This window comes from Chlorocebus sabaeus, chromosome 14, assembly GCF_047675955.1.
Source record: "Chlorocebus sabaeus isolate Y175 chromosome 14, mChlSab1.0.hap1, whole genome shotgun sequence".
Classification (NCBI taxonomy): Eukaryota; Metazoa; Chordata; class Mammalia; order Primates; family Cercopithecidae; genus Chlorocebus; species Chlorocebus sabaeus.
The window spans coordinates 70,192,532-70,249,634 of NC_132917.1; the positions used below are offsets into that span (position 1 = coordinate 70,192,532).

Consider the following 57,103-nt stretch of genomic DNA (forward strand, 5'->3'; position numbering starts at 1 on the left):
ATTTAATCTGTTTCTTGTTCTTTCTCAAAAAAAAAAAAAAAAAAAATTAGCTGGATGTGATGCATGCCTGTAATCTCAGCTACTTGGGAGGCTGAGCCAGGAGAATCACTTGAACCTGGGAGGCAGAGGTTGCAGTGAGCCAAGATCGTGCCATTGCACTCCAGTCTGAGCGACAGAGGCTCCGTCTAAAAAAAAAGTGTCGTCTTTAGTTATATAAAAATTCTCTCATTAGAACATCCATCCTAAGTAAAGAGGAAAAGGATGAGGACTGATAGTTCATGTAATACTACAGTTCACTCAACAACACTTTTAAATTATTATTTTTATTAACTATCAGGTGTTTTATCCACAGATACTTAAGGCCTTATCACTGCCCAGAGACATTAGCTGGTCGAAAGAGCAGCATGGGCAAGCTTGGCTGCTCAGTGCGGAGCAGGCGCTGTGGATTTCTGTTTTCATCCCGTCAGCTTGCTCCCTCTGTAATCATAGCTCTGCCCAGATTGTCTAATGACAGCCCTGCCTCACCTGGTTTCCGGAATGGATGCATTCCTTCCCACTTTGATCACAGAATGCTATTCTCATTCTCCAGGGTGTGGGCCCAGCCTAGCTCAGTGCTTGCTTGCCAAGGACCTGCCCTGAGTGACTCTATCTTTGGTACCGACAATCTGATTGCTGCAGCTGTATATTTTTTCTTTCCTCTCCTTCAACTTGAAGAAAACAACCTCCTACTCACTTCTGCTGCCCTGCCCATGGGAATCACTCTAGAGTTTAACAATGTTGTCTGTCCTCTGTTTGTAACTTTGGGAAAACAGGTGAGCTGGGAAGCGGCAGGTGAGCTGGAGTACACAGTACAGAAGGGCACACTGGGGCTTTGGTTTCTGTTCTGATGGATTGCCAGGGTGTACAAAGCAGTTCTCATGGAAAAGGCATCATGGCAATTTGTTTACGGTGTTAGTCTTGAGGATCTGCTGTCAATTTAGCCACATATATGTATACACACACACACACACATGCATGCAAATGTGTTAAGAACTATAAAGTGCTCTATAATTGTTATTTAAATACCACAGATGCTCTTGGTTAAGCTTTTGTTTTTTTTAGAGACAGTCTTGTTCTGTTGCTCAGGCTGGAGTGCAGTGGTGTGATCATAGCTCACTGTAACCTTGAACTCCTGGGCCCAAGAGGTCTTCCTGCTTCAGCTTCCTGAGCAGCTATGACTACTGGTATGGGCCATTATGCCTGCTCAATTAAAACAAATTTTCTTTTGTGCAGATGGGGTCTCAATATGTTGCCCAGGCTGCTTTCAAATTCTCGGCCTCAAGCGATCCTTCCACTTCAGCCTCCCAAAATACTGGGATTATAGGTGTGAACCACAGCCCCTGGCTTCCAGCCAACTATATAGAACATAACTACTGTGAATAATGAAGGTAAACTGTACTTTGCCTCACCCAAGATGGTGGGAATTGTGCCTGTAAAGATTCAAAAGTGCCTAAGAAGGTTTGAGTGGGCATCTATGTTCCTGGGGAACATCTGTGTTCCAGTGCTCTGCAGCCTGGCCTCCAGCACTCTGTGAGCTCAGAGTGGGGCGCTCTCTCCTGTGCACCCCAGACAGCAGCATGAAGTTACTGCTGCTCCTCCCAGCAACCCAGAGGTGCCTCTGGGACTTTGTGGCTCAGGCTTGATGTTAGTGGATGTGTTTGATTCTAGGGGCGGGGAGAAGTCTGCAGGAACTTCTTCGGCGGCAGTGTAGAGACTGCTGCTTAGGGTCAGGCTGGGTGGAAGCAGAGTGGGCTGCCCACCTCCCAGCTGAAGCAAAAAAAAGTAGGGAGGAGACTGCCCCCTACTAGGGGAGAGAAACAGAGGTCACAGCTGGAGATACTATTTGGGGGTTGCAAAGAGACTATACATTGGATTTGAACCATGAGGTTGGAAGCTGATGGGACTGGGAGCAAGTTGGGCTGGAGCAGATGAAATAGGGAGATGTGCAACAAAAGAACACCAAGGAGGGGAGTACCAGAGAGGAGCAAAACATATGTTACCCTGCCCATATCCCTCCAGCGGGGGACACAGATGCCAAACAGATAAGCAAAGTGTATCATTATAAATGGGGGGAAGTATTATTCAGAAAAGGTAGAGGGCTGTGAAAGAGAACAACAGAGGGGCTTTAACTGAGATGGGGATGGGGGAGGCCAGGAGAGGCCCCAGAACCAAGCTTTGAATTGTGAGAGGATGTGAACCAGGCTGCAGGGGTGCCCACAGCACATTAGGAGCAGTATGGCCCACCTGGGATCACCAAGGCACCAAGGGCTGAGTGCCTTCCAGGACTGAAAAAACAGTCTGTGAGGGGCAGAGAGGCCAGTGGGGTTGGGAGATGAGACCGGGAAGGGAGGCAGGGCCAGACCATACCGGCCTGCAGGCTGTGTGAAGGAGCTTGGCATTTATTCTAAATGCAACTGTGCTCTGGGTGCCTGTCCTCACGGTATGACTTTTAGGGCCACCAAATATATTTGATGGCATTGTTCTATGTTAGAGCAAACCTGCAAATTTTATAAACATTTGAGGAGAGATACACTGCCATGTTTGCAAAGTTGATTGGAAGGTGGAAGTAGGTGAAACTGTGTTCCTGTTTCTACTTTTAAAATATTTTGCCGTATTTTCTTTAATGACTGCATTACTTTGATAAATGTGAACATTATAGGAAAAAGAGTCCCCTGTACTGAGGGCTGAAGTCCCTGGGTCCCATGGGGTAGATTTCGGCTAATGCTTTATGTTCATGAAGTTTTATAAAAATTGTGATTTTGATTGGGATTGCACTGAATTTATGGCTAACATAATTTAAGAAACAGTGGCTGGGGGCAGTGGCACACACCTGTAATCCCAGCACTTTGGGAGGCTGAGGTGGGGAGATCACTTGAGGTCAGATGTTTGAGCCCAGCCTGGCCAACATGGTGAAACCCCATCCCTACTAAAAATGCAAAAATTGGCCAGGCGAAGTGGTATGCACCTGTAAGCTCAGCTACTCGGGAGGCTGAGGCATGAGAATCGCTTGAACCCAGGAGGCGGAGGTTGCAGTGAGCTGAGATTGTGCCACTGCACTCTAGCCTGGGCAACAGGCTCAAAAAAAAAAAAAAAAAATTTAAGAAAAAGCGTTATCTTTATAATATTGAATCATTCATTTTTTTTGGAGGCTCTAAGGGAGAATCTGTTATTGGAGTATAGGTAATGTATAGATTTATGAAACCCCAATTCCACAGAAAAAATAATTAGCTGAACATGGTGGCATGTACATGTAGTCCCAGCTACCCAACGGCAGGGGTTGGTGCTGAGGTGAGAGGATTGTTTGAGCCTGGGAGTTCAAGGCTGAAGTGAGCTATCATAATACATTTTATCAAGGTCACTCAGCCCTGACCCAGGTGATTTAGCCTGTGAGGTCACCCATCACTGACCCCCTAGTCTTGCCAGCTGAGGGTCCCACACCCAGACCCGGGGACAGTTTCTTTTTGCCTTCTGCCTAGTTTGACAGGATCAGCTTCATGGGTACTTCTATTTTATTTTATTTTTTTGAGGCTGAGTTTTGCTCTCTGTTGCCCGGGCTGGAGTGCAGTGGCATGATCTTGGCTCACTGCAACCTCTGCCTCCTGGGTTCAGATGATTCTCCTGCCTCAGCCTTCCTAGTAACTGGGATTACAGGCGCCCACCAGCATGCCTGGTTAATTTTTTGTATTTTAAGTAGAGATGGGGTTTTGCCATATTGGTCAGGCTGGTCTCGAACTCCTGACCTCAGGTAATCCACCCGCCTCGGCCTCCCAAAGTGCTGGGATTACAGGCATGAGCACCGCCCCTGGTCCATGGGTACTTCTTTCTGCAGGAAAGCTGCCTGTTAACAGAGGGCAGAGCCTGAGTTCAGAGGAATGTGCTTTAATGGGGTATTCATGGCAGCACCAAGTGTGGGATGGGTGGGGTGGGGGTGTGAAGGGAAGGAAGTGTAATCATTTGGGGTTGATAGTCTTCCTGGAGGAAGGAAAACACCATGAAGTGTGGGAGTGGGGGAATAATTTTAATAAGGTAAAGGTAGATTATGGGCTAATGGTTTGTGCTCATGATTCTCGTGGCGCCCACTGTCCCTTGCACGAGGCCACTGGTCATTTGCCCTGTACCTAGGGAGACAGGTGTGGTACAGAGGCCTCAGCATCTCACTCTCCATAATTCTGTCTCTCTCCTTTACCTCAGGAGGTGTGCAGCTGGGACACATTGTGCCTCCTCTTCTCATCTGAATTTTCATTGGGGCAAAGGGTAGTTAGAGAAGATTCCCTCCAGGGATGCTCCCACCTTTCTGGTGGGCATGGAAGGGCTTTCTCTGCTTCAATACCAGCCTTTCCCTGTTCCAGCAATGCTTCCTCGACTACAGGCTGGCCTAGGGGTTTATCTGTTATTCCTTTATCCCAGCTTCTTGCATTTTTGCATGTCATATGCACATTTCCTAGCCATCCTCCATGTGAAGAGTTTGGTCTCCCTCACAGGTCATTGAGGGTTTGCAGCTGTCATCTGGTCCAGCTGTAGCCTCTGGGGTGTGTGGGCAGGCTCTTGTAGCACTGTTTACGGGAGTACCTCCTTTCTGCTAAAGGAGTCCCCATGTAGTCCTAGCTGGCAGCCACCAGGATGTGGGGAAATGTCCCAGACAGCCCAACTACGGGAGTCCAGAGAGCCTGCTCAGGTTGGGGTGGCCATATTCGAATTTGTCTTGCAATCTGGCAAAGAGCTCTTTCTCCTGGTGTTTCTCAATCCTGCCACACTTGGTGCCCTTTTTCCAAACAAATGTCTTATAGTTCCACCTTTACTTCATTGAAATGAAGTTATGAATAATACAACTAATGAAGAAATCAGTATCATGTCCTATCATATAAAATATAAATGAAATATATAAGATAAACATATAAAACATATAAACAAATAAACAAAAAAAAATAAAAACAATTAATAATAAAATAGTATTGTCAGTATTGTCAATATTCACTGACCAAAGACTACCAGGAACATACCAGCAGTAAAAAAAAGGCAGGTTATTTAGTTTGCTGCAGGGAGGGAGAACACACTCCAGATGATCCACAATAAGAATGAGTTGGGAAGGGCTCGCTCTCTCATTTTTTTCTGAGACAGGGTCTCACTTTGTCACCCAGGCTGGAGTGCAGTAGCGTGATCTCTGCTCACTGCAGCCTCAACCTCCTGGGTTCAAGTGATCCTCCTGCTTCAGCCTCCCAAGTAGCTGGGACTATAGGCGAGCGCTAACATGCCTGACTAATTTTTGCATATTTTGTAGAGACGGGTTTCACCATGTTGGTCAGGCTGGTCTTGAACTCCTGAGGTCAAGCAATCTGCCTGCCTTGGCCTCCTGAAGTGCTGGTATTACAGGTGTGAGCCACTGTGCCCAGCCTTATTTTCTTTTTTAACTGGTTACATTTATTATTTTTTTCCTGCTCTAGACTGAATGTTTGTATCCCCGGAAATTCATATGTTGAAATGTAATCTACCAATGTGATGTTAGGTGAGACCTTGGGAGGTAATTAGATCATGAGGGTGGAGCCCTTGTTAATGGGATTAGTGCCCTTGTGAAAGAGACCCTTGTCCCTTCCACCATGTGAGGATACAGAGAAGATAGTCATTTATGAAGCAGGAAGCAGGCCCTCACCAGACCCGAATCTACTGGCACCTGGATCTTGGACTGTCTTGGACTTCCCAGACTCCAGAACTGTGAGAAATATTGTCTATAAGTCACCCAGATTATGGTATTTTGTTATAACAGTCAGAACAGACTAAAACACTCCCTTTATGACTTATATATTTTGTGTTTTGCTCAATAAGGCCTTTCTTTTCCTCAATGGATGGTTTAAACCATCTGCACTCCAGCCTAGGCAACAAAGCAAGACCCTGTCTCTCAAAAAAACAAAAACAAAAAACAAAAAAAAATACATTCTACACATTCCTCAAGTTTGAATATACCTACTCTAGGTTGCACTGTCTGAGACTATGCCCTCTGCTAGTGGCGAGGGAGGGTCCCTTTGAGTTTCTGTGCCCACCACCATGCCTTTCCAACCATCGCTTGCTTCCTAGACTTCTCTACCCTGTCACCTCCTAATCCACAGTTGGAATCTGATAAACAACCAATGCCAACCTGTGGACTTTGCTGGTGGGTAAGGGCCTTAGGCAAGTCCCTTGGGCCCAGGGAGAATGAATGAACCTGAAGTTGGCACCATGTGGTTTCACATGTGTCTCCAGGCCTCAGCAGCAGGGGTCACTATATGTAAGCTTATAACCAGGGTGCCAGCTTTTCACCAGCTTCCTGGTGTTAGTGCAGGGAAATCGGGGTGGCTTGGCACCCATGAGGGACCAGTGGGCTGATGGGAGTCACAGGTAGAATCAGAAGAACTAAAGCTATTCCTGGATTTTTTTTTTTTTTTTTGAGACCAAGTCTCTCTCTGTTGCCCAGGCTGGAGTGCAGTGGCACGATCTCGGCTCACTGCAACCTCCACCTGTCAGGTTCAAGTGATCCTCCTACCTCAGCCTCCCTAGTAGCCAGGATTATAGGCATGCGCGACCATGTCCGGCTAATTTTTGTATTTTTAGTAGAGACAGGTTTCGCCATGTTGGCCAGGCTGGTCTTGAACTCCTGACCTCAGGTAATTCACCCGCTTTGGCCTCCCAAAGTGCTGGGATTACAGGTGTGAGCCACCATGCCCCGCTTGGAATTTTTTTAATTTAAAAAATATTTTGGGCGAGTCACAGTGGCTCACACCTGTAATCCCTGCACTTTGGGAGACTGAGGCGGGTGGATCGCTTGAGCCCAGGAGTTTGAGACCAGCCTGGGCAACATGGCGAAATTCCATCTCTAAAAAACAAACAAACAAGCAACCACACCAACCCCCCTGCCCCAAATTAGTCAGGCATATTGGCACATGCCTGTAGTCTCAGCTGCTTGGAAGGCTGAGGCGGGAGGATCCGCTGAGCCCAGGGAGGTCAAGCCTGCCATGAGCTGTGATTGTGCCTCTGCACTCCAGGCTGGGTGACAGAGCAAGACCCTGTCTCAAAAAACAAAAACAATAACAACAAAAACCCCAAAACCAACACGGAAAATATTTTAAATATTTGCTCAGTGGGGTTATGCCCAGTAGAGCTGAATGGATCTGACTTTGTTGTGGCTTCTGCCAGCTTCATCACAGCAAGTGGGAGCCTGCCCACACTTGGAGTCTATTGCTTGCTGGGACTAAGGACATGCTGAGGCAGTTTAGACCCACCCAATTAGACTGAAGGTTATTTATAAACTCCCTAGATGGTTATGCATATTAAGAAAATAATCAAATCTCTAAATAATGGCCAAGAACCTGATCTCTGTTTTTTAAAATTTAATTATTATTATATTTTTGAGACAGGGTCTCACTCTGTCACCGAGGCTGGAGTGCAGTGGTGCGATCTTGGCTCACTGCAACCTCTGCCTCCTGGGTTCAAGCCATTCTCGTGGCTTGGCCTCCCAAGTAGCTGGAACTACAGGCACGTGCCACCACACCTGGCTAGCTTTTTTATTTTTAGTGGAGATGGGGTTTTGCCATGTTGGCCAGGCTGGTCTTGAACTCCTGACCTCAGGTGATTTGCCCACCTTGGCCTCCCAAAGTGTTGGGATTACAGGCGTGAGCCACTGTGCCCGGCTGTGATCTCTGTTTTAAATATCTGATATCTTAAAAATTCCAGCATGGTGGCTTATGTCTGTATTTCCAGCACTTTGGGAGGCCGAGGCTTGAGGATTGCTTGAGGCCAGGAGTTTGAGACCAGTCTGGCCAACACAGTGAGACACCATCTCTACAAAAAAGGAAAAAAACTATATATATATATTCCAGGAATAGCTTCAATTCTTCTGATTCTGCCTGTGGCTCCCAGCAGCCACTGGCCCCTTGTGGGCCCCAGACTACCCTTGGGATCGGAGACCAGCAGGTACTTAGCATGCCCGTGAATCTTCTCTAAGTCTTTTCTTCCTGAAAGCCTAAAGCAAAGAATGACTTACCATCTTGGGCAGGTTATTTCCCCTCCTTGGTTTCAGTTTTCCCCACTGAAAATGAGGTTAAATCAGTGTTTCTAAATCTCTCATCTGTGAAGTGATCCTAAACATCCTAAAACCAACCCAAACATTCTAAAACCAAAACCAAACTCTCAAAGCAACCCAGACAGTATTTTTTCTTACATGTATTGAAGAACATGTAATAAAATAGAAAGACACATATATTGTGTGTATTTTCTTTACATAATAAACTATCCTTAAAGGAGAGTGACCCAGGCCTGGAAACATGAGGTTGAGCTTGCTAGGCAGGGATAGGCAGTGATTACCAACTGATGGTGGGGTTGATGGTACTGCTCGATGTTAGGTCTCTTGTAATTATTATACTTTTTTTTTTTTTTGTCATAAATTGTGCTTTTCATTCTTAAGAATTTTCATTCTTAATGCAATAAAATGATTTAATCTATCTAATATTTTCACTTTATTATGAGATAAAACAACATGCAAATAAACTCTGCATCTTGTTGAGCATTTAACTCTCCTATGAGACCATTTTGTCTGTTCAGTTGAATCCAAGTGGCCTACCAGCATTCTGTCAAGGCATGATGGTTTTAACAAAATGTTCTTGTCAAATTTCTTAAGAAAGCACTGAATTGTAGGATCTCTAACGTTCCTTTTAGGCCAGTGAATTTATAGTAATATGGATGTAATTCTGGGAAAGAAAGAAGAAGAAAAAGGCAGAGACTTTATCTAGTGGGAATTTAGCTACCTACCAATCAAAGTAAAGTCTGAGCATGTATGTGTGTATACCTGTGTGTGCACTGAGTGAGTGAGAGAAACATACAGGTATGACAAGGCTTAAAGTAGTCTGGAACTTATCAGGAAACGCCTTGTCTAACGAGCCTTTTCAGGACTCCTGCCACAGCCACACACATACCCAGATACACAAACACATACAGCCAGATACAGACACAGACAAACACACATGTGCATGCACACACACACGCACACACACTCCTCAGAAATACAACCTTTTTTTAAAAGAAATGAAGGCATTTCCAGCCTTGCTTTTTACTTTACAGGAGCCCTGGATGAGCTTTCTTGACAATCAGGGCTATTTCCAGTTACAACCATGTAACTGGTGCAGTGAAGATGTCTCAGGATTCTGACCAATTAGGTCTTTGGACGATAGTTAACTTTTTTTTTTTTTTTTTAAAGACAGGGTTTCCTTCTGTCACCCAGGCTGGAGTGCAGGCCTTTGCATGATAGTTAATGGCCTTTGCATGAGAGTTAACCTAAAATATTTTTTAAAGAGATGGGGTCTCGCTATGTTGCCCAGGCTGGTCTTGACTTCCTGGCTCAAGTGATCCTCCTTTCATGTTCTCCCAAAGCACTGGGATTATGGGCATGAGCCACCATGCCCAGCCCTAAGTTTCAATATTCATACAGTCCTCCCTGTGACTCAGTAGATCTCAAACTTCAGTGCATTTATAATTCCTTTGGGGGGCTGGGTTAAGATACAGAGTCTTGGGACCCCTACCTCACGTTTGAACTGTGGCCAAGGGATCTGTGTTTTTACAAGCCCCCATGTGATGCTGATGCGGGAGTTTTATGGAGAAAAATACCATCAAACTTCTCAGAAATTCCATTAATTTCTGAGGATCAAGGCACCAAGTATTATAGTAAAAATATCCAAGAACCATCTAGAACACTGCTTTTCTAGGAGCTGCCTCGTTTCTTGCTGTCACAAGCAGAAGGCATTTCTGTTCCTCTGCTTTAGATGACAAAGCTAAATGGGTGAACCTGTAACTTGCTTATAAGGTACTAGAATTTCCAGCCTCCTTGACTCATTGAGATGATATTGGCCTTAGTGGAGTTTGGTTTTTGTAGTTTCTGGCATTGCAACAATAATCTAGCTTCTTAAAACTTTAAAAACTTTACATGATGCACAGAGACAAATACATTTTACTACTTGATCCAGTATACACATATGCAAACACACACATTTACTGAAGAAAGTTTCTCAACAGAACTTTTGTTATTACATTTTTCATTGTATTCTGTCCTCTACCAGTTAATTCTTAAAAAACAATGCTGATCATGACACACTCGAATGATTTCGTGACCCACTGTTCTAGTTATCTATTGCTGCATAACAAATCATTCCAACATGATGACCTAAAGCAACAGTAATTATTTCAGTATCTTTCATGGTTTCTTTGGGGCAGCAATTTAGGAAGGGCTCAATAGGGCTGTTCTGATTTAGGTGTCTCATGTGACTGTGGTCAGTATCTGGGGCTGGAACACTGACAGGTTGAATTAGCTGTCTCTCTCCAGGTCGTGTCCCCGTGTGGTCTCAGTGTGGGCTTCCTTGTGCATGGCAGCCTCAGGGCAGTTGAACTGATTAAGGTGCCTTAGAGCTTCAAGTGGAAGTCATATAGCATCATTTTCTTCCGAATCGCAAGCCCACTCCAATGCAGTGAAGGGAACATAGACTCTACTTCATAATGGGTGGAGTGTCAAAGTCCCATTGTAAGAACAGCAAGTAGGATGGGAGATACGAGTCATCTTTGGAAAATACATTAGCCACACGGAGGGCACCATTGCAATTTGAAAAGCATTCCTCTAGAGGGCACTGTCGTCATGTGACACTGGATCCATTGGACTGGGGAATGGGGTGGAGTGATGGGAAGTGTGCTGGGGAGAGAGAATAAGGAATTTGGGTGTTGGCAAAGGGACGGTTTATCCTTTTTGAATTGATCATTCCTTCAGTTGCATAGAACTTGTGATGGCAGTGATGGGGGGTGGGGCCATGTGGATGTCCTAAGGGAGGGGAACTCAGCAAAGGAGAAGGGGGGCTAGTGACCAGGTTGCAGGGCTTTAAGCCTCTGCATTCTTCCCAGTGCCTAGCAGAAGTCCTTGCCCATGGATCAATTTGACAGCTAAGCATAAAGTATCCATGGGTCACCAGGCAGAAATCTGAGCTTTGGGAAAGATAGCACCAAGCCTAGCACCCTCACAGTACCCACAATTTCCGCCAAAGCATGGCTGGCTCCACACTTCTGTTTTGGTGCTTGGGTGCTGGCAATGATGACTTGGAAGACTGATGCAGATGTGTGAGTGGATGGGATTGTCCAGGAAGAGCGATAAATAAGAAGAGAAAGGGGCCAAGGAAAGAAAACTGGGGCTTTCCACGTTTAAAGAGAAGAAGAGGTGTCAGAGGAGGCTGGGAAGGTGTGGTCAGAGATGCAGGAGCAAACCCAGTGAGATGGTGGCATGGGGCTGGGACGGTTTCTAGGAGGGAGTGGTCCTCAGGGTCAAGTGTGGTTGCAAAATCAAGAAAAAAGGGAACCATCAGATGTGGCAATGAGGCGGTCCCTGGTGACTTTTATGATGCCATTTGCAGGAAACCAGGTAGGCAGGGCATTATGGGAGTCAGTAGTGATGGAAGGGAGGAGTGAAGGGCTATAACTTGAGAAGAGGGCAGGGTCATGAGGTTTTTGTTTTTTAAATCTTGGGTAAGACGAAGCCGGCACATAGGCAAGGGAAAGGAGATGGAATGAGAAACCAAAGACTAAAAAGGAATAACTGGGCTGGGCATGGTGGCTCACGCCTATAATCCCAGTACTTCGGGAGGCCAAAGCCGGCGGATCACTTGAGACTAGGAGTTTGAGACCAACCTGGCCAACATGGCGAAAGTCCATCTCTACTAAACATACAAAAATTAGCTGGGTGTGGTGGCGCATGCCTGTAATCCCAGCTACTCGGAAGCTGAGGCATGAGAATTGCTTGAATTTGTGAAGCAAAGGCTGAATTGCTTGAACACAGGAGATCGCACCACTGCACTCCAGCCTGGGTGACAGAGCGAGACTCCATCTCAAAAAACAAACAAACAAAAACAAACAAACAAAAAGGAATAACTGATATGGCTTGGTGTGAGGCATGGGGTCCAGCATCCAGATGGAGGGGTCAGCCTTGGAGGGGTAAGGTTCCTTCTGAGAGAGATGGGAACTAATAAAACAGGGAAGAGATTAAGATTTAGGGAGAGGGGGTGGTTTGCTGAGCTAGTTCAAGTGAGCAGTGAGGATTGGGTAGATGGCTTGAGAAGAGTTTACTCATTAGAGATGAGTGAAAAGCCTGTTTAGCATCAACTCACACATATCTAGTACCTACTCTGTCACATGTTTTCACAAAAATGATTTTATCCTCACAACGGTATATGAAACAGAAAACATCCCTATTGGCAGGCTCCGACCTCTTCCTTGGTGAGTGAGTTCCTTGCTTCACCTGAGCATAGGAATGTGCTTGTGAGAAAAAGGAAGGTATGGAATCCAGGTCAGTCCTGAAGCTCAGAGCAGCCTGGCATTGCCTCGCCCAGGGACCCTTGATGAGGCTGGTTGCTTACTTGAAACAAGGGAAAGCAACCATGATTCTGTTTTGAGTCTAGGAAGAGGGGCTAGTATGGAGGAATGGGTCCCGTTGACCTTTGCCCAAGGTCTAGTTAAAGGGAGGAGGGGGAGGTGGTGAACTCTGCCTTCAGGAATACACGTGGAGTGGGGTGCAGTGCAAATAGTGGAGCCCGCGCATCCATGTCTTTCTAGTTTTGCACCCCTGGACAAGCTACTTTGTATAAGCCTTTGTTTCTTCATCTGCAAAAAGGGAATACTTCTATTAAATTTGTATATCTGTGGAATGCAAAGTACCTAGAAATCCTAGATACCCAATACCTGCTGTTATTATTATTATTATTATTTTGAGGTGGAGTCTTACTCTTTTGCCCAGGCTGGAGTGCAGTGGCACGATCTCGGCTCACTGCAACCTCTGCCTTCTGGGTTCAAGTGATTCTTCTGCCTCAACCTCCCAAGTAGCTGGGATTACAGGTATGCGCCACCACACTGGTCTAATTTTTTATATTTTTGGTAGAGATGGGGTTTCACCATGTTGTCCAGGCTGGTTTTGCACTCAAGTGATCCACTCGGCTCAGCCTCCCAAAGTGCTGGGATTACAGGCGTGGGGCACCATGCCCAGTCCCTGTTATTATTATTATCATAATCATAATTTCATTTACTATCTCAGAGAAAGTCAGGAACTCCTGACTCAAGATCAGGACTCTAAGAATGTAGTAAGATTTTGGAATCTTTGTAACTAACATAGACCCATTTTATCACTTTTTATGTCCCCTATGACCTTATAGTAATTAGCAGTCAAATCCTTAAAACCGAGATTCCTGGGTACTTCATTTTTTGGGGAGTAACAAAAAAAAGGGAGCTGGGAAGACTGTCTTACTTCACTGCTGGAACTGGAGTGAGGAGAATCTAGAAGTCAGAGTGGCTGCAGCTGAGATGGAGAAGAAATTGCTTCTTAGAGGAAGGGGACCGTAAGTAGCCAAGATGGGTCTTGGAGTCCAGCTGAAAGGAAGGCATTTGGAGGGACCTGGGTGATGCCAGCCACAGCCAAATCATTTCCAGAGGGAGGGCTTTCTTGCCACTTCCCTCCAATGTGCCACTTCTACTGCCTAGAGCCTGGATGACCACGGGGTCCTGTGCCTCCTTGTCTCTCTGCGCTCATCTTGCCTGTGTCACTCATCAGTCAGAAGTACCTTCAGGGTGGGGACGGGAACTTGTTCACTGTTGAATCTTCAGTGCTTACTGCTCAGTGCCTTCCCTGTGGCCAGTCCTTTCTAGATGTGATTCATTGACTGTCTGCATATCTGAATGAGTAAATAAATGAATGAATGACTAATCATTGAATAACAGAATAAAGCAAATGCAAGAACCTTGTCTCAGCCTGTTTTGAGTCTATTGAAGTGTTGCCCAAGTGTCAGTTAGGGTCACCTAATTCCTTAAGAATTAGATAAACTTCCTTCGAGCCATCTATTTCATAAATGGGAAATCCAGAGGTCTCCCTAACATTTCTGTTGGTTGTTGGGGCTGTGGGCTAGGGTGTGGATGGGGAAATAGTGGGAGAGAGGCTTATGGTTTCCACTGGTTCTAAACTTCTGCTTCCTCAGTTTAAGGACTGTCTCCATCCAACTCTGCCTTCTCCTATGTGTGCAGTACAATCTCTTCCTTTTTCCACACAATCCACACTCCTGCCAAACAAGGCAAGTTGTGTGTGGAGCAGACTTCACTGTGGTACTAGGGGTTGGGGCAGAGGAGGAGTTTACATCATGACAACACAGCAGTTCCAAATCAAATGTATTATTACAATCCTTTGACATCCCACCAGTAGAGATGTCTTGTTGGTCATTTTATTACAGTGGACTCCAGTCTTAAGCCATATTATGATCTTCTCTTTCCTTGTTTTCCCTCCTCTTTTTCTTCTTCTAATCCCTTCCACTCCAGGTTGCTTTCAGGACCTTCAAAATCTCTTTGTATTTTAAAGACCTATTTACCCCACCAAGAGCATCCTGATAATAAAATAACTAACAACTGCGGAGTACTTGATAGCTTTTTTTTTTTTTTTTTTTTTTTTTTTTTTTTTTTTTTGAGATGGAGTTTTGCTCTTGTTGCCCAGGCTGGAGTGCAATGGCATGATCTTGGCTCACCGCAGCCTCCACCTCCCAGGTTCAAGCGATTCTCCTGCCTCAGCCTCCCGAGTAGCTGGGATTACAGGCATGTGCCACCACGCCCGGCTAATGTTTTGTATTTTTAGTAGAGACAGGGTTTCTGCATGTTGGACAGGCTGGTGCCGAACTCCTGACCTCAGGTGATCAGCCCACCTCAGCCTCCCCAAGTGCTGGGATTAGAGGTGTGAGCCACTGCACCTGGCCCCTTGATAGCTCTTAATACATACGCAGAGCGATGTACAAGTGTATGTGTGCAGTGGTGTGAGAGAGGTTTAGGTGGCATCCTTCATCTGGCCCAGGACCACTAAGGTCAGATCCAACCCAGCTCTCCCTTGTCTTCCCGCTATGGGGGCAATGAAGAGAAGCCTTCTTGGCTGTAAGAAGTACCCAACTCTAGGGCCAAGGAATGAGAGTAAGAAGCAGAGGGCCACTTGGTGATTTCTTCTTTGCTTCACCAATGGGCCTCTGCTTTAAGTGCAAAAGTGGTTAAAGGTGCTTGAGGCTTAACGTGTCACATTAAGGGCTTGGGCTGGTGATGGCTGCCTCTCTCTGCTGAAGGCTGTAGCTGCCTTTAAACAGCTTGCTCCCATGGCTATGGGTCTCTCTGTGTGTCCACTCCCTCCCTTGCCCCTCAGGGTCTAGAGATAGCAACAGCTCCCCACTGTTGCTAGTTTCAGGATAAATCACAGGATTGTTGCCCTTAATCTGGTTCTCACCATGTCACTGATCTCTTTATTAAACTCTCCTCAATCATGCTAAGTGTGTCCTCGTCTCAGTTCAGACTCTTCCTTTGAGTCCTTTGTGACCTAGTCCTAGTTTTCTAAGAGTCTTGCCTACCCGTAGGAGTCCTTAAAGGCCCCTGGGGTGTTGGTGGGTTCTCTAAGAACTCCTTTCCTGCGGCCTTCCCTGGGGGTCCTGGGGACATGAGGGCTGAAGAATAAGGTTTTGTAAATAATAATAATAATAATAATAATAATAATAATAATAATTATTTTGAGACAAGGTCTTGCTCTGTTGCTCAGAGTGAAGTGCAGTGGCACAATCACAGCTCACTGCAGCCTCGGTCTCCTGGGCTCAAGCAATCCTTCCACCTCAGCCTCCTGAGTAGCTGGGACCACGCCTGGCTAATTTTAAATATTTGTAGAGATGTCACCCAGGCTGGTCTCCAACTCCTGAGCTCAAGCGATTCTCCCACCTCGGCCTTCCAAAGTGCTGAGATTACAGGTGTGGGCCACCGTGCCCAGCCTAGGTTTTGTAAGCAATTATGCAACCTTCTCCCTTTCTCCCTAGATGCACTAAAACTCTGCTATTAGAGTCTTCCTCAAGGAGACCAGAGATATGCTCTGGTATGAAAAGGTGATGGGTTTTCCAGTTTGTTCTAAGGACCTAAGCCCCTTTAGAGCAAGAATCAAAACAATGCCTGGGATCTGCCCTGTTATCCAACCCTATGCTCTCTCTTCCTGATGGGGGCTCCAGAATTTCTGGATCACAGGATCTAGGGGATGCAATCCAGTTGGAAGAGAGTCGAACAGAATTAGGGAACTTGTCTTGAAGTTGCACTTGCAGGGTTTTGCACTGAGTCTTTTAGGAGGCGGATTGTGTGGCGTGGTGGTGAGGGAGTGCTGATGAGATTTTAGAGCGAGGTTTTGAGCCTGGGCACTGCTACTGGCTTCCCCTTTTGTTAGAACCTGGCCATGCCTCTGAACAGACACCTCCTAGGCTTCTCTTCTCCCTGTGGACTGACAGCACCTGAGGGAGGGCAGGGAACAACCAGAGAGGCCCCAGGATGGGAACAGAGAAAAGAGACAGGCAGCCCTGCCTGCACCAGGGACCTCTTGAAGACTATGTGGATGGAACCTGACTTAGGATGGTTTGATTTAGGATTTTTTGACTTTAGATGGTACGAAAGTGATACACATTCAGCAGAAACTGTACTTTGAGTTTTTGGAATTGGGCTACATTTTTTGGTATTGTTTTTTTCTATTCCAATTAAGTCTAATAGAAGAGATGTTATATTTTGGCTTGCAGTGAGGTTTGAGTATGATGTCATGTGGTGTATTGTAATAGAAAGAACCCTAATATGTTGAAGAATTTATATGTGTGTGAAGGGGATTCAAGTTTGAGATTATTAGTCATGAGATTAAGTTCCACTGCCACTGTAAATCATAGAATAGTTATGCCAAGGGCTGTAAGTTTTAGTTTAGTTTAACACAACCATTCTGTTTTTCAACTTCAGTATAGTATTCAATAAATTACATGAGATATTTAACACTACTATAAAATAAGCTTTGTGTTCAATGATTTGCCAAACTCTAGAGTAATGTAAGTGTTCTGAGCACTTTTAAGGTAGACTAGGCTAAGCTATGATGTTCAGTAAGTTAGGCATATTCAATGCATTTTTGATTTTTAGTATTTTCAACTTACAATGGGTTTATCAGGATGTAACCCCATTGTAAATCAAGGTGCATCTGTATGTGAAAAAAAGTTGGTAGAGAGCCCTTTTCATCTATAAAGTCCTGCAGTGAGGACCAGGGGTGGGACTGGGAGTGGTGCTCTGCAGGGAGCAGGAAGTCACCCTCTCCAGTTACCTGGGGGCAGGGGAGCTGGGGATGAAGTCTGTATTGCTGCTATAATAAATTACAGTAAATTTAGTAGTTTAAAACCACACAAATTTATTATCCTACACTTTGAAGATCAGAAGTAAAATCAGTCTCACTGGGCTAATGTCAAGGGACAAAAGGGCTGATTCCTTCTGGAGGCTCTAGGGGATCTTTTTCCTTGGTTTTACAGCTGCTGGAGGCCACCTGCATTCCTTGGCTCATGTGCCCTTCCTCCATCGTCAAAGCCAGCAAGGGTAGCATTTGTCAATCTGACTTCTGCTTCCACGATCACATGTCCTTCTATGACTCTGACCTTCCTGCCTTTGTCTTATAAAGAACCTTATGATTATTTTGGGCCCACCCAGATAATCCAGGATAACCTCCCCATCTCAGAATCCTTAATTTAATCACATCCACAAAGTCCCTTTTACCAGGTAAGATAATGTATTCACAGGTTTTGAGGAGTAGGACATGGACATTTTTGGAAAGTCTTATTCAGCCTACCACAAAGGCCAAATACAGAAGGTGAAGAGTGTGTGGTTGGGACACAGGTATAGGAATTGTTACGTCTGTTTGACTAGAACTCCCTCCCCATAAGATTGCCTTGAGTCAAAGGGAGCTGCCAGCCAGAGGACAAAGGAGTTTACAGGGTTTTTCCTCTACCAGAAGGAGTTCTTTCTGGGCGGTGGTGCTTTTGCCTCTTTGGTGACCTGGGACAAGTGTCAAATGCCACAGCAGAGGTTGGAAATATTGCCCAGGTGTTATGACTCTCTACATATATGTTCCAAAAGAGTCTTCAGACAACAAACTAAGATTGACTTAGAAAACTCGGTAGTGGTCCTAAACATCTTAAATAACAGAATTATAATTAAAAATACACCATTTCCTATATTCTACTTTCACCAAATGACATGTACAATCATTTCCTATATCTTTATATTCACCAAAATCATATTCAGAGTAACACCGTGTGTGTGTGTGTGTGTGTGTGTGTGTGTGTGTGTGATGAGAACACTTAAGATCTACCCTGTCAGCAGAGAGGGCAGTATACAATACAATATTGTTAAATATAGTCACATTGTTATACAATAGCCCTCCTGAACTTATTCCTCCTGTATAAACAAAAGATTTGTATCCTTTGGCCAATACCTCCCCAAACCCCATTCTCCCAGCCTCTGGTAATCACCATTCTACATTCTGTTTCTATGAGTTTGACATTTTTAGGTTCTCTATATAAGCGAAATCATACAGTATTTTTCTTTGTGTTGGGTTTATTTCACTTATAAAGTCCTCTAGGTTTATCTGTATTGTTCCAAATGACAGGATTTCCTTCCTTTTTAAAGGCTGAATAGTATTCCAGTATGTGTGTGTAACAGCTATCTATCTATCTCGTATTTTATTTATCCCATCATCCATCAATAGACAATTAGGTTGTTTCCATGTCTTGGCTATTGTGAATTATGATGAAATGAACATGAGAGTGCAGGTATCCCTTCGAGATATTAAGTTCGTATCTTTTGGATATATGCCCAGGAGTGGGATTGCTGGATCATAAGGTAGTCCTAGTTTTACTTTTTGGATGAAGCTCCACACTGTTTTCTATAATGGCTATACCCACCTTTACATCCCCACCAACAGCATACAAGGGTTCTCATTTCTACACATCTTAACACTTACTTTTTCCTCTTTGATAATAGCCATTCTAACAGGTGTGAGGTGATATCCCACTGTTTTGCTTTGCATTTTCCTGGTGATTAGTGAAGTTGAGCATACCTTTCCATATACCTGTTGGTCATTTGTGTTTTTCTTTTCTTTCTTATGAGATGGAGTCTGTTTCCCAGGCTAGACTTGAACTCCTGGGCTCAAGTGATTCTCCCACCTTGACCTCCCGAGTAGCTGGGACTACAGGTGAGTTCCACCATGCCTGGCTCCTACTGCCCATTTGTATAGCTTCTTTTGAGAAATGTCTGTTCAGGTCCTTTGTTCATTTCAAAATTTGGGTTTTTGGCTATTGAGGTACATGAGTTCTTTACATATTTTGAATATTAGCCCTTTATCAGACACATGGTTTGAAAATATTTTCCCCCATTCCATAGGTAGCTTTTTCATTCTGTTGATTGTTTCCTTGGCTGTGTGGAAGCTTTTTAGTTGGATGCCATCCCATTTGTCTATTTTTGCTTTTCTTTCTTGTGCTTTTCGCATCATACCCAAAAAAATCATTGCCCAGACCAATGACAAATACTTTTTTTCCTATATTTTCTTCTAGTAGTTTTACAACTTCCAGTCTTATGTCTAAGTAGATGGTGTGAGATAAGGGTCGAATTTCATTATTCTGCATGTGGATATTCAATTTTCCCAATGTTATTTATTAAAGACATTATCCTTTTCCCATTGTGTGTTGTTGGCACTTTTGTCAAGGGGGATGCATTTCTGAGGTCTCCATTTGTATGTGAGAACTTGGATTTAATAGCAGAGCCACTATAAATTATAGGGGTAGAAAGGACTATTCAATAAATGTGCTGAAACCACAACTATGGAGATCTATGGAGAAAAAGTTGAATTCCTTCCCCATAGCACACATAAAATAAATCCCATATGGATTAAAGCCCAAGTGTGGAAAAGAGTATAGAACTTTAAAAAGAAACACACAGAAGAATATTCTTATGAAGTAGAGATAGATTTGTCAAAGAAAGAAAAAGATTCCCATGAACCCCAGAGGAATATTTGACAATATTAAAATTAAAACTTGTCAAAGAGGCCAGGTGCAGTGGCTCACGCCTGTAATCCCAGCACCTTGGGAGGCCAAGGTGGGCAGATCACCTAAGGTCAGGAATTTGAGACCAGCCTGGCCAACATGGCGAAACCTAGTCTTTACTAAAAATACAAAATTAGCTGGGCATTGTGGTGCATGCCTGTAGTCCCTGCTACTCAGGAGGCTGAGGCAGGAGAATTGCCTGAACATGGGAGGTGGAGGTTGCAGTGAGCCGAGATCGCGCCATTGTATTCCAGCCTGGGCAACAAGAGCAAAACACTGTCTCGAAAAAAACAAAAACAAAAACAAAAACCAAAAAAACCCCAAAACTTGTCAAATAATAAAAGGTATCATAACCAAAGTAAAAAGACAAGGCATAGACTGAGTGAAAATGTTTGCTATGCACATAACTGGCAAGTGATTAGTACCTGGGATATATGTAGATTTACAAGCCAAAAAGTAAAAGATGACCCCTAGAAAATTAACAGTGGATATGAATGGGTGATTCATAAAGAACCTTTATATTTATAAACCTATGAACAGATGTTCAAGTGATAATCAGAAAAAGAAATGCCCCTTTAAGCAATGAGATAATATTTTATAATCATCGTGCTGAAAAAAAGCATTAAGTCTGATATACCAAGGGCTGGGGAGGATGTGGGAAAATGAGAACTCTTACACATTGCTGGTAGGATCGTAAATTATTTCAACCTTTTTTGGAGAATAAACTATTAATATCTAGGGGAGCTGAACATATACCTTATAACCCAGAAATTCCATTCTCATCTATATCCTAGAGAAACTCTCACACGAGTGCACAAGTAACAGCGAATGACAATTTCTTTGTAGGGGGAAAAGTGGAAGCAACCTAAAATGCCCTTCAGTAGGTCCATGCTATTATTTTCTATGGTACTTTGTCTTGTTTGAAGCATTGTATCCCCTCTGTCTCCCCACTCTCCCTCTCTCTCTCTCTCTCTCTCCCTCTCTGTCTGGATCTGGCAGGGTAGTAGGGTGGTGGGCAGGCCCCAGGGCTGGGATCAATGCAGGAGAGAAGCTGGAGAAGCAAGGTAGGGCTAACATAGCTACAAAGAATGTGTAGAGAAGCCTCTGCAGCTGCTCCTGAAACTGGGAGGAAACGAGGCCACCGGCAGCTCAGGACAAAATTTTTTAAACAACAGCTTTATTGAATATCATTTACATATCATATAAATTTACCCATTTCAAATGTACTATTGTACATTTGGGAGGCCGAGGCAGGAGGATCACTTGAGCACAGGAGTTCAAGACCAGACTGGGCAACATAGGGAGACCCTGTCTCTACAAAAAATTAAAAAAAATTATCCGGGTGTGGTGGTGCAACCTGTGGTTCCAGCTACTTGGAAGGGTGAGGTGAGAGGATTGCTTGAGCTGGGAGGTCAAGGCTACAGTGAGCCATGACTGCACCACTGCACTCCAGCCTGGACAACAGAGTGAGACCCTATCTCAAAAAGTACAAAATGTACCATTCACAGAGTTATGCAACCAGAACCACAACCAACCCGTGGGGTGAGGATGAGGTGGAAAGGCAGTTAAAACAACAGAAATTTATTCTTTCCCAGTGCTGGAGGCTAGAAGTCAGAAGTCAAGGTGACAACAAGACGGGCTCTTCCTGGAGGGTTGGAGCGAGTCTGTCCACATCTCTCCTAGCTTCTGGTGGTTTCTGACCATCATCGGCATTCCTTGTCTGTGGCTGCATCATTCCAATCCTGGCCTCCATCTCTATGTGGCCTCCTCCTCTGGATGCGTCTCTGTGTGTTCGCTCCAATTCTCCATTTTTTCTTTTTTAATGCCTCAGTAGGGATTCTCCTCTTTTTATTAGGATACTAGTCATTGGATTTAGGGTCTGGCTTAATTTGGTATGCAAGTCTCTGTGCCTTAAGCCTCTTTGAGGACACAAATGATCATGACAAACAAGGGCAGAAAAAGGAAAAAAGAGAAAGAAAGGAGAAAAGCAGTTCCCAGATGAAGAAAAAAGGGAAAAACAAAGAAGAGCAAAGGATTATAAGCAGCAGCAAGACCAACACTTTGTGGAGAATAAAACAGGATGCTTCTGGGGCCAGGCTCTTAGAAGTTTGGATTTCTACCTCGGAGCTTTCCTGAAAGCTCTTTCGTTAGGACAATAGACATCCCTTCCAAAAGTTCTGAATCAATAGATGAGGTAATTGCAGAGAAAAGACCCAGGAGCTTTCTTTTCACTTCCTGTGACTCCTGACTACTCTGTAATTATTAAATATTAGTGGTGTTAGTACTTAAAAAAGGAGATCTAGAATAATGGCTACCAGTCCATAGGGGGATTAAAAGATATGAAGTGTCATGCTTTATAACAAAGACCATTTATTATAAAGTTGCAAAGAGGCTATCACACTCAGGGGTGCAGACTCTTAGCTTGGAGCAAACCCAGAGCCTGAGTCAGAGGATAGATTTCAAGACAGACTCAAAAAAGACTGCAGAGCAGAAGGCTGAATCACATCCCTTGCAGAGATGGGGAGAACCATGGCTGCCACCCTAGGGAGAAAGAAAACCCTGCAGTCATTGATGCCAAATACTTCAAAATTCCCATTGAGGAAAATAAAAAGAAGTCAGAGACTTGTGCTAAGATAATTGTAAAGCAATAATTTAGAAAGAGAACAGAGGCAGACTGGCCCTGTTAAAAATAGTTAAAGGATCTGGAGGAAAGCTGACTAGCTGGCTTGTTATAGTTGGGGGAGTCTGAAAGAGGACCAGATGGCCAGCAACATGGAGATTTCTCCATTCTGAAGATCCTGTGGTAGGAGAACCCACCCACTGTCCTGTAAGACTGAGGATAACAACTGATGGCTTCAGTCTGGAGTGACTGTCTTCTGGAGGTTCCAAGAAGGCCAAAAGAATCATGTTATTCCAGTGTTAGGTTTGCATCATAGACCCTAAAGTTCTTTCACAGTATGCAATGACTCCACATTTGTGACTATTAGCAAGAATGATTCAAATTTAAGTGACTGAACTTATGGGGAGGATGCTGAGCTTCCCAGTAGTTTCAGCATCTGTATTTTGTTTTGGTCTTTATTTTTGTTGTTATATGCCAAGATTACCCATATATTATGGCAGGTAGTTTACTGGATATTCTAATGAAAGGAGGGCATTCTAGAATCCTGCAAGAGCTGGAAATGCTATCACCTGAAGATGAAGGTCACAATAGGATACTTGACACAGCAAAAGACATGGAGGCTACAGAAATACAGCAGGCCAACTGCTGTCTAACAACTAGAATGGGTTCACAGCACTCAAAACAGTAACAACTTTGGTGTTCTGTCTGAAGTTTTTTTACTCTGACGAGTTCTAAAAAAATCTCCCCGAAAGACCAAATTGTTCAAGAAGTTCCAGGAACCTAGAATAAGCATCTGAGGACCAGGCTTCATCTCTGCATGAGATGTCTCCTATGACCCTCTTACCAAAAGATACAACTTGAAGAGCAAGGCTTGGCCGGGGCGCAGTGGCTCAAGCCTGTAATCCCAGCACTTTGGGAGGCCAAAGCAGGTGGATCACAAGGTCATTAGATCGAGACCATCCTGGCTAACATGGTGAAACCCTGTCTCTACTATTAAAAAAAAAAAAAAAGATGCAAAAAAATTAGCCGAGCGTGGTGGCAGGCGCCTGTAGTCCCAGCTACTCGGGAGGCTGAGGCAGGAGAATGGTGTGAACCTGGGCGGTGGAGCTTGCAGTGAGCCGAGATTGCACCACTGCACTCCAGCCTGGGTGGCAGAGCAAGACTCTGTCTAAAAAAAAAAATAAAAAAAAAAGCAAGGCTTATGACCCAGCATTACAAGCATGTATGGAGGTAGAAAAACAATGGGGATTTTCATTCCTTCCCCCATCATAGAAAACAACAGAAGATTTAACAGAAGAGTTTGAAGAACTTAAAAAGACTGATCTTGCTGATTGTTGACTGTAGATCTGATTGAATAGAAACTATCTGTATTTAATGACATATAATATACTTTATTTTTCATTCTTAACTAGGAAATGCTTTTCCGGGACTATTATACATTGGCATTACATTAGATATTACACATTAATAAACTTTTAATTAGTCAAATTTAGAAGAATCAGTGTTCCAGACATTGGAAATGTGTCAAGTAATAAAGCTGAACCCTGAATGTGGAGAAAAAAAGAAATATGACCCCTAGATGTTGTCTACACTAGGCATCTATTGATATGATCAATATTCTTTACCCTCTTTTTTTCTGGTAACAGTGTTAGCCCATCTCCTTTGTGGAGCTGAACAACCCCCATTCTACGTGATAGGAAGAGCACCCTGGCCAAAGGCATAGAGCTAGCTTGGCCAATCAGGATACTCCATCCATTTGTCCACAGTGATTGGTCCAGGGGTGGGCATACGATCTAAACAGGGACAACTGGAATCTTTCCCTGGATTTCACACACAGATGCTGGAAGACAGAAGCTCTGTCTTTCCTCTGGGGTTACTTGCTCCATAGAGGAAGTCATCTATCGAAGAGAGAAAGAGACCAATCTACAGAGAGAAGCAGGACTGAGAGAAGGAGTTAGAAAGCCCTAATGACTTTGAGTCTTTGGAGCCAGTCATGCTCAGGCGAACTCCAACCCTGCCACGAAGAGTGAATGAATCCCCTTTTTTCATTAAAATTAGTTTTGAGTTGAACATCTGACACTTGTAATTCAAAGAGCCCTTATTAGTCCACAGCTGGACTAATTTGACAGTCTTCCACACCTGACACTGCTCCAGGGAATGTGTGATCTTACTATGGAAGGAACCCCTAATGATTCTGATCTCCAACAGTGTACTCACACAGTGTTACTACAGTAACCAACAAAGTAAGAATAGCCAACATCTTAGAATCAAAATCTTATCAAAGCACTATGCTAAGTGCTTTGTATGCATCGTTTCCTTTACTCACCACAAAAGCCCTACATGGCATTATTTATTTCCACTTCCCTACTTTTTATTTGAAGAACCTAAGGTTTGGAGAACTTGAGAAATTGTTCATGGTTCCACCACCAGTAGGTGTTGGAGAGAACGTTTGAAGCCAGGCAGTCTAACTCTCTGGAACATGTGCGGTTGACCTTACACTGTATTACTTCCTTCCTAGACAGCCTCTCAAGAACAGCACAGCCAAGGAGGGTCAACCTGACTCCCAAGGTGCCATTTATCTAGTAGCTGGGCAGCCACTATTATGAGATAGTGAATGATGCTGAAGGTGCATTTTGCAGTAGAATTATAGAGCGAACCCTTTCAACAATGCAAAAAGATAGAAATGAGTGTTCTGGCTTAAGTTTCTAGATTAAGAAACTGGGATGGTTAAGTGACATGCTCATGGTTACGCTGCCCCAAGTGCTGAAGTTGGGAAAGGCTCCCAGAAATGTGTGACTTCATCCCCAAGAGGACTGAAAAGAAAGTGTTCTGACATTGAAAGGTATACAGAAATCAAAGGATTCAGGTCGATGGGGTGAAAGGTTTGTTTTAGTAAAAAATGTCTTATCCTTGTTTAATCAGTTATTTTATTCCAGGGAGGAGGCCTTGTCTAGTTTTCCTTTTTATGGAAAGGTCAGTCGGTGGGTCAGGCAGCTGGGGTAATCTGTGCCTTTTCAGGAGTTCAGGCTTCCTGATTCATGGGGTGAAATTTTACTTTCTTATTGCCTCTCGGAGAAGGATGAGCTCATTGGTGGTGACAAGAGCAGCTTTCTGTCCTTCCTGCTCCAAATGCTGAAAGAAGTGGGATGTGAGCTCTCAAATGTCACAGAAGCCTACAAAACGCTGACTCCCGGATGCCAGGCATAACTGGGGTTGGCTAGAACATGGAGACAGGGCTACACCATCATCTGCTAAGAATTCATTGTTCTGTAGCTTGCCCTGGACACAATGGCAAGACTGAGACAGGAGGAATAGATGTGGGGTGGGGTGGGGGCAGGCAAGCTGGGTGTGTCTTTGCAAACACAGCTTTCTTGGGGGTGAGGAGAGAAGCAGTATAGGATTAGTCAAGAGGCAGACTGTGTGTGGGTTTAGGGCACCAAGAAGCAGGGACATGAAAAATCCCGACAAAACAAGGCAAAACATAACAAATGCCCAAACAAAGAAAGGGAGGGGGAGCATTTGTTTGGAAAGGTTTTGACATTCACTGCTTTTAAAAAAAGCATTGAAAGAGTCATGGGAAAATTCTTAACTTTGTTTAGTATTTTGAATCACAAAGGGTGGGTGATTCAAATGACTTTGTAGAGCCAAGGTGCTATTTAGATGAGAAGTTCTCTGGATTGGATGGTCCCAAGACTCTCCTGTGGGCAGAAGGGCAGCTGATAGCCTGATTGGGTATGCTTTGAGTGAACCTGAGAAGACCCCTGACTCTTTCCAAAAGCCACTGGAAGGAAGAGCTCCAGAGAGTTAGGAATTGAGGTGGGATTGGAGGTTATTTTATTTACTTCTTTGTTTTTTGCATGTTTTCCAAATTTTGTGTGTGTGTGTGTATACACACACACACACACACACACACACACGTATGTTTTTTGAGACAGGATCTTGCTCTGTTACCCAGGCTAGAGTGCAGTGGCACAATCACTACTGACTGCAGCCTTGACTTCCTGGGCTCAGGCAATCCTTTTCCTACCTCAGCCTCCTGAGTAGCTGGGACTGTAAGTATGTGCTATCACACCTGGCTACTTTTAAATTTTATGTAGAGACTGGGTCACGCTATGTTGCCCAGGCTTGTCTTGAACTCCTGGGGTCAAGCAATCATCCTGCTTCAGCATCCCGAAGTGCTGGGATCACAGGCATGAGCCACTGTGCCCGGCCTTGCACACATATTTTTAAAACCTTAATTGTATTAATGTAAAATTATACAATTAACATGTTATTGCAGTCATTTTATACAAAATTACTATTTCATGGTAAAAGTAAACTGTCCCCCTGACCATCACTTCTCTCCTATATATTCACATTCATATACAGAAACACATGAATGAGAATCAGATTGCTTTGTGTGCATGGTTTAAAAAAAACCCAGAAATGACATTGACTGTACATTTCTTTCAGCAACTTGCATTTTCACTCAGCAGATCTTGTTGGGTGTTATGACAATTTGATTTACTTCATTCTTTTAACTATAGCATACTAGTCCATAGCGTGGCTTTAAAAAAGCACTGAAGTAGTTATAGAGAAATTCAGAACTATTTACAGCTATTCCTTTTCTCATGGACATTTAGATTATTTCTAATTTTAACCTATTGCATATAATGCTTCAGTGAACACCCTCGAATGTAACTCCTTGGTCACATGTGCAAGGGTTTCCCCAGGGCAGGTATGGAGGAACCACTGGGTTCTAAGATTTTAATCTTCAATAGATATCATCAATTTGCCTTCCAGAAGGGCTGTAATAATTGATATTCCCAACTGCATTACTAAAGTGTTTCCCATAACTGTCAACAGTGAACGAAAAGGAAAAAATTACCAATCTGCTGAAAGAAAAGTGATGTCTCATTGATTTTCTTTGACATTTTCCTGATTACCAGTGAGGCTATTTTATTTCTTCATCTTTTCCCATATTTAACCTTTTTTCTTTTTTTCAGGACATGCACCACTTTCATAATATTGAAAGGAGTTCTCTCCTCCTCTTTCTTGTTAAAACAGACACAGCACACAGATGAGGACTATTTGCTTTAATGGGACCATCTTAGGTCAAATGCCTATTCCTGAACCCATCACTGTTAGGACCTAGGAGAGTCTTATCATTGTGGCCAGATGAGTGGGATTCACCTGATTGGCTCAGAGGCCACTTCTGGAGCTGGGTGGGGCCAATCCCACCGTCCTCATAGCCACAGTTGAGCAGGGTAGGGGTTTATTGCGCAGTGACCTTTTTCAGTTCTAATGTTCTTTGGCTCTAAGAAGAAATGACATTCCATTGGTTTAATCACTGATCTTTTGGTTGAAATGAACAGAGACCTGATCAAGTTAGATCAAGTGATAAGTGAGATTTATTTAGGGGAAGGGGAAGCAGGGGTATCTCTCAAAACACAAAGGCAGGAAACAGAGCTGGCCTGGGGCAGGTACTGGAATGCCAGGAGAAACAAAGGCCACTTTCTCTTCTCTGTTTTTCTAGGCACATCTCCCCTTTTCTCCCTTTCCCTCCAGGCCAACATCTTTTATGTGTGCGTCACCTTAACTTTGAATTAATGTCTTTTCTCCATAAGCCCTCAGGCCACCTATTTCCTATGGTCTCTGGGTCTCCTAGTTCAATTTTTCAGAGGATAGAAATATGATTGGTTTCTAGCCAGCCAATGGACTGGCTGATTTTGGGTCATGTGGTCAAACCTGCTCCAGTCAACTTTTTCATCTGCAGTGAAGGGCAGAGTTATTGGCCATAGAGGCCTGCCTCTTCCAGGGTCTGAGGGTGTGGCAGTTCCTCCGGGAACTGTCTGGGCAGGGCGGGCAATGGAATATGCCTACGGGAAAGATGTGGTCTTCTTTTTTTTTTTTGAGACAGAGTCTGACTCTGTTGCCCACGCTGGAGTGCAGTGGTGCGATCTCAGTTCACTGCAAACTCCACCTCCCGGGTTCAAGCGATCTTTCTGCCTCAGCCCCCCTAGTAGGTGGGATTACAGGCACGTGCCACCATGCCCGGCTAATTTTTGTATTTTTAGTAGAGACGGGGTTTCGGCATGCTGGCCAGGCTGGTCTCGAACTCCTGACCTTAGGCGATCCACCCGTCTTGGCCTTCCAAAGTGCTGGGATTACAGGTGCGAGCCACTGTGCCCGGCCAAAGGTGTGATCTTCTAAAATCTGAGGAGTTGTGTTGAATTCTAAAGCATGTCAGCATAAGCAAGAATAAAAGGAGCTCCCCTAAAACGTTCCCTTTTTCCTTCCTCCACCTTTGACCCCCAAACCTTAGTTCTGGAAATCTAAGTTTTATGCACACAGATGTTCTATCAGTACTATATATGACATTGATAAATAGACATTAACAAACTGTCCTAAACTCAATGAATGGCTACATAAAATGTACATTCTATGGCATATTATATGCCATTAAATTGATGCTTTTAAAAATTAAAAATAACAAAGGAAATGCATAAGATATAATAGCAAGTGAAAAATAGACTATATTTGTATATCTACTATGATCACAGCTTTATAAACGAAAATAATATATATTGATACACACACACACACATACATACGATGTGGCAGTCTGCTAGTTTAAAAATAGGTACTTGACTGGGTGGGGTGGCTAATGCCTGTAATCCCAGCACTTTGGGAGGCTGAGGAAGGTGGATCACGAGGTCAGGAGTTCAAGACCAGCCTGGCCAATATGGTGAAACCCTGTCTGTACTAAAGATACAAAAAATTAGCCAGGCATGGTGGTGCGCACCTGTAATCCCAGCTACTTGGGAGGCTGAGACAGGAGAATTGCTTAAACCTGGGAGGCGAAGGTTGCAGTGAGCCAAGATCGCGCCATTGCACTCCAGCCTGGGTGATGGCAAGACTGTCTCCAAAAAAAAAAAAAAAAAAAAAAGTACTTATTTCTCTCCTCTACTTTTTTGTATTTTTAAATGCAATAAACACACATTGCTTTTGTGAAGGAAAAACCTAATTAATGAATTTTAAAGAAGACAGCTTGGGTCTTGTGAACCCTGGGCTATGTGATGACTCTTCTTAGTAATGTTTAAAACCCAGACTCTGAGTTATGGGACAACTGGGGAATATTCTTCTTCTTCTCTTTTCCTCTTCCTCCTCCTCCTCCTCTTCTTCTTCTTCCTCTTTTTCTTCCTCCTCTTCCTCCTCCTCCTTCTTCTTCTTTCTTCTTTCTTTGCCCCACTGTCACCTTCTCAGGGCCACCATGGACTGTATGCTCATCAGGGACTTGGGAGACCACTTTGGCTCAACCCTGTGCCCACCACTTTGCTGACATCCAAGGGGCTGGGGGCCCCAGTCTGGGAAGCTCAATCCTTCATCCATGCCTGATCTCAGCAGCATGTCCCATTCCAGTTCTCTATTAAATATTGTGTTTCTACAACTCTTTTCATAGAAAAAAAGTTGTGTTCCTTGTCTTAGCATGGTGCATTTCTGCAGTTGGACTGAGGTGTTACTAAAACTAGAGTTTTCTATTCAGAGAGAGGAGAGGGCTCCAGACTGCCAGTACAAGAGAATACGTGCATGCATACATGTGTCTGGAAAGAAAATTCTGAGATCAATAAATCTACCAAGAATGAGTGTCTCACATCCATGGGAACCTGTCTGTGCTGCATCCTGTGATCACTGAATACCCCTAAGCCTCCACCATTCTAGATTTCACCTCTTTCCTCCTTTGCCTGTTGTCCCCTGCTAGCGGTGGCTGCCCTTATCCAGGTGGCACATTATATCCCTTGCAGCTCCCATGTCCTTCTGGCTCCAGCACCACCAGTTTGCCATGGAGATTCTCAACCTCCAGGGGCTACCACGCCACTTCTCATACACCCCTGGAAACCTCCTTTCACAGCAAGTAAACCCTCATCCCTGTTACTCCGTTACCTTCTCCACCAGAGCCATAGATGTCTCATAGTGAGCAGTATTTGGAAGAGCTCTGTGCTGCCTAGGAGTGACTTTGAAATTCAATAAATACTTACTAAAGCTTACTATGTGTCAGGCACATTTCTCCGTGCTGAGGCCACAATAGTGGATAAGGCAGAACTGAATCCTGCTCCAGTGGAACTCACCTTCTACTAGAGGACACAGACATCAACGGAATCAGTGCACAACGACTGAAGCTCAGTTGTGAGAAAGCCACGAAGAAGTACAGGGTGCCCCAAGAGCAGCAGGGGACCCGCCTGAGTCAGGGCGGGGTGGCTTAGGAAGGCTTCACTGAGACAGACGGTGAGTGTGAGTTGGGCAGATGGAGTGAGGAAGGCGCAGTGGGCAGTGCTCTAGGCCAGCACTTTAATGGGCTTTCCAATCACCTGGGCACCTTGTTGTGGCATGGGGCCCAAGATTCTGTTTCCAACAAGCTCCCAAGTGGCTCCAGAGTTGCTGGTCTGGGAACTCACTTTGAGTAGCAAGTTTCTACACCAGTGACTCTCAGCCTTAACTGTGTATGGACATCATCTGGAAGCTTTAAAAAATACTGATGCCTGGCCGGGCGCGGTGGCTCACACCCGTAATCCCAGCACTCTGGGAGGCTGAGGCGGGTGGATCATGAGGTCAGGAGATGGAGACCATCCTGGCCAACACGGTGAAACCCCGTCTCTAGTAAAAATACAAAAAACTAGCCGGGCGTGGTGGCGGGTGCCTGTAGTCCCAGCTACTCGGGAGGCTGAGGCAGAAGAATGGCGTAAACCCGGGAGGCGAAGCTTGCAGTGAGCCGAGATCACGCCACTGCACTCCAGCCTGGGTGACAGAGCGAGACACCGTCTCAAAAAAAAAAAAAAAAATACTGATGCCTGGGTGCTAGTCCAGAGATTCTGATTTGCTTGGTCTTAGATGTGGTCTGGGCCTTGGGATTTGAAAACAAACAAAAAAACTCCCCAGGGTATTCTAACGTGTTACCAAGCCAAAGAGGGGGGACACTCTCCCTGCTCCCCCTACTTCTAATCTCGTGGCCCTTACCCCAGCAGGGCTCATAGAGAGCCCATGGCCACTTACCTATTTAGTCTTCCTTGCAGTGGACATTCAATCTATTTTATTATTTTTGAGATGGAGTCTCACTCTGTTGTTCAGGCTGGAGTGCAGTGGTGCGATCTCAGCACACTGCAGTCTCCATCTCCCAGGTTCAAGTGATTCTCATGCCTCAGCCTCCCGAGTAGCTGGGATTACAGGTGTGTACCACCACACCTAATTTTTGTATTTTTAGTAGAGACAGGGTCTCACCGTGTTGCCCAGGCTCGTCTCCAACTCCTGACCTCAAATGATCCTCCTGCCTTGGCCTCCCAAAGTGCTGGGATTACAGGCATGAGCCACCCACCGTGCCTGGTCCCATTCAGTTTATTTTAGTTTAAAAGTCCTGGTCTTTCCCCAGCAGACATGGGCCCAGTTCTGCTAGTCCTAGCTACAGAGGTTTTTGTGAGAGCTACTCCCCTGGCCCCAACCCCTGCTCCCACCAGGGACTGCCTGATCCCACCCTACAGCCCCCTCAGCCCAAACAGGTTGGATAGAGGAAGGTGCCAGAGCCTGTCCCAGGTGGTGCTCCTCCAGGAGGCTTCAGGGACCACTCCTTTTAGGCTGGGCCACATGGCACTTCCTGCTGCACAGAAAAGCAGCTTATTGTGGAGGGGGCTCCAGCAGCTTGGCTCTGGCCAGTAGAAGAGGTAAATATAAAGGAAGTTAGAGAATGCAGCTTTTCTTGTCATGCAAACTGGGTTCCCAAGGAATGTGTTTCTGGGCACGGCTAGTTTGAGATGTGCTCGATGCCAGGTGGGTGAGAGGGTGTGGGTGGGCCTGCATGTGTGAGAGGTGCAGGGAGAATGAATTCTAAAGCAGCAGAAATGTTTTCTAAACCTTTGACGGCTGCTGAGTGCCCTTTTCTCTGCTTTGGGGTCCACATCTTCCAAACCTCCTGATTGAGGTACATAAGGCTGCTTTGAACTTTTTTTTTTTTTTTTTTTTTTGAGACGGAGTCTCACACTGTTGCCCGGGCTGGAGTGCAGTGGCACGATCTTGGCTCACTGCAACCTCTGCCTCCTGGGTTCAAGCGATTCTCCTGCCTCAGCCTCCCAAGTAGCTGGGATTACAGGCGCCACCTCACCCGACTATCATCAGGAATGGAATCATCAGGAATGGAATTCCTAAACTTTCCTAATTCAGTGCTCAGTTTTCTGAGCCTTAGCTCCTAGCTTTGGCTGGGTCAGCTGAGTACCCAGCTCAGGCATTAGTCCCTATTTGAGAAGATGGGTCCTTCCAGCAGTAGTTAAGACCTATCCAGGCTCCTATTGGGGGTACCTAATTATGAAACTTCTCACTTTCAGCAACACTAATTTAAGTCATTCTCTTTAGAAGGGGCAGCTATAGTGCCAACAGCCTAAGTTTCTCTTTGCTATGGGATGAAGGATTTTCCTTCTGGCTTGAAGATGACACCTTCTCGCTGTGTGCTCATATGGCCTTTCCTTGGCACGTGTCCATGAATGTAGAGAAAGGAAGAGAGGGCTTTCTGGTGTCTCAATCTTAAGACAACGATTCTCTCAGACCAGGGCCCACCCTTAAGGCCTCGTTTAATCTTAATTATCTCCTAAGGTCCTGTCTCCAATTACAGTCACATTGGGGTTTAGGGCTTCAACATACTTTTTCTTTTGGAGGGGACAGTTCATTCCATAGAAAGTGGTATAAATGATAAACACGAATATTTTAAGTATTGTGCCAAGTGAGAAATGGTCAAGATGAGCCCTCTGAGCAGCCGAGGGCCTTGCAATTGTCCCAAATATCTTCCACCTAAGCCTCTTTACTGTACTTCCTGCCTTGAATCCTCTCTATCTCTCTGTAAATTAATTTTTACCTAGGCAAAAATGGGGTAGGAGGAGGCAGGACTCAACTCTGGAGGTGCTCGGACACCAAACCAAATCGAAGACTAGCTAAAACAGGGCTGGAGCAGAAGTAGCTTTCCAAAAGTCCCACCCACCAGTGTGCCATGTCAGTTTACCATTGCCATGACAACAGTAGGAACAACACCCAGGAGTTACCGCCCTTTCCATGGCAATGATCTGATGATAAAAATGTTACTACCCCTTTCCTAGAAATTTCTCTGCAAACCACCCCTTAATCTAGATGAAATGAAAAGTAGGTATAAACATGACTGCAAAACTGCCCTGAGCTGCTACTCTCTGCCTGTGGGGCAGCCCTGCTCTGCAGGAGCAGTCACGGAGCTGGATCACTGCCAGAGCTGTAACACTGCTGCTTCCATAAAGTCATGTTCTTCTACCTCCAATGTGCCCTTGAGTTCTTTCCTGGGCAAAGCCAAGAACCCTCACAGGCTAAGCCCCAGTTTGGTGCTCACCTGCCCTGCAACAAAAGGAAGGAAGGAGTCACTTAAATTGTTCACAGGTGGATCACAGTTGATTCCAATGCTGACTCTTCTCCCTGCCCAGAGGCAGGAAGAACTTGGGGTAAAGGGAGGTTTCAGTGGCTTTTTAATTCCATAGGGTCACCTCTGTCCCTACCTTCTTTATTCTCTCTTGACACCACAGTGACAACTGTGAGAGGGCCAGCCTTGCATCAGATGCAGGGGAAGTGGGAGGCAGCTGGGCTTTGGCCTAACAAAAGCACCTGACAAACATACATGTGTGATTTTACTATAAAGGAAGATATAAAAATGGGGGTAAACGAACTCATTTTACTATTTTGTTTGAGCATTAAACTTCATCTTTATATGGCATGTGTCTTTTTGTACTAGTGACTGTCATCTGTTAAATACAGGTTTTGGAATGTTGTTCTGGTTTGTGTATTTCTGCAAAGTTCTGGAATACGGCTGTGGTAGGCTTCCTGATGTAAAAGACAGACCCTGATCCTGTCTCTGACAGGGGTGTTTAATAAGCATTTACCAAACTGCCAAATGAGCATCTTAGTTCTCAGTGGAGATTAAAGGTTAAGTAGGTGTTTTTCCATGCTCTACGTATAATTTAAATTTCAATTGTTATTTTACACAGATCTAGAAGTTGTTATAAGCAAACATGGAGCCACGCATATTTCCATCATAAAAAGGAAAAATAAAATATCCACAGACTTTGAGGGGCCTTCAGGGTCTTGGCATCCTGCCAGTTCCATCTCCCCTGTGGAGGCATTTGGCTCACGATCTTGCAGGGGCTGTTTGTTTCCAAGTCCTGCTCTACCTGTTTCTCGGTGTCTTAGTTCTTGCTTGTAGTAGAGAATATATTTTATTCTTTCCTCTTCAAAGATTTTGTATGTGTGGCTATGAATGAGCAATTCATGTTCATTATAAAAACATGCCAAGTGCAGAATGGTATAAAGAAGCCACAACAAAAAAAACCCTCATAAATCTTAGTACCTATTGGCAACCCCTATTCACATTTTGCCTGATTTCTTTCCATTAGATTTTCCTTGTATTTTTGACATTGTTGAACCACACTGTATTTTTTTTTTTTTTTTGAGATGGAGTCTCACTCTGTTGCCCAGCTGGGTGCAGTGTTGCACGATTTCAGCTCACTGCAACCTCCACCTCCCGGGTTCAAGTGATTCTCCTGCCTCAGCCTCCCAAAGCGCTGGGATTACAGGTGTGAGCCACCATGCCTGGCCACACACTGTATTTTTTTTTTTTTTTTGGAGACGCAGTTTTGCTTTTTTTGCCCAGGCTGGAGTACAATGGCACGATCTCGGCACAACTGCAACCTCCACCTCCCCGGTTCAGGCGATTCTTCTGCTTAAGTCTCCCGAGTAGCTGGGATTACAGGCGTACACCACCACACCCAACTCATTTTGTACTTTTAGTAGAGACGGGGTTTCACTGTGTTGGCCAGACTGGTCTCGAACTCCTGACCTCAGGTGATCTGCCTGCCTCAGCCTCCCAAAGCGCTGAGATTACAGGCGTGAGCCACCACACCCGGCCACACGCCATATTTGTCAATACTGCATCTTGTTTTCTTCACCTGACATTCTTTCTTCACCAGTCTCACTGTCATTCAAGCAAAATACTCTGTAAACACACTTCTAAATGTCTGCCATTCCCTCCTGCAGATTAATGGATAGTTTTTCAAAGGTAGTATTATGATTCTCATACCAATATAAAATCAACACATCAAAGATTTTACTTAAATGATTAATGAGGAAACCAGTAAGATACAACTGGTTCAAAAGGAAGAATTTAAAGAGCTACAGATATATAGATAATAAGGAATGCTGAAATGAATTAACAAGTACAGTTGTTGCAAAGCTGGACTCCCCAGAGGGCAACAATAAATTATACATCACTGGATACAATCTTTTTGCATTTCTATGGATATAGGGAATTTGCAGTTATTTCTAGCTTTCTGCAACTTGCATAGTTGTAAAACAGCTTAAAGACAAAGAAAGGCAGTTATAACCCAGTCATCTTTTTTGGCCATTTGAATGTCCTTTACAATTTTTCCTGGTAAGATGTAATGTGATTTTACGTGGCTGTTAGGAGTGCGTGTGCCGTGTCCCTACATGAATGTGTGCCACAGGAGGCTTGGCTTTCTATCCATCTGACTGAGAGGCAGTAAGTCACTCAACCTCACGGGACCCACAGGCCCTCATCTGTAGAGTGAGGATGGTTGGATGGTCCCTAAAAGCCTTTCCCGAAGCTCTGATGTCCACAGTTTCCTAATTAACTCAAGGCAAAGGTCCACATGTGGGACACAGCTGTTGCTTTGTCTCTCTCCTCGTCATTCCTTTTAGCAAGATTATACAGGTAGTAGTACCATCTTTGAATTTAAGCCCAAGAGTGATAAGATAAAAATCTATGTTTAAATTACTTTTTGAGGCTGGATGCAGTGGCTTATGCCTGTAATCCCAGCACTTTAGGAGGCTGAAGTGGGCGGATCATCTGAGGTCAGGAGTTCAAAACCAGCCTGGCCAACATGATGAAACCCCATCTCTACTAAAGATACAAAAATTAGCCAGTTGTGATGGCAGGTGCCTGTAGTTTCAGCTATTTGGCAGGCTGAGGCATGAGAATTGCTTGAACCTGGCAGGTGGAGGTTGCAGTGAGCCGAGATCACGCCACTGCACTCCAGCCTGGATGACAGAGCGAGACTCTGACTTAAAAAAAAAAAAAAAAATTAGTTTTCCAAAACTCTTCCAGAAGCTAGGGAGACGAAGAGAGCCTTCTGGGGGCTGCATTAGAAACATTCCTGAAGCCCTGAGAGACCACTGCCCATCCCAATGGTTCTAATGGATCCACAGAGGTCGTTCCAAGGATGAGAGTGGCCACACAAAGGCAGCTGTAAGGGCCTTTGGGTGTCTGACTGTGGGTCTGGCTACTAAGCCCTTGGTTTCAGTGAGACGAAAAGCAACAGACTGTCAGGCTGCGACCACTAAGGATCTTAGTACTCTGCCACTAACATGCTTTTACTTTCTCTTGTTTAAATTTGGAACTTTTTCAATAAAGATTACTTGGGGAAGTATTTACTTTTGTTGTGGTAAGATACACATAACATTTACCATTTTAACCATTTTACATCAGACAACTCAGAGGCAATTAGCACGTTCAGTGTTGTGCAACCATCACCAATACCTAGTTCCCAAACATTCCCACTGCCCCAAAAGGAAACTTCATGCTTATTAAGCAGTCACTTCTCATTCTCCACTCCCCTAATCGCCTAGCAACCATGAATCTATTTCCTGTCGCCATGAATTTGCCTATTCTGGATTTAAATTCCATATAAGTGGACTCATAGAATGTCTGGCCTTTTGTGTCTGACTTTGCTTAGCATAATATTTTATAGGTTAATTGACGTTGTAGCATGTATCAGTATTTCATTCCTCTTTATGGCCAAATAATATTTCCCTCAGTGAATAGCGACACTTTGACTTCCTCCTTACAAATTTGGATGCCCTTTATTTCTTTGTCTGAGTGCTCTGGCTAGGACTTCCACTATGTTGAATAGGAGTGGTAAGAGTGGGCATCCTCGTCTTGTTCCAGTTCTCAGGGCGAATGCTTTCAACTTTTCCCACAGTACAATGTTGGCTGTGGGTTTGTCATAGATGGCTTTTATTACCTTAAGTTATGTTCCTTCTATCCCAATTTTGCTGACGGTTTTAATCATAAAGAGATGCTGGATTTTGTTAAGTGCTTTTTCTGCATGTATTGAGATGTGATTTTTGTTTTACATTCTGTTCATATGGTATATCACATTTCTTGACTTGCATATGTTGAACCATCCCTGCTTTCCTGGTATGAAACCCACTTGATCATGGTGGATTATCTTTTTGATATGTTGTTGGATTCGGTTAGCTAGTATTTTGTTGAGGATTTTTGCATCTATGTTTTTACCATCATTTTTAAGGCCAGAAAATCATTTCTAAGCCAAAGGTTTATAATTCTCTAACTTCCCCCCCCACATGTATTAGTCAGGCTTTACCAGAGAAACAGAGCCAACAAGATGTGTATATATGGAAAGATTATAAGGAATTGGCTCATATTATGGAGGGTGGCAAGTTCAAAATCTGCCGAGCCAATGTCCCAGTTCAAGTCTGAAGGCCAGTAGGCTGCTGTAGAACCAGGAAGAGCTGATGGTTCTCTTTGAAGATCTGTCAGGTAGAAGGCCCTCTTTCTTGGGAGAGGGTCAGACTTTTAGTCTATTCAGGCCTTCTACTGACTGGGTGAGGCCCACTCACATTATGGAAGAGTGGGGGATCTGCTTTACTCAGTCTGTTGATTTAAATGTTAATCACATCCAGAAACACCCTCACAGAAACACTCAGAGTAATGTTTGGCCAAATATCTGGGCATCCTATGGTTCAGTCAAGTTGGTACATATTAATCATTATATCAGGTGTGATTTGATTTTTTCCATTTAGCTTAATTCTGCAATTGATTTTGATACATGTTATATCTGATATATAGTATAAGGTAAGGACCTAAATTGATTTATTTTACAACTAACCAGTCATCCCAACACTCTACATTATTTCTTTCCATTCTCATTGATTTAGGTCTTAGTTCTGTTTAGTTTTAGTTTAACAGGCATTCTTCTTTAATCATGTCTCAATCTTATTTTTCATATACAATTTAGGCTATTTCATTATTTATCTATTTAACTGAGTATCTTTAATAGGAAGTACTTTTTAGTGTACCACATATTGAACAATTTACAATAAAATCACACCATAACATTTACTCTGGAAACAAAAAAATCCAAACATAAATTTCCTAAATTAGGTGCTTAAGTGTAAATTGGAGTGTTCATCAAATGGGGGTGCATAATTTTCAGTGTTTATGCCAAATTTACCATGTACTCACGTGAATTAAGCTATATATAAAAATATTTTGGGGGCTGGCATGGTGGCTCATGCCTGTAATCCCAGCACTTTGGGAGGCCAGGGCAGGAGGATCACTTGAGGTCAGGAGTTCGAGACCAGCTTGACCAATATGGTGAAACCCTGTCTCTACTAAAAACACAAAAATTATCTGGGTGTGGTGGTGCATGCCGGAGGCTGAGGCAGGAGAATCACTTGAACCCGGGAGGCAGAGGTTGCAGTGAGCTGAGATTGCACCACTGCACTCCAGCCTGGGTGACACAGCAAGACTCCATCTCAAAAAAAAAAAAAATTATATATATAGTAAATATGTATATTATCCAATTTTTATTAGAAAATAACTGACACATATTTACTGAAAAAACAGCAAATCCCGTGCTATGGGTTGAATGTTTTCTCCAAAACTCTTGTTGGAATTTATTCCCCAATTGAGAGGTGGGGCTTTAAGAAATGGATTATGAGGATGCTGCCCTTATGAATACATTCTTGAATCAATGGATTCATGGGTTAATGGGCTAATGGATTAATGAATTATCATGGAAGTGGAACTGGTGGCTTTTTTATTTTTTTTGAGACAGAGTTTTGCTCTTGTTGCTCAGGCTGGAGTGCAATGGTGCGATCTTGGCTCACTGCAACCTCTGCCTCCCAGGTTCAAGTGATGATTCTCCTGCCTCAGCCTCATGAGTAGATGGGATTACAGGCAGCCCACCACCTGGCCCAGCTACTTTCTGTATTTTTAGTAGAAATGGGGTTTTGTCATGTTGGCCAGGTTGGTCTTCAACTTCTGACCTCAGGTGATCGATCCTCTTGCCTCGGCCTCCCAAGTGCTGGGATTACAGCATGAGCCACCGTGCCTGGTGGAACTGATGGCTTTAAAAGAAAAGGAAGAGAGACCTGAGCTTGTTAGCATGATCAGCACCCTCACCGTGTGATACCCTGTGTTTCAGGACTCTGCAGAGACCCAGACGGCTCTCACCAGGTGCAGCTCCTCAACCTTGGACTTCTTAGACTCCACAACTGAAGAAATACATTTCTTTGCTTTGTAAATTACCCAGTTTCAGGTATTATAAGCAACAGAAAATGGACTAAGATACCCAGCTTTGACTCCCTAGGCATGTTCTCGTTGGCTGGCACCATCTGTGACAAATCCTGAACTGTATTGTTTACAGACACACCTGCAGCCTGCATTGGCACCCAAGTCATTTACTGATGCTGTGCTCTTTGCAGCCCTGGCTCTTGCTAATTCTTCTTGGAAGGAGGAGATGGCAAGAGAGGTTGCAAAGTGGTAAGAATAACCAATAGTTCATGTCTCTTCTATCTTAAGAAATTAAGCCTCTCTCCATCTTTAGACTCCTCCAGATATTACTCTCTCTCCATCCATATCATCCATACCTGTGGCTTCAACTACTGGGTTGGCTCTTGAACCCACATTTCCATTCTATATTGCACTCCTGAGCCCACATTTACATGAGTGTTTAATATCTACCTAAAGTGTTTAATATCTACCTAAGTCAGCCTGATACTCCACAGACTGAACATCTCCTAAATAATATATGTGAACTGTGGGCAGCCCAGTTTTGTACTTTTTCCATTTTCATTTTTAAAATTATACTTTAAGTTCTAGGGTACATGTGCACAACGTGCAGGTTTGTTACATATGTATACTTGTGCCATGTTGGTGTGCTGCACCCATCAACTCGTCAGCACCCATCAACTCGTCATTTACATCAGGTATAACTCCCAATCAGTTTTTTTTTTGAGACTGTCTTACTTAGTCGCCCAGGCTAGAGTGCAATGGCATGGTTATAGCTTACTGTAGCCTCAAATCCCTAGGCTCAAGGGATCCTCTTACCTCAGCCTCCTGACTAGCTGAGACTACAGGCACACAGCACTATGCTGGGCTAATTTTTAAATTTTTTGCAGACATGAGGTCTTGCTATGCTATAAGGTTGGCCCAGGCTGGTCTCAAACCCCTAGCCTCAAGTGATCCTCCTGCCTTGGCTTCCCAAAGTGCTGGGATTACAGGTGTGAGCCACCATATCAGCCTATTTTAAAATTTTCAGCTTTATTGAGCTATATTTGATGAATAAAATTGTATATATTTAAGGTACACAACGTGATGCTTTGATATACATATCTAGCATGAAATGATTACCACAGTCAAGTTAGTTAACACATTCATCACCTCATATAGTTAGCATTTTTTTTTTGGTGGTGGTGAGAACATTTAATATGTACTCTCTTAGCAAATTTTAAGTATACAATATAGTATTATTAGCTATAGTCACCATGCTGTACATTAGATCTCCAGAACTTTCTAATCTTAAAACTGAAAGTTTGTATCCTTTTACCACTTCCTTCATTCCCCCAGCCTCCAGCCCTTGGTAATCAGCCTTCTACTCTGTTTCTACGAATTTAACTTTCTTGGATTCCACATATATAAGGAAGACAGAGTATTCATCTTTCTCGGACTTATTTCACTAGGCATAATGCCCCTAGGTTCATCCATTTTGTGGAAAATAATCGGATTTCTTTTTGAGACAGGGTCTTGCTCTGTCACCCAGGCTACAGTGCAGTGGTGTGATCATGGCTCACTGCAGCCTTGATCTCCCAGGCCCAAGTGGTCCTCCCACCTCAGCTCCTCAGGTAGCCGGGACCACAGGCATGCACTACCACACATGGCTAATTTAAAAAAATTTTGTAGAGACAGGGTCTCCCTATGTTGCCCAGGCTGTTCTGAAACTCCTGGGCTCAAATGACCCTACTGCCTCCGCCTCCCAAGTGGCTAGCATTATAGGTGCTCATCACTGCGCCTGGCTTTTCTTCTTTTTTATGGCTAATATTTCATCATGTATACCACATTTAATTTTAAGCTGGAGTCTTCCTCTGTCACCCAGGCTGGAGTGCAGTGGTGGATCTTGGCTCACTGCAAGCTCTACCTCCTGGGTTCAAGCAATTCTCGTGTCTTAGCTCCCAGAGTAGCTGGGACTATAGGCGTACACCAGCATGCCTGGCTAATTTTTGTATTTTTAGTAGAGACAGAGTTTTGCCATGTTGGCCAGGCTGGTCTTAAGCGCCTGACCTCAAGTGATTCACCTACCTTGGCCTCCCAAAGTGCTGGGATTACAGGCATGAGCCACCGTGCCCGGCCCACATTTTCTTTATCGATTCATCTGTTGACACACTTAGGCTGTTTCCATGCCTTGCCCATTGTGAATAATGCTGCAATGAACACGGGGGAGCAAATACCTCTTTAAGATACTGATTTCATTTCCTTTGGATATATACTCAGAAGTGAGATTGCTACATCACATCGTAGCTCTATTTTTAATGTTTTAAGGAAACTCCATACTTTTTTTTTTTTTTATAATGGCTGTACCAATCTAGGCTATTTTATCTCATGTCATGGCCCAATGTCTTGAAGAAGTTGGTCATTTTCCCTCTACAGAAAAGAAAAAATAAAATATAATCTTTGACAGGGCACCACTCAGCTAGGGCACTCCACATGAAAACAACTAGAGAATATGATACAATATGATCAGGGACTTGATTTTGTGTGTTCCAGCAAAGTTAGGATCAGGAAGGGCTATGTTTTGGTGGCTACATCATGGACCAAGAGGGTCCAAATATTTGAATAGAAGTAGGATTTGTCTTGGAAAAGCAGATAGTGGGAGTCTAAGAGGAACATTCGAAGTGGAAAGTAAATTTGATGGTGAAAGTTGTAGCCTTTGAACTTGTTTGGGAGTCAAGAAAGTTATTAGGTGACTTATTGCCTCCATTTCTGTATCTATAAAATGGATTTTACTTTTCCACCTCTCTTCCAGAGAAGGGGGTGCCACATGAAGGACCGAGAGAATATTTGCTACATGTTTGGAGTTCTTTAAAGAAAAACCAAAGGCGACTACAAGGCATTTATTCATTAAATATGAAAACCTTTCATTCCCCACCCCACCTCCAAGCTGGAGTCCTTGGTTATAAAGAACTAATGTTAATAACTGTGTTGCAATGTGTTTTTCCTCTGGTTTCTTATTCCTTTGGAGTAAGAGGCATGGACATTTAGACCTCAACTGAAGGCACTGACTGGAAGAGTTTCTCCCAGAGTTGGCCCACTTGGAAACCAGGTAATCCGAGCTGGTGGAAAAAAGGCAAAAACCCACAGCTTGTTAGCACACACAAAGCTTTTAACTCAGATCAGAGTTCAGCTGGGCTTTACATGTGAGCAGGGGGCTGGAGGCAGTTGAGCTTGGTTGGAGAGGGGGTAGTGGGCATGTGCTTGCTTTTCCTCAGAGTCAAGAATCTGTTGGGCTGGGAGATGGGGCCGGGAGGGAAATTTGCTAAAATGGGAAAGGAGACGAGTGGAATGTGCTAGGATTGGGCTGGAGATTATCAGAAGCTGAGGTCTCCTTTCATGGAAACCTGGCTGTTGGGTGGTTGATGTTTTCCCAAACTCCTAACTCCTGTGATTCAGGGCTGTGGCTTTAGTAATTATCAAAGTACTACTTTGCCCTTGCGCATAAATGGCCAATTACCTCAAACTGTCAGAAGGGCCCAGAAGTCTCAAGATCAGTTCCCCAAAGTCAGGGAATGGACTAACCCAGTTTTGAAAAAGTTCCAGGTGTAGATCTGGAGACAGCATGGCTTTGTGTGGGTATATAGACGTGTAGGGGAGGAATGGAGCCTCAATTTATTATTTTTTGAGACAGTATCTTGTTCTTATTGCCCAGGCTGGACTGCAGTAGAGTGATCACAGCTCACTGCAGCCTCAACCTCCCAGGCTCAAGCAATCCTCCTACCTCAGCCTCCCAAGTAGCTGGGACTTCAGGTGTGTTGTACTACTATGCCCAGATAATTTTTGTATTTTTTGTAGAGATGAAGTTTCGCTATATTTCCCAGTTGGTCTTGAACTCCTGGGCTCAAGCAATCTGCCCACCTTGGCCTCCCATTGTTGGAATTACAGATTACAGGTGTGAACCACTGTGCCTAGCCTGGAGCCTTAATTTTTTTAAAAAACCAGTTTGACTGAGATATAATTAACATACAATTTGTCCACTTAAACTATACAATTCACTAGGCTTTAGTATGAGCAGAGTTGTACAACTATCATCACAGCCAGTTTTAGAACCTTTGCCTCCAAAAGAAACCCCCTCCCTACTCTATCACCCCATCCTCTCCCCTGACCCGTCTTCAACAAGCACTGATATACTTTCTGCCTCTAAATTTCTCTACTCCAGACTTTCATATGAATGGAATTATATAATAGGTGGCCTTTGTGCCTGGTTTCCTTCACTTAGCATGTTTTCAAGGTTCACGTGTATTGTAGTATTATCACTTCATATCTTTTTATGACAATCATTCCATTGTATGTATATGCTACATTTTGTTTATCCATTCATCAGTTGGACATTCGGGTTGCTTCTAACTTTTGGCTATAATGAATAATGCTGCTATAAACATTTGTGTACGAGTTTCTTTGTGGGTATATATTTTCATTTCTTTTATACAATGTTGCTGTAAATATGTATGTGCAAGTTTTTGTGAAGGGGTGTTTTCATTCTTTTGGTATATACCTGGTAGTGGAATTGCTGAATCATATGGTAACTCTGTTTAATCATTTGAGGAATTGCCTGACCATATGAGGGTTCCAATTTCTCCACATCCTGGCCAATGCCTTTTTTTTTTTTTTTTTTTTAAAAGTCATCCTAGTGGGTGCGAAGTGGTGTTACAGTTTTTGTTTGCATTTCCCTAATGACTAATGATCTAGAGCATTTCTAGATGTGCATATTGGCCATTTATATATCTTCTTTGGAGAAATGTGTATTCAGATTTTTTTGCCCATTTTAATATTGGATAATTAGACTTTTTATATTGAGTCATAAGAGTCTTCTAATACAGACAGGGTCTTGCTCTGTTGCCCAGAGCAACATCATTGCAGTGGCATGATTATAGCTCACTGCAACCTCAAACTCCTGGACTCAAGTGATCCTCCTGCCTCAGCCTCCTCAGTAGCTGGGATTACAGGTGTGCACCACCATGCCTGGCTAGTTTAAAAATTTTTTGTAGAGACAGGGTCTCACTATGTTGCCTAGGCAACATTTCAAACTCCAGGCCTCCAGCAACCCTCCTGCCTGGGCCTCTCAAAACACTGGCATTACAGGCGTGAGCCAAGACTCCTGGCCCTGGCCCTTACTTTTAGACTTTAGCTCTTACTTTTAGATCTCTCCTCCCTTTTGAGTTAATCTTTTAAAATTGAGGTATAATTTATGTAAGACACTATTAACCAGTTTAAAATGTACAATTCTGTGGTATTTAGTGCATTTATAATGTTGTGAACCACTACCTCTCTCTAGTTTCCAAACTTTTTCACCACCCCAGAAGTTCTTCCATATCCATGAAATAATCACTCTTTATTAGCCCCCTCCCCAAATCCCCTGTTAACCACTAGTCTGCTTTCTGTCTTGATGAATTTGCCTATTCTGGCTATTTTATATAAAAGGAATATTCTAATATGTTACCTTTTGTGCCTGGTTTCTTTCAGTTAGCATAGTGTTTTAGAGATTCATCCAAGTTACAGCGTATCAGTACTTCATTCCTTTTTCTATGGCTGAATATTCCATTGTATGTATATAGTGCCATTTGCTGATATATTCATCCACTGATGGACATTTGGGTTGTTTCTACCTTTTGGATATTATAAATAATGCTGCTATAAATATCCACGTACAAGTTTCTATGTGGGTTTATGTTCTCATTCCTCTTGTATGTGTATACATATTTTATATATATACAAACTTTGTACATATTTATACACACACATATATACATTTTATATATATATACACACACACACGGAAGTGGAATTGATGGGTCATGTGGTAATTCTATGTTTAACTTTTAAAGGAACTGCTAAACTGTTTTCCATAGTGGCTGCATTATTTTACATACCCACCAGTGATGCATGAGAGTTCTAATTTCTCCACATCCTTGTCAATACTCAACTTGTTTTTTAAAAAAAGTTATTATAGCCATCCTCATAGGTATTAGGTGGTATGTCATTGTGGTTTTGATTTACATTTCCTAATGACCAATTAATTTTTGCATATGGTGTGAGGGAAAGATCCAACTTCATTCTTTTGCCTGTGTCTACTCAGTGCTGTTTGTTGAAAAGACTCTTCTTTCCCCACATAGCAGTCTGGGTACCCCTGTAAAAAAATTAGTTGATCATAGATGTATGGGTTTCTTCCTGAGATGTTAATCTTATTCCATTCATCGACATGTCCATTCTTGTGCTAGTATTGCACTGTCTTGATTGCTTTATAGTAACCAGGAATCCCTGTAGTAAGTTTTGAAATCAGGAAGTGTAGTCCTCCTACTTTGTTATTTTTCAGGACTGTTTTGACTAGTCTGGGTCCCTTGAAACTCTATTTGAATTTTACAATCATTATTGACTCCTATGAAGAAATCAGTTGGGATTCTGATAGGGTTTTTGTTGAATCTGTAGATCAGTTTGGGGAGTTTCACTATCTTATCAGTGTTAAGTCTACTGACCCATAAACAGGGAATTTTTCCATTTATTTAGACCTTCTTTAATGTCTGAAACAAACAGGTCATTTATAAGGCCCATCCATGTGGTTAAGTTTCTGGGACTTACATTTTGAACCTATGAAACATTCAGGGAAAGAAGTTTCATGGAAGGTGGGAAAGGGTATAATGAATTCTGGTTTGATGCCTCATTCTTGAATTCCCCAAGAGGTGATGAGGATCTCCCCTTCTGAGCTGCACCCTTTACAGTAAGTCTTAGTGGCCTTCAGGAGAGGGCTGCTGAGCAGGCTCATGAAACCTACTGGAAGTCCCTGGTCAACTGCCCTGGAGAAGGCAGCAGCCGCTTCCTGCCCTGCTAGGGAGCCTGATTTCTGGGGTGAGCAAGAATGAATCACGACCCTCTTAAACCCAATCTACCTGCCTATGAGAGGTTGTGGTGAGTCACTGTTACTTGCTAATGACAATGTTTAAACGACTCTGAATGATCTCAGAGGTTTGCCTCTACTCTCCTGAAAGTTCTAATTTATAGAATGATGCCTCTGGTTTCATAACTGGACAAAATGCACATCAACAGTTAGTGAGAAAGTTGGGGGAGAGAATATACTAGGCCCCCATGAAGTTTCTATAATAACCTATGACATAGAAAACTCCCACCAACTCTTTAGATGTGACTCCACTTTATAAAGAAGTATCTTTCTCTTTTCCTTTTTTCTTTTGCCATTCTCTTCTCTGCTGCAGGAAGTCCTTATCTGTCCCCTGAACACCCAGTTTCAGTTTTTCCCTCTTGGTGAGCCTCCTCTGGGCAATCCCGTCCACTCGTCACTGTCTTTTCTGCATTTCTGGTGTGTGTGGTCAGAGTTTCTACCCAACACTTGCTCACATGCGGTCTGGATTGCTTTCTGATAGTCCCCGGCATTAATCTCCTTTCCTGTGCTGTCATCCCCACAAGGGCAGGGCAAGGCTGTGCTGCCGACCTCATCTGCATGCCCTGGGGGATCAGGCTGATGCTGGGTGCAGCAGGAAATGTGGCCCTGGTAGAATGCTCTCACCTATTCCAGTACAGGATTGGGACTTCCTGTCCTCATCCAGGCTGTGGCAGTTACTTTTAAATCTTTCCCACACCTGGGTCTCTACCTCAGTTGTTGTCCTAGCAGGTCGGGTTGGTTCATTCTGCCCTGGGCATTCCTAAGGCTATTACAGTGTGTCAGGTCTGGGTCTTTATCTTGATTAGAATAACAGCTTCCTGAATTTGGCCAGTGGGCAGCCTTGCCTTAATGAATGAAAAAAACAAAAAACAAAACAAAACAAAACAAAAAACGCTGGAATGTTACTGCAAATGAGTATCTACCCTGTTCTCTTTCCACAGAACTATTAGCGTTCTGTTGTTCTGAAATCTCCTGGATATCTAATTGGATGTACATTACTAGAGTGCTTCTGTATTCTAACTTCAAGTTTCATTTTAATTATATGGGAGAAAAACCAATCCTTTTAATTAAACCAACATGGATATTAACTATTATCATTGACTTCTGGCAGATAAATCTTACATGCAAAAAACAGGGCAGATACCTCCTGCACTCCTTGGGTAGCCTGTGGAGCAGCCTCTGGGAACTCAGTCTCAAGGGATGAAGGGCCCATGGGCATTCCTAGTTCCATGGAGGATGGGGACTAGTGTGCAACAAACTCATCAGGATCATTTGCTCATTCACTTTTAGTTGCATGTTTGCTAAGTCCTTACAAATGAGGTGTAAACCAAAAATAAAATTCTAAGCACCCGCTTGCCACCTACCTGAAACTGAATGCATCCCCTCTGGACCAACGGGACCCCAGAGAAACGTGAAAAACTGAATTCCCAGTGTATTAGTCAGGGTTCCCTAGAGGGACAGAACTAATAGGAGATTATATATACATATATATAATATATTATTAAGTATTAACTTACATGATCACAAGGTCCCAAAATAGGCTGTCTGCAACCTTGAGATGCAAGGAGAGCCAGTCCAAGTCTCTAAACTGAAGAAGTTGGAGTCCAATGTTTGAGGACAGGAAGCATTCAGCATGGGAGAAAGATGCATGCTGGGAGGCTAGGCCAGTCTCACACTTTTCACATTTTTCTGCCTGCTTTATATTTGTTGGCAGCTAATTAGATTGAACCCACCAGATTAAAGGTGGGTCTGCCTTCCCCAGGCCATTGACTCAAATGTTAATCTCCTTTGGCAACACCCTCACAGACACACCCAGGATCAATACCTTACATCCTTCAATCAAGTTGACACTCAGTATTAATCATCACACCCAGCTATGATGGGAAGTGATATGGTCTGGCTCTGTGTCCCCACCCAAATCTCACGTGGAATTTTAATCCCCACGTGTCAGGGGAAGGACCTGGTGGGAGGTGATTGGGTCATGGGGGCATTTTCCCCCATGCTGTTCTTGTGATAGTGAGTCCTCATGGGATCTGATGGTTTAAAAGTGTGTGGCAGTTACCCCCTTGTACTCTATCTCTTGCTGCCATGGAAGACATGCCTTGCTTCCTTTTTGCCTTCCACTATGATTGTAAGTTTCCTGAGGCCTCCCCAGCCACATGGAACTGTGAGTCCATTAAACTTTTATTTATAAATTACCCAGTCTCAGGTAGTTCTTTATAGCAGTGTGAAAATGAACTAATACAAGAAGGAAGGTCAGACCACCTCATTATACCCCCTTCCTTTGGAGTCTAGGTACAATTGACCAGCAGTAATACTAAAATAGAGATCATAAGACTAACAAAACAGACTCGGGGAATAAGACACCAAATGCCAACCTGGCTCTAGTTAGCATCACAGGACAGATAGCAGATCCTGAAGGAAATAAAAATATTTTACCCCAAAATGTATTTCTTTGATATATTTTGAAATGGTCCCACAAAACTGTCTTTTAGGGGAGGACATTTGCATCTGTAGAGAATCTCCATCAATGCAGACAGGGCTTTCCTGAATTTAGAAGGGATAAACATCTTTGAAGGTCCAAAAAGAGACATTTACCATCTATTCTCTCCAAAGACTGCTACCTATGAGGCTTCATATATGTAACAAAAGCCCTGGTCGCGACAACCCCTCTTAGCTTAACTCAAGCATTTCTTTCTACTGGCAAGTCTTAAGTCTTTAGACAAAGTTGAACTCTTTCAACTAACTGCCAATCAGAAAATCTTTGGATCCACCTATGACCTGTAAGTCCCTGCTTTGAGATGCCCAGCTTTTCTGGGCCGAACCAATATATACCTTACATGTATTGATTTATGTCTTTGCCTGTAACTTCCATCTCTCTAAAATGTATAAAACCAAACTGTAACCCAATCATCTCAGCCATACTTTCTCAAGACCTCTTGAGACTGTTCCCTGGGGCCTGGGTACTCATGTTGGCTCAGAATAAACCTCTTTAAATATTTCACAAGATTTGGTTTTCTTCATCAACAAAGAACACAACATTTTCTCTCTGTACATTCAGGCAGTGTTTTTCACAGATTTTGGATTTTCAGATTTAAAAAGTCCTACATAGCACCAGCCTGGCTTACTGGCCCTATTTAGAATTTATGTGCAGGCTGGGTGCAGTGGCACATGCCTGTAACCCCAGCACTTTGGGAGGCTGAGGCAGGAGGACTGCTTGAGCCCAGGAGTTGGAGACCAGCTTGGGCAACACAGTTGTAGAGACCCCATCTCTACAAAAATAAAAATAAAAAAAATTAGCCAAGTGTGGTGGTATGCACTTGTGGTCCCAGTTACTTGAGAGGCTGAGTGGGAAGACTACTTGAGTCCAGAAGCTGGAGTGCAACGGGCCGTGATTGCGCCTCTATACTCCAGCCCCTGGGTGACAAAATGAGAAACTGTCTCAAAAACAGAAAACAAAGAATTCATGTGCAATTGGAGAGAGAGAGGAAAATTTTATGTTATACAAAGCAAAACACACCTTAGGTACCAGCCATGGGGAGCCATTTGCTATCCTGAATATGCCATGCTTCTGATAAGGGCAGTGCTTGGTGTCAGGCTCAAGAAAAGCCCCGGGACTGGCTAATGTTGAATAGTCAATGGGAAGTAAAGCAGCCATCAAACTCTCAGCTGGGAAGGCACCTTAAATAATGGCAGGTTATCTTTTGTGACTGGACTAGTCCACCAACCTTGTTAAGGAAAGACCCATGACTCCAAGGGTATGAAAATACAAAAGGCATGGGTAGTTTTTGGCATTTTGCCTGTGTCTTATGTCATTGAGTCTTTCTGACAAACAGGGACCAAAGGCTCTTTGACCCTAGATACAGCAAGTAAGCAAAGTTTCATCTCATTCATAGAGACCTTCACATTTGTAGGTAGACAGGGCTCATCTGTAAATGATCACGTCTCGGGCAAGGTCAGAGAAGCATTTTTGATGTTTCCTTGATGTTTGTTGTCCTAGGAGTTGGGCAAACCTGCCCTTCTCATAAGTCCCTTGTTACAGCGGCACACAATGGTTTTTTTTTTTTTTTTTTTTAAAGAGATGGGGTATTGCTCTGTCACCCAGGCTAGAGTGCAGTGGCTCAATCACAGCTCACTGCAGCCTCATGTCTGGGCTCAAGAGATCCTCCTACCTCAGCCTTCTGAGTAGCTGGGGCTTCAGGCATGTATCACTATGCTCAGTTATGGTTTTTGTGCTTTTGATTTTTTAGGTTTTTAAGTAGAGATGGGGTCTTGCTATGCTGTCCAGATTGGTCTCAAACTCCTGGCCTCAAGCGATCCTCCTGTCTTGGCCTCCCAAAATGTTGGGACTACAGGTGTAAGCTACCATGCCCAGCCAGGTTTTGTACTCTTATTGGCTCTTCCCCCAAATGTGGAACATGATTCATAACACAGTTCCCTATGCCCTGGACTTTTTTTTAAATCAACACACATTTTGCTCTCAGTGACACAGTTTCTATGCTATCTTTATGGTCATTTTTTTTTACATAATCAAAAGAGTATTTTCCAGACTTGAAACAGTGTTTCCTACCAATTTAGATGCTATTTTGCTCTTTGCTTTGGTGGGTTTCCAAACAGGTAGGCACCAGCTGATTTCTGTCTTCAGGAAGCTGCTGCAGATGTGTGAAGAATCTGAAGAAAATGTGAAGCCAGTGGGGGGCGCTGCCCCACCAGCTCACCCCTGCAGGGTAGGGTAGGCCAGGCCAGCTGGGGTGGCAGCAGTCTCTCCAGACTCAGGGCCTGAGGGCACTGCTCATTTGGGACCAGGCCAGGGCCACAGCATAACCTTCATCTCCATCACATTTGCCTCTACTCTTTAACCTAGGAGTTCTGTTCCATGTGAATGGGCCAGAGGCCAAACTGCATTTCTTTTAGAAAGCCTCCTGTTTATTCTGCACTTGCAAGTGGAGATTTGCAGAGATTGGTGAGAATAATGTGACGAGGGCATGTGGAATGACTCAGGGCAGAAGCTCCTGGAAGGCTGGCTCATGGCTCTTCAAGGAACCCTGTGATCCTGCTCTGGTTGCTGGACTGAGAGGCCCCAGCCCCACTGCAGTTTCTCGGCCAATGTCCCACTAGACTAGCCCAAATCCCCTGTTGGAGGACGAGGAAAACTGGACAACTCCCCACTAGTAGATTCAGAATGAAATGTTATTGGGTGCTATCGGCTGAATTGTGTCCTCCCCAGATTTATATGTTGAAGTCCTAACCCCCAGTACCTTAGACTGTGACTGTATTTGGAGATGGAAACTTTAAAGGGGTAAGTTAAAACGAGGTCTTTAGGATGGGTCCTAATCCAATATGCTGGTGACCTTGTAAGAAGAGAAGATTAGGATTCAGAGGCACATGGAGGGATGGCCATGTCTAGACATAGGGGAATGCAGCCATCTACAAGCCAGGCAGAGAGCCCTCAGAGGAAACCAACCTTTTTGACTTCTCAGTTTTGAACTTCTAGCTTCCAGAGCTTCGAGGAAATAATTTTCTGTTGTTTACGCCCCCTAGTTGGCCATACATGGTGGCTCATGCCTGTAATCCCAGCACTTTGGAAGGCCGAGGTGGGTGGATTGCTTGAGCCCAGCCTGGGCAACATGGTGACACCCCATCTCTACCAAAAATTCAAAAATTGTCCGGGTGTGGTATCACACACTTGTAGTCCCAGCTACTCGGGAGGTTGAGGTGGGAGGATTGCTGGAGTCCGGGAAGTCAAGGCTGCAGTGAGCCATGATCACCACTGCATTCTAGTCTGGGTGACAAAGTAAGACCCTGTCTCAAAGAAAAAAGCCTCCCAGTCCCAGTGGTCTTCATGACAGCATCCCTAGGAAAGACATACTGGGTCTGGTGGGCACTACAGATACTTCTGGCAATGATGAGCTCTGCAACCCACTCTAGCTATTCTGTGGAACTTTTCTTTGCTGTTCTTTGCGAGCTCTCAAAGGATATTGTCCTTCTCACCCATCAAATTTTACCAGAGTTTGCACCTTATTTTTTTAACTCTTTGCATTCCTTTCTTAGGTACTGGGAAAACCTGGGACTGGGAGTTAGCAGGCCAAAGCCCCAGCTGCGGGAACACTGATCACGTTGTGTGGCTTTGGGCGGTCGTCCAGTCTCCCAGGGCCTCAGGCTCCTGGCCTGTAACACTGGCGATGGAACAGGTGCTCTCTCAAGCCCCTCCCCATGCTGACAAACCCTCCAGGGACTCCAACACTAGCCTCACGCTGTACACTCTGAGTGCTGTCCTCTCTCAGGTTGCTGATTTCGTCCACTCATCAAGTGGCCAGAAAATTCCTTTTTTTTTTTTTCCTTTGAGACAGTCTTGCCCTGTCACCCAGGCTGGAATGCAGTGGCATGATCTTGGCTCACTGTAACCTCCGCCTCCCAGGCTTAAGCGATCCTCCCACCTCAGCCTCCCAAGTAGCTGGGACTACAGGCATCCATGGCCATGCCCAGCTAGTGTGTGTGTATGTGTGTGTGCGTGTTTGTAGAGACGGGGTCTCCCTATATTGCCTAGGATGGTCTTGAACTGGGCTCAAGTGATCCTCCTGCCTCGGCCTTCCAGAGTACTGGGATTACAGGCATGAGCCCCTGTGCCTGGCCGAAGGTTCATTCTTGCTAACATCTGCAAGGGATGCCATTAGAAAAATGGCCCTTTTAGAGTTCAGCCAGTGAGAGAACAAGGAAGCCTACTTCCAGCTGCAGGGAGTAGACCTGGAATTCTAGGGCTGTCAGTGAAATTCCCAAGGCTAACTCTGACTTACATTGTTTGGGTAAGTTGATGAGTTATTTTTTGTTTCAACAAAGGTGGTGGTTGAGGTAAAATCAGGTGTCCTTTGAAAACTGGATGATCATGGAGATGCAGAATAGTGCTAGAATGGACAAATCAACAGCTAATCTGGTGAACTTGGCACCTGTTCCAGGGAAGCATTGCCATTTGGGTGACCTGGCTTGGACTATGGTTTGGTGTTGAGTCTCAGTCCAAATAAACTATGGATCTTCCTCTTCCCTCTGCACGTGCAGACTGCTCAATCCAAAACCTCACAGCACTCTGTCAGCTTACCTATTGCAACAGGTACTGGCCCATGTGTTATTCTAGCTTATACCTTGGGTCCATCCTAAACATTACTCACCTGAAATTGGAGGCTACTAAACATTTTGCTGATGAGTGCCCAGTGATCTTCTTTCGTCATATGCCTCCCTTTGATTCTTTTCAGCCCACTGCAGCTTCACAAAAAACATTTCCTGTGTATTCAGAACCATATACAGAACACTATATGTGGCACAGTGTCATATACTAAAGAACTACATGAACCAGTCCTAGACTCCGGGGAGCTTACAGTTTTCCCAGGAAGGCAACATACCTACATGAAATAATCTGAGAATAGTCAAGACAAAAAAGCTATGGCCTCTGTTGGGCTGAACAGAGCTCAAGTGCTCACATGAATGATACAGTCAGTAAATTTCAAGACTGGTGAGGTGGGAGAGAGATCAGAGATGGCTGCAATTTTCAGGAAAGACTTCAAGGAGAGGATGTGGGCCTTGCTTTGTTCTTGGCATTTTAAAATGGGACCAAGTTTTATGATACTAAGTTTATGCAGCAATTCAGGCTCTTAAAAGGATCAGGAGGAATTCCTTAGACTCTTTTAGAAGTGGGACACTGGGTTAAGGGAGAGAGGTTTTAGGAGAGGTAAGAATTCGTAGAGAGAGGGGCAGAAATGGAAAGCAGACTTGAGCAAACAGCCTGTTTAATTTGGACTGTGTGAGATGGTTTCCAAACAAACATCCCTTTTCTTTCTCCCTCCCGTGCCTTCTTCAGTTTCCAGACCCTGACGTCATGACACAGTGCAGCTGCAGTTATGTATCTTTTCCTTTCTGCTTGACCCCCCAGCTTAAGTACCACTTTCTTGGCACCCACAACAGAGGGCACTGCCAGTGGCGCAGATGAGATTGATTTTGGACTGCCAGCCCTGATGGAAAGCTGAGGACTATTGCATGGCCTTCCCTGGACAGCCACTGGAAATGGTGTGGGGTGGCTCTTCTGAGAGGGTAGAATTTGGGATGCCTACTGAACCCTTCTCTAGCAAATGGAGATTGGTAGACATCCATCCTTCCTGAGTCCGTCAGAAGTGTGACCCCTCTTTAGACGGAGTCCTAGGCCTCATTTCCTTCCAGGAGGATAGAGATGACATTGTCTTGGGAGTTAATGTAATAGGTAAGCTGGTGAGGCTGGGGATTCAAGAACAGAGAGGGGTGCTGGATGGGGTAATGGCCCATGACAAGCTATTACAGGAAACCACAAATTTAACAAGGGAGAACTGATTTTCTTTTTTAAACACCCTTGGGACAACCACCTCCTGGGAGGATACCAGGAACCCACTGTACCTGTATTATTGAAAATATCAGGAGGGATTCTGCGTGAGCTTTGGTCTTTCCTAGGTGGAGGATGGACATGACCTAAGGAAGTGGCACCTTGTGCCCAGAGCTCTGGCACACTTCTATAAACTAATTCACCCATGCCTACTTCTTCCCAAGACAGGTGAAAGGCAGGAAAGACCCACAGAGGGGACACCGCAAGTTGACTGAAAGCCCAAGTTGATTTCCTTTCGTGATGCTGCCACCATCTATATCATTCGTGGCAGGTCAGGGCTGCCATGGCTGGTCTCCACTTCAGTTGTTCTGATCTGACTCTGATAGCACGTCAGGGAGAGATGACCTCAGTGACCCAGTCAGCTCAGAAAGGCAGTTTTGCTGCTTTCCAGGAGGTAACTGAATAATCCAAGTCTGATAGGAGAATCTGGGGTGGATGCTTTTCCTTGTGAAATTTTGACTTAAGAGAAAAAACAAGCAATTTACTTATTTTATGACCTTGTGAGAGCCAGTATAGCATAGTGGTGAAGGTCAGGGGCTTCGAATAGACTTGGTTCAGGTTCACAACTTGAGCCCCTTGCTTAACAGCTGTATAACCTAGATCAAGTTTCTTAGCTTCTCCAAGCCTCAGTTTCTTCATCAGTAAAATAGGGATAATACAAATATGAGATGCTTTAAGAACTTGAGGAGATAATATATACATAGCACATGGTGGTCAATCAGTAAATGATAGCCAATAGTAATCATTACTAATTACAACTAAGTTTTAGATAGGGAAGATATTTGGTAGGTTTAATGAGATGGGCCTTTTGGCAAATAAGTTCATGATAATACTTGTTATTTAAAACAAATAAACAAAGATAGAAGTAGGATAGATGCCCTTGACCTCCCCTATCCTGGTCATACCAGGCAATACCTCTGACCCCTAGGCAGCAGACTAAGGCTGGCTACCTGGCTCACCCCACCCCAGGACCATGAAAGCACAGTACCTTCTGTCTTGCTGGTGTCTAACAAAGAAGGTCCAAGATGGAAACTGTATGTGCACTCAAAGAATGTTTACTGATCTCCTGCTGTATGTCAGACACTTTTAGGAACTGGAGACCCAGCAGTGAATAGGCAATATCCTTGACCCCATGGAATATACATAGAGATTAAACAATTTAATAAACCAACGAGGTCATTTCCAATGGTGATGAAGGATGAGACATCTTGTTTTCAGACTGATGTGTTGGAGTCTTTGCCTCCTGATAATGCTGGATGTGACGTTCAAGGCCACCAGGGCTGATTCTATTGTGCCTACCTGTGCACACACAAGACTTGAGGGCTAAGCTTCTGGCTGGTCAGACACCAAGGCCTCCATGTCCTCTGAAAGACAGAGTTCACTGACTGTGGGAGAGCCTTGGAAAATTCTGTTTCCCTCCTCCTGGGATCATGTTAACAGCACTTATATCCCAAAGGGCCCCTTTGCAAATAAAATCAGATGTTTCTGCCCAACTGAATACTTCCTTGTCTCTCACTTGGGCAGGTCTCTGTGCCATTTGAGGGCTTAAAATTTTGTAGAGCCCTTGGGATCGGATGTTTATTAGTCAAACAGAAATATGTTCCCTCTTTTTTTCCTTCATGTAGAAATGTATCTCTGGAAACATATACCAACAACTGCCAAATGCCTGGGAGTCAGGAACAGCACTACCTGCCAAGCCTTTAAAGTTTAATTCACTGCCATCCAAAGTGCAAATTAGGGAGCTGGCTCTTCTGATCTTTGGATCTGTGACACAGGAAGCTAAGTGGAGCCTGAATTAGAGGTCAGGGGGCCCCAAGTTCTCTGG

The 57,103-nt window shown here is 44.0% G+C and overlaps 1 long non-coding RNA gene across 1 annotated transcript; it reads left to right on the forward strand.

Annotated features, from left to right (window-relative positions):
- The first annotated feature begins 18,732 nt into the window (after nucleotides 1–18,732).
- On the forward strand, nucleotides 18,733–43,585 carry LOC140713433 (uncharacterized). Its single transcript, XR_012095511.1, has 3 exons — nucleotides 18,733–19,117; nucleotides 39,861–39,974; nucleotides 42,738–43,585. It is a non-coding gene; the product is annotated as an uncharacterized lncRNA (long non-coding RNA).
- Nucleotides 43,586–57,103: the final 13,518 nt, after the last annotated feature.